Here is a 57,952-nt window from a genome sequence, read left to right as displayed (position 1 = left end):
TAACAACTATCACTTATACCCTCACCCTCGTAACAACTATCACCCATACCCTCACCCTCGTAACAACTATCACCCATACCCTCAACTAGGGATTCATATTTTCACGAAAACCTACCAAGTTTTAATACAGGGAATAATTGAGTCCCGGGAAATACCGCAAAAAAATTGAAGTGCCCATTCTCAGGCCTTTAAAACCAAGATATGTCACTATGCCTGGGTTCTCCCAAAATAAGATTGTCGCTGTGCCACAATGCCGGCATGGCTGCGCCACTGTAAAGATTTCACAGCAAGTGAAACTGATATTTAGTATTGATAGAGTAACTTTGATCACCAATGACATTGTTGTGAATTGCGAAACAAGCCGTTCATGAATTCCGAGCATTATCATGTTACTCAGTTAATTTAGCCCAGGACTACTGCTGAAATATGCTATCTCGAGACAGAGCATGGTCAGGACCCACAGAGCGCACCCAGAGTAGGCTATAGTGTTGTCGAATCATACAAACTTTGTAACGGCAGTCAAACAAAAGTCAAATGACTAAAGTTGCTACGCTTGTTAACCTCCATCGAATGACAAAATATCTCCTATTTGGCAAAATGGAGTTGATAATTATACAGATAGCAGATCAGCTCATGAATAACTAGTAGTTGAAGAGAGGAAATTGTTTAAAGATCAATGTATCTTAACGGGGACCATACTCTCTACTCTCGAACTGTTTGTTGATCTCACATTCTGTACCGATGCTCTCATATGGTCAGAAATACGAAACAGCGCAGAGAAGCGGGGGAAATGTTCCAGGTATTTTGACATGCATTGTTTTATTTTTGATTTACTTAACCTTTATTTAACTAGTCAAGTCAGTTAAGAACAAATTCTTATTTACAATGACAGCCTACCCCGGCCAGACCCTGACCCGGAAGACGGTGGGCCAATTGTGCGCCGCCCTATGGAACTCCCAATCACGGCCGGCTGTGATACAGCCTGGAATCGAATAAGGGTAGTGACGACTCTAGCACTGAGATGCAGTACCTTAGACCGCTGCGCCACTCAGGAGCATAAGCAGACATGCATTGATAGTGCAACCTATGGATTACAGAATGAAGATAGGAATTTTATTTTGAGACAAGAGTCAAGATTTCTGGTTTCAGTGGGATTATTGGGACTATAGGAAAATTGCCTAGGCTCTATATAAGGCTACCTGAGTCAATAGATAATACACTTGAATTTGGCTACATTATTCCATTCTAAATGTTTCTGATCAGTGATAAACAAATAAATTAACTATTACTTCTACTTGTCCAGCCAAGATAAATTAACCAAATATATAGGCAGAGATTCAGTCAAACAAAATCACATTGATTGATTGACACAGGCTTTTTGTTGCGAGTAGGACAGGCTACTATGCGAGTGAAGAGCAAGCAGACTTGTATAACATGCTAGCAACATTTTCTGATCAGCTAATATATGAGCAAACTAGAGTAAAGATGATCATTAGCACTCACCTCAACTTGACTAACATTTCCCCAGCCTACCAAATATCCAAACGGAGATTCAGTGAAAACAAAAACCGGACATTGATTGATTTATCTAGACGAGTACCCCACGTTTGTCTCGAAGCAGTGCGATGGTGCTGTCTAAATGAAAACTGCTGAAATGATCATCTAGGTAACCACACACGGACCAGGCCTGGGATCAGGCTTCAGCTCACTGGCTTGGGTCGGCCCGGGATCGAATTGTCATTTCTGATGAGAACTCTAAACTGCATTCGGGTCTTGTGTGCAATCCGGCATTTGCTTTGCATTTATGACGACTTTGTGTAAAGAAAATATGCTAGGTTAAATGCTTCCATGTGACAACCTGTTTGGATAATGTACCATTTTATTTTTTGCCAATCTGCTGCTGTAGATGTTGGGCATTTGGTGGAATTGCATTACTGCGACATCGGGGTAAATTTGGTAATTTCCCGGGTCTTGTCACAAATGTTTTTCGGGAAATGTGACAAGTGGTCCAGGGACAGTCCCAGGATCCCGGTTACCAGTGTTAATCTGTACCCTCAACCTCTTAACAACTATCACCCATACCCTCATCCGCTTAACAACTATCGCCCTCATCGTGGCAACCATGATTCCGTACCTCTATTTGAGAACTGTTCCTCATCTTACTAATACCAACCATTACTTCACCCTTAGAACCCATCATAAATCCACATTCAGCCAGCCAGCCAGCTGTTCTGGCTATCTCAGGGTCAACACACCACACCTCTCCATCTGACATAAAACCAAAGACGCCTTCCTCCCCATCCCAGGTGGCTCAAATATGTTTTGATGATAGCTTTTAGCATCCAGCCAAACTAGCCCTCCCAGGGTGTCAGTCCGTGCTGTCGTTCCTCCAGGCTGTTGTAGCTGTCTCTCGCTGGCCAATGGGGGACCTCATTGGCTCTCCTGCCTCATTATCAGACACATACTGGACCCCAGGCAAAGTTGGCTAGCAGTCACTAATATTATGTTCTCCAGCTAGATAGGACAGGTGAGTCAGCCTAGCCAGTGTGCATATAATAACTTATCACCTTTTACATACACTGACTGTTGGAAACGTGGCATTATTAGAAAATGATCAGGGGTGTTCTAACAGCAATGTTTGCTTTATTTGTAGTTCATAGGTCAGACTTTGTAGTTTAACTTGGGTGTAAAATGTTTGAGAACTTAGTTATGCGTTTGTGAATGTTTGGACTGGGTATTTCTACTTTAAGGGGTTTGGGTCAGGTGGGGGTGTTTCTTTTTAATTTGAGGCATCATATTCTGTTGGTACCGTTGTTTTGTCTGCATTTTAAAAAAGGCTGGTCTACTGCTACTAGCCCTGTCACACTGCTACCTCTTCACTCTTCACATTAACCATTGAATAATACTCTCCCAGTATCCCTGTATTAAGTTTGCTTTTGGTTTTCAACAAGTTCATCTCGTCTGTTAATGCTGTGAGGAGGGGAGAGTATTGCTTCCTGAATAAGTGTGTTACTGGTACTAGTGTAGGAGATCGTAAGGTGAAATCCAAAGAGAAAATTATTGCAAACTAACAACAACTAACGTTTTTCAATGTCAGTGTAGTTTTAACGATGCTATTGTGTCCGCTCCTAGTTCCACACTAACAGCCTTGTGGTAGAAATGACTCATGTTGATTGGACCAACCTCACCTCATTGCCTTACTTTGTCTTCACTATGTCCTCAGGAGGACTACATACGTGTCATTTCTGAACATCTAAGAATGTGTTGTAATTGCTTCGTTTTAGACTAGTAAGTACATAGTTTTAAAATTCTCTTTCCTACATGTTTATCACTTAAGTGTTGAAAAAAAGTCATTTTTACTTCAGAAAAGTGTAGATAACTCAGGAACATTGATGTCAGGGTCTGGCGTCCATAAAGTACATATCCACACTTATGAGTTCCGTTAAACTGCAAGACTCTGGTTGTTTTGGTTCAGGCATTTAGAATGTCGACAACTGAAAGAGCAGAGCGAAAAGGATCAACATGTTTCAGCTGTGAGGGTGATAACTCTAAACCATATCTTCAGGGATGGTTCCTCACATTTTAACTGAAGAACCCTCTGCTGTGTTGTCAAACTGTCTGTACTGTCAGAAAGCAAAAACACTAGTTTCCTAAGCAAGAGATTTTTTAAAGGAGGTGGGTGGTGATTATCTTTCAAATAACTTCTGGACAAAAGGTAGAGGTGTTTAAAATATATTATAAAATATTAGTTCTTGAATGTTATCAGCATGCATTGTATAAAAGATACACGCTTGTTCCAAATCAACAGACTATTTTCTAAACCAAAGCACATACTGAACGACTGACGGCTTGTGTGGCGTAAAGTGTGAGTGTGTGGGAGCGTGATCTCATTGTTTACATAAACCCAACAGTCAGACCTCAGGCAAGGAATCGTTTTTTCACGTCTAGAAACAAAGAAAATAACAGCATTGTTTATTTGCATGTATTGTTGAGCCTGTAAACTTAAGTATCCGCATGTTATGAAAATATGATGAAGCCATTTTTGATATCTTGTTTGTTGTTGATTGTTTGTTGTGACCAACCAAATGTTTTACGAAGGGGTAGAAACAACATGTGAAAAGGGAGTAGGCTGTAATATCAAGTTATTTAGTCTACAACTCATTATTTCTAAGAATAGGAAATATTACCTCCGAGTACACCAGTCAGGGATTTGGTCACAAACCCTTTATCCAGTTACATTATTCTATTTATCTCTTACTGTCTCTCTCTCTTATTAAGTAAGTTGTTGCAGTCACTTCCAGACAGAATGTATTTATTAGTTGGATCCTGTTTTAAACCGCTTTATGATATCTCAGTGGATGATAGTCAGGGGCTTTATTACTTTGTTACTGCTAATACAGTTTAGAGAGAAAATATGTTAAAGGGTTAGTTAACCCCAAATAGCTTGACAACCACTCTGTGTGAGAACGTCAAACCATGATTTATTGGGTGAAAGGACCCTTTAAACATGATATGGCTATAAGTAAGATCAAGCTCCCAGCCCAAGACACTGGAGACAGTGGGAATGTACTGCGCCTGTGGTATAGGTGTTTTGTACCACTTTTACCTCATCCAAAGCATGTAGAACACAAAGATGAAATGTTTTTTATTGTGCTACATTGTTTCCTGTTTTTCTGAGAATGTAATCTGTGTTGTTGTTGTCATCTGTTCTATAGTATGGGACCACTGACTCCTGGTACAGATGCAATATGTATTGTGTTCTACAGAAAGCATTGGTTTTGTCAAAGCAACTTCTGTTAAAGGCTGGTATTGTTACTATTACAGAGACACTTCTTGTTTAATCTCTATCTGAAAACCAAAGGTGTCTATGGCAGCATAAATATGTACATAGTCACATGTGCCACTACTAATCCAAACCAAGCCACTTATGAACTAAACCAAAGGCAGTCTAAGGCAGCAGGTCTATTCATATAATTCCTAAGACTTCTGGGCATGAAACCATGTCAAAGCTGGTTTTATGTATTAATTTACTCTGTCTTTGTACAACAAGTTTCTCTGTTCTACTAAATATTTGTTCAATTATATATATTTTTCTCAGTCTTCAACATGCTTTACTGAGAAACTCCAAAGTTCAATTCCTCAGAGCTTGTGTTCAGGAGTTTCTTGATCCGTGTGGTTCTCGCTGCACCACCACGTGATTCAACACAGTGTCATGATTCAGAGTCCACTGGTTAACCTGCAGTCTCTTAATGTACAGATATGAGTGTCATCTTTATAAAGATCTTTTCATTAAACTTGATTGGAAAGAACTAAATGTTTTTATTTGGTGTGTGTGTGTCGGGGGGATTTGTCACTGGTGGTTATTGATGGGGTGCTGGAGAGGGCAGAAAGGGGGAGGGGAAGGGTCCAGACTAGGGGGGGCCCTGTTCCAGTTGGGCATGGTTGAAGGGTGGGTTGGGGTTGGGGGAGGGGGCATGGGGCAATGTCTACCATCTGTCTATTGTGCCCAAGTCAAATAGGCTTTCCTTCAGCAGACTGATCTCTCCCCAGCCAGCCAGCCAGCCCGCCAGCCCTCTTAGGTCCATTATCACCAGGATGAGGTGAATGCTACCCGCGATATAATCAACCTAGCCCGCCTCTCATCTTCTTTGTGATTAGAGTTGGAGAATTGGTCTGAAAGTAGTAGTGCACTTCAATGTTTCATTAGATGTTTTCAGTGGAGAGAATGGCTGTCGTTTTGGTCATAGCCTTCCTGTTTGTCTTGGTGTAAACCCTGTGCACCCCACTTAGCTACTCCCCCAACACACACCCTTGCCCCTGTGTCATGTCTAGATGTGATACCACTTTTGTCAAATTGATGTCAAAAGTTGAATTGTTTCACTTTTTAGATAACCCTTTACCTAATTCTCCTAACCTGCTGTGTAAGTTCTTAACCTGCTGCGAAATGTTTTGTCAAAAGCTGTATCCCTTCGAAACAACTTTGCCCCTGGGGGAGCAGAGTGGTTGATAATGTGAGGCCCATTTTAAGCCCCTCCCCTCCTGGTGTCACATGCCAGTTGACCCTTGAAGGGGTCAAGGTTCAACACAATAGGTTACATTTTGTTTCTAACCCCTCCCTCCCTACGTCCTCCTTTCATAGCCGTCGTGACCAAATATGGCAGCAAGCAGGGATACGTAATTAGATGCATTTCAATCTGAGGGTCGGCGTGAAGGGATTTACATTTTGGAGGGACAGGCTGCTGGTTGGAGGGGGTTTGTGGTGCTGAATCCAGAAAAGAGCAGTTAAAGCTTGAATCCTTAATTGAAACATAACAAAGTGGCCACCTCGCCTCTGTTTTGGTAAAGAGCTGAGGGATGTGCCTGGAGAAATTTAACCACTCTCAAATATATAGACAGAGCTATGGATGCAAGGACTGACCATCCATGATATCACAATTTATAGTATTAACTATGTTTTGAGGCTATACAGTGTTTGTTTACATTTATATTGTTTATAGTGTAAAACTAGCTCATATTCTGGGTTCTGATGGGGTACAACAGTTGAACTAAGCTCAAGGCATTTCTAAGTTATATTCTTCAAGAATCCATGGGTATATATATATAATTAATTTATAAGTCCAAAAATGTATGAAGCAATAAAGGATTCTAGTTTAAAGGGCCTGTGTGAACTTGCCTTTGTTTTGGTCATCAAGAGCCCTGTTGGTTGAACTGTTGAGCTTGTTCCTCAGCTACTTGGAGATTAGGGTTTAAGGAGGTTATGTAGAAGTAACAACCTCTCACTCTAGTCGTAGTGGGCAGAAAGATGTGTGTGTACGGTGGGGTGGGGGGGGGCTCTGAACTTCACAGCTGCCCTGAGGACTGAAAGGGCCTCAACCCTCCACCACCACCACCTCAGTACCCAAGCCCACCACTGAAGGACAAAGAGGGTTGGTTGGGCATCTGGGGTTAGGGTGGGTGGAGGTCCTCAGTGGGCAACAAAAGGATGAAGGGAGAAACAGAAGGATGGAGAGAGCGGCGGACAAGAACTCATAACATCTGCTGCTTTCTTTATGTGCTAATGGTTTGTGGATAGTGTGTAGACAGTCATGCCCATTGTCAACTAGATGAGGTTGTTTGATTGCCTATGCACTCGACAAGGATCACATCCAATCTCGAAAACACACAACTCTGAATGAACAAAAAACTGTTCTTAAAGGCCCAGTGCAGTCAAAAACGTGTGTTATATATGTATATATACTGAACAAAAATATAAACACAACATGTAAAGTGTTGGTCCCATGTTTCATGGGCTGAAATAAAATATCCCCAACATTTTTCATACGCAATAAAAGCTTACTTCTCTCAAATGTTGTACAAATTTGTTTACATCCCCGTTAGTGAGCATTTCTCCTTTGCCAAGATAATCCATCCACCTGACAGGTGTGGCATATCAAGAAGCTGATTAAACAGCATGGTCATTACACAGGTGCACCTTGTGCTGGGGACAAAAGTCCACTCTAAAATGTGTAGTTTTGTCACACAACGCCTCAGATGTTTTAAGGGAGCATGCAATTGGCTTGTGACTGCCGCAATGTCCACCAGAGCTGTTGCCAGAGAATTGAATGAGAATTTGTCTACGATAAGCCTCATCCAATGTCATTGTAGAGAATTTTGCAGTACATTCAACCGGTCTCACAACCGCAGACCATGTGCAACCAAGCCAGCCCAGGACCTCCACATCTGACTTCTTCAGTTGCGGGATCATCTGAGACAAAGCCACCCGGACAGCTGATGAAACGGTTTGCACAACCGAAGAATTTCTGCACAAACTGTCAGAAACCATCTCAGGGAAGTTCTTCTGCATGCTTGTCACCCTCACTAGGGTCTGGTGATTAGGGCCTAATTGATTTATTTTAATTGACTGTAACTCAGTAAAATCTTTGAAATTGTTGCATGTTGTGTTTATATTTTGCTCAGTGTATATTTCCACTAATGAGAATGGAATAATACTGTGAAATTGTGAAAATTATGATAATGCTGAAATTTCAGCCTGCTTTGAAAACACTCACAGTAAGGTACTTAATTGTTACCTAGAAATTATTTGATTTTGAGATTTGTTTTAAATGGCTGCAATGGACCTTTAAAGTGAGCTGACTGGCAGAGCCAGGTCAAACATTTATTTTAAATAATTGGTACACACACTTCACCAGAGTGTTCCTCCTACTCTATATAATATATGTTTAAAGATGTGTTGTTTATTTGATGTATTGCTAAAATAAAGGTTCAATATAATAAGTAATAAACTTGAGTTCTTACGGATTTGTTTTAGTGGTGAAGACTGACTTCAAAGAGACCACATTCAAGTCCTCCATCCCCCACTTAGTCTGACTGCTGCTCTCTCTGGCTCCACAACAAACCCCCGCCTGGCCATCTAGAGGTGTGAATACCCAGCCAGCCTACAAGTAGAGAGGATGGTAAGTGGTTTACAGCAGAAAGAGACTTGGGACCAGCAGCACCATCTTGTGTAGAGGGTGTTCTAAATAGTTTAATAGTAAATAGTGTGTACATTTTGTATTTTATTTTGTATTTTTTTTACTCTGTGTGTGGTTTGTGGTGTGTTCAATTATGACATTCGATCAGTGATGGCTGCTAACTTGGCTCTTATCTTAAATATTTAACTTCTGTGTTTGGAGACATTGGATCAGCATTCTTGTCGCATCTCCTGTTAGTACATTTTATGTAGGGAAGCTAATGATCCATCATGTATGACATTCCTGGGAGTGGTTAAACTTGTATTTTTTATTAGCATAGCATTTTTGTATGTTTTCTATAGTTGTGCTGGAAAATGTATCAATTTCCAATTCGGCCACTTGGAGGCCACTTGGGTACATTTGGGAAAGTTGTGAAAGACACCTAGGTGACTTCATACTGAATGTCATGTAGGTTGCTCATTCTTGAAGTTATCCGTCTGACACTTTGCACATACACTGTTGCCCTCTTCTGGACAACATCTAAATGACCTCCAGCTTCCTAGCTGAATGTGTGGCATTTCTATTTCATGTCAAAGATAATGCAACAAAAATAGAAAACATTATTTTTCTTTGTATTATCTTTTACCAGATCTATTGTGTTATGTTCTCCTACATTCATTTCACATTTCCACAAACTTCAAAGGGTTTCCTTTCAAATTGTTGCAAGCCCTATTACTAGCCTGTTCAACCTCTCTTTCGTATAGTCTGAGATCCCCAAAGATTGGAAATCTGCCGCGGTCATCCCCCTCTTCAAAGAGGGTGACACTCTAGACACAAACTGCTACAGACCTATATCTATCCTACCCTGTCTTTCTAGGGTCTTCGAAAGCCAAGTTAACAAACAGATTACCGACCATTTCCTATGTCCTAAACGACATCATAACCGCCATCGAAAAGAGACATTACTGTGCAGCCGTATTCATCGACCTGGCCAAGGCTTTAGACTCTGTCAATCACCGCATTGTTATTGGCAGACTCGACAGCCTTGGTTTCTCAAATGATTGCCTCGCCTGGTTTACCAACTACTTCGCAGACAGAGTTCAGTGTGTCAAATCGGAGGGCCTGTTGTCCGGACCTCTGGTAGTCTATGGGGGTGCCACAGGGTTCAATTCTCAGGCCGACTCTCTTCTCTGTATACAACAATGATGTTGCTCTTGCTGCTGGTGATTCTCTGATCCACCTCTAGACGACACCCTTCTGTATACTTCTGGCCCCTCTTTGGACACTGTGTTAGCTAACCTCCAGACGAGCTTCAATGCCATACTACACTCCTTCCGTGGCCTCCAACTGCTCTTAAACGCAAGTAAAACTAAATGCATGCTATTCAATCGATCACTGCCTGCACCTGCTCGCCCGTCCAGCATTACTACTCTGGACGGCTCTGACTTAGGATTCGTGGATGACTACAAATACCTGGGTGTCTGTCTGGTTAGACTGAAAACTCTCTTTCCAGACTCACACTAAGCATCTACAATCCAAAATGAAATCTAGAATCGGCTTCCTATATTGCAACAAAGCATCCTTCACTCATGCTGCCAAACATACCCTCGTAAAACTGACCATCCTACTGATCCTCGACTTCGGCGATGTCATCTATAAAATAGCCTCCAACACTCTACTCAACAAACTGGATGCAGTCTATCACAGTGCCATCCATTTTGTCACCAAAGCCCCATCCACTACCCACCATTGCGACCCGTACGCTCTTGTTGGTTGGCCCTCGCTTCATACTCGTCGCCAAACCCACTGGCTCCAGGTTATCTACAAGTCTCTGCTAGGTCCCTGCCTTATCTCAGCTCACTGGTCACCATTGCAGCACCCACTCTTAGCGTGCGCTCCAGCAGGTATATCTCACTGGTCACCCCCAAAGCCAATTCCTCCTTTGGTTGTCTTTCCTTCCTGCTGCCAATGACTGGAACGAACTGCAAAAATCTCTGAAGCTGGAGACTCATATCTCCCTCACTAGCTTTAAGCACCAGCTGTCAGAGCAGCTCACAGATCACTGTACCTTGTACATAGCCCATCTGTAAACAGCCCATCTATCTACCTACCTCATCCCCATAATGTATTTATTTATTTAACTTGCTCCTTTGCAACCCAGTATCTCTACTTGCACATTCATCATCTGCACATCTACCATTCCAGTGTTTAATTGCTATATTGTAATTAATTCGACCACCATGGCCTATTTATTTCCTTAACTTACCTCATTTGCACTCACTGTATAAAGACTTTTTGTTTTCTTTTGTTCTACTGTATTATTGACTGTATGTTTTGTTTATTCCATGTGTAACTCTGTGTTGTTGTATGTGTCGAATTGCTACGCTTTATCTTGGCCAGGTCGCAGTTGCAAATGAGAACTTGTTCTCAACTAGCCTACCTGGTTAAATAGAGCTACAGATTTGAGCTACAGATTTGGGTATGTAATTTTAGGCAGAAATGAAAAAGAAGGGCCTGATCCTTAATAGGTTTAATGCATACTTTTAAATTATATTATGTGAGATAAAAATGTAATATGAAAAAATATGATACTTTTTCCTTAATTTATCATATTTTGCAATGTTACTGTCCCCAATACTACAAAAAAAATACTTAAATACATGTTGTCCTTGAAACATTTAATTGAAATACTGTAGAATTATATTCATTCCTGTGGAGGACCACGCTTCTTCCGGGGAGTACCAATATGGCCGACCGGTGTCCTCAAAGCCTCTCATAGAGCTTGCCAGTTGTAGTCCTAAAAAACGGAAATTAGTTAGCTCTGGTTCGTTCAGCCGTTGCTATAGGGAAACTGAATGGGGAAAGAATAGGGTTTTGGAATAAACGCCAAAAATAGGAGATCTTAAATGTTTTGTTCTATTAGATAATATAAGTCAGCTAATATGACCTTTATGAATTAGGGAGCCTGTATGTGCTTTATGTATGTAGCCTGTATGTATGTTAGCTGTTGAAGATTATCTCATAGAACCAAACCTATAAAATATCCTTATTTTCGGCTTTAATCTAATAAACCTTTATTATCTACAGCCTCTTTATTACTTGATATCCCGACCACTGGTCACATTTTCAATGCTTGTCCTGTACAATCAGCAATGGCGCTGGTCCAATGAATGTGTTTATTTTCGAACGCTCCCCCTGGAATAATGGTCAAAGAAAATACAGGTTAACAGTGCATGTCTACGTAACACAATGGGGGTGATGAGACAACAGAGCCCCATTCATTTTCAATGGAGATAAGCGAAGTGGGGAGGTACATGTAATGCTAAACAATCTGATGATCTAATACAGTATTTCAAATGTAACAATCTGTTTTAGTTGGTGACCAACCTTTGTTGTGTTTTTGCTGGTGACCAGCCTTCGCTGTGTTTTGGACACTGGTGAGCAGCATTAGATAGCGTTAGTGATGCGCAGGTTGACTCATATATCCATACATTTATTAACATATCTTATTGCTACTTCGAGGTGCTTCTACGCTTTAGAGAGATATTGTAGCGTGCAAAATACATGCCAATTCCCAAAAGCTTTTGGGAACTTGGGCAGAAAAACTTAGACCCACTGAGGAAAAAAGGACCATGAGTTTAATTCAATAAGGGGGGAATTCCGACCCGAGTTAAGTGCCTAAATGGAACGTAATTACCTTTTTATGCACTTTTGTCTCTACTCATATTTGACCTTGAATCTAAGCATGAGCATAGCATGCTATTCAAATGCTGGCCTTATAACCTTGCAGGGATGAAATCTGGAGACCCAAGCTATAGGCTTGCACATAAAAGTGAATTACTTAGGCTTTAGGAAAGGCAACCAACTACATAGATTGATGGGGAGGGGAGCAGGAGAGGAGGGGAACCCACGTACCCCACTTCAATAAACCAGGCTTCAGTCACTCACTTGGCTTCAGTCATCTCCAAGATTGAACGGGTGACAGATCCAGCTATGACCTCCTACTTGTCAGGCCTCACACTGGGCAGAAAGGGGTTCTGGAATGGACAGCGTGCGCAGCTTTCCCACATATGGCGCTGGATCAAGGTTGACCTGTTAAAGAGGAGATCCAGGAGCCTGTCTACATAGCCTGTAATGTTTTTGAAAAAGGACATGTTTGTTAAATGGATAATGAATTGAATTTCCTTTGATTTACTGTTATGATGCTATCAATTTGTTTATGTAGGGATCTACTCATTCTACAATGTGTGTTCAGGTATTTTTTATGTACTCCATTTGAAATATACACTATTTGATTGTGTACTTTTTGTTGAAACTTTGAAATGTTTGTATTTGGAATGTGTGTGCCTGAAAAGCTATATATATATAAAAATATATATATATAACTATTACTTAGAATATGATATAACTATTACTTAGAATATGTTGGGTTTGTCTTCACATGCATCACAGCACACAACCCCCCCCCCCCCCCCCTTCTTAGCCTTGCGGAAAGCTGATTTTGTATCACAGCATTCTTGCTGCGCTGGTTGCCTGGGAAGCTGTGCAGACATAGTAGATGTCTGTCATTACAGCTTGATGAAAGTAGAAAGACAAAAGGAGATGGAATGTGAAATGATAACAATCAATTGAAATGTGCATGAAATCATTTTCGGTGCACCCTGTCCACCTGAAATGAAAAGCAGCCACTGCTGTCTGATGTCTTCATTCTTCAGAAAATGTACCAGCAACAGTCATTTTTCATATTTGGGTCAACCTACTATGAACTGCATCCAAAGAGCATCCAATTTCATGAAAACATGATTTTCACTGTTCGGGACCTTTAATAGATTTTAATTTCCTTAAAACTGGTTAAACAGATGTCATCTGGAGATTTTGCAAGGAAAATCTTTCCCGTTTTTTTTGTTGCTAGGCTTATTGCATTTTCTACACGGTCCCTAAACGGCTGCTGCGCGAGAGAAGCAGAGATGAAAGAACGAGAAAACAAACTTTACCGATGTCAACTAGATTGAAACATTCATTCTATCGATATATGACATTATTCTGGTGAGCAAGGGTTTATTTAGTCTTCTATGGCAACAAATCATGACAGAAGCGAAGCTGTGTATCTATAGACACATTGACTAACAAATAGCCTACCAAAATGTCGGAAATTAAACAGAAACATAGACCTATCTAAAAGTCTTGTCAAAAAAAAATCTTTCTCTGATTTGCATTTTATATATGTGGGGGTTAGGGTCGGGTGCGGGAATCAGATTTTCATTTTATCACATATAATCGGGCGCAAATTATCTTTATATAGCCTATATAAATAATTACAATAATAAAAACAATACAAAACACATAACATAAAACCCAGACAACATACATATATACAGGTGTCATCAGATCCGGAGGATCTGCAGAGGTCCTTCAAAGCTTTTCTGAACAGCACGGTATTGAGCTGTGGTTTAACGAGAACATAGACTGCAGCCATAATATTGTCTGGAAGTGCGTTCCATAGCCGCGGAGCCGCGCAACTGAAAGCCCTGTCACCCATAGTTTTTAGTCTGCTGCTGGGCTGCTGAAGGGAGACGGACCTGGAGGAGCAAAGGGTGCGTGTGGGGCAGGAGTGAACCAGTAGGCCAATATTGGCCAGAATGCTCCGATTCAAACTCTGATTCACCTGCTCGACAAGCATTAGAATGTTAAAATATTTATTTGATCAGCAAATTAGTAATTCCTACTATGCCATACCGTTTCTGTCCCCAGGAAATATTACATCTTACTTAGTGTAAAATGTGGATTCTAAAATTATTTAAATATAAGGGCAGGTGTCATTTACCTTAAAAACACAAAAATGTGGCTCTAGAAAGGTAATTTTATGTGTTTTGAAAACTGAATGTAGGCGTTTTTGCCATGTCCCCGGGTGTTATAGAGAGCAATAGGAATGTGTCTTTTTGTAGGCACTAACTCTTATAGTTTGTTGAAAAAATGGGAAAATACATGGAGTTTTGTAGGGCTTTTGGATAAACGCTTTAAATACGGCCTGTGGTAAACCCAAGCATATGAGGTTTTATAGGCTTACGTTTTGTTCTATGAGATAATCTTGATCAGCTAATGTCACTGCTGAATTTTGAAGCATTTATGTTATCAAAGGCACATAAAGGCTTCATAATTCATATCAGCTGGGGGTGGGCAGGTAGCCTAGTGGCTAAGCGCCTTGGGCCAGCAACCGTAAGGTCGCTTGTTCAAATTGCCAGCAAGGTGGGAAATGATTGGTTCTACCCTTGATCAAGGTAGTTAACCCCCAACAACTGCTCCCAACAACTACTCCCTGGGTGCTGATGACATGGACCTTGATGAACTCAGCACCTCTCTAATTCAGAGGGGTTGGATTAAATGCAGAAGATGCATTCAGTTGTGCAACTGACTAGGTATTCCCTTTCCCTAAAGGCTTTATAATTGATAAAGGTCATGTTAACTGACTGACATTATCTCATAGAACAAAACATAAAATATCTTAAACATGTGTTAACCTCAGACCTAAACCCTATATTTATCCCATAGGAATGGCTGAACGAACCAGGGGATAACTCATTTCCGGGTTTTAGGACTACAAGCTGGCGAGCTCTATTCATCAACTTCTACAAGAAGTAACCAAAAAAGTCTTAAACAAATCTAAATATATTTTATATTTGAGACTCTTCAAAGTAGCCATCCTTTGCCTTGATGACAGCTTTGCACACTCTTGGCATTCTCTCATCCAGCTTCACCTGGAATGCTTTTCCAACAGTCTTGAAGGAGTTCCCACATATGCTGAGCACTTGTTGGCTGCTTTCCCTTGACACTGCGGTCAAACTCATCCCAAACCATCTCAATTTGGTTGAGGTCAGGTGATTGTGTAGGCCAGGTAATCTGATGCAGGAGTCCTGCACTCTCATTCTTGGTCAAATAGCACTTACACAGCCTGGAGGTGTGTTGGGTCATTGTCCCGTTGAAAAACAAATGATAGTCCCACTAAGTGGCAGGTAGCCTAGTGGTTAGAGCATTGGCCTAGTAACCGAAAGGTTGCAAGATTAAATCCCAGAGCTGAAAAGGTAAAAAAAAATCTGTTGTTCTGCCCCTGAACAAGGCAGTTAACCCACTGTTCCTAGGCCGTCATTGAAAATAATAATTTGTTCTTAACTGACTTGCCAACTTAAATAAAGGTAAAATAAAAGCATTTGAAAAAGTGCAAACCAGATGGGATGGTGTATTGCTGCAGAATGCTGTGGTAGCCATACTGGTTAATTGTGCCTTGAATTCTAAATAAATCACAGACAGTGTCACCAGCAAAGCACCCCCACACCATCACACCTCCTCCACCATATTTCACGGTGGGAACCACACATGCAGAGCTCATCCATTCACCTACTCTGTGTCTCACAAAGACATGGCTGTTGGAACCAAAAATCTCAAATTTGGACTCATCAGACCAAAGGACATATTTCCACTGGTCTAATGTCCATTGCTTGTGTTTCTTGGCCCAAGCAAGTCTCTTCTTATTGGTGTCCTTTATTAGTGGTTTCTTTGCAGCAATTCGACCATGAAGGCCTGATTCACTCAGTCTCTTCTGAACAGTTGATGTTGAGATGTGTCTGTCACTTGAACTCTGTGAAGGATTTATTTGGGCTGCAATTTCTGAGGCTGGTAACTCTAATGAACTTATTCTCTGCAGCAGAGGTAACTCTGGGTCTTCCATTCCTGTGGTGGTCCTCATGAGAGCCAGTTTCATCTTAGCGCTTGATGGTTTTTGCGACTGCACTTTCAAAGGATACTAGGAATGACCCAAATATGAAGTTTCATTGAGCAACTATCTTAATTTACTCCCATTACGGCTGGTATTAGCTTCCAAAAAAGGTCTAAATCAAAATTTACAAGCAACCGCACAGGTCAGAAGTCTACAACAGCTCAATACATTGGAGGTGCCGTACATAAAGGTTTGAGAGAGTTTGTTGATGCTGAGAATGAAATGTATATGTTTTTCAATAACATTTTTAGAATGTTCTTTGAACGTTTACTCATGTTTTCTTGTGGTTTTTATGGAAATATTGTGAGAACGTTACTTTAAATAGAACCATGAGGAAACCTGTAGGAAACGTTATGTTGAAGTACTGAAATTCCCACAGAAGATCATTGTTTCTTAATATTCTTGGAACAATGAGAAGTTGACTTTAAATAGAACCACGAGGAAACCTGCAGAAAACATTATGCTGAAGTACTGAAATTCCCACATAAGAACGCCGTTTCTTAACGTTCTGAGAACATGACTTTAAATAGAACTAGGAGGAAACCTGTAGGAAAAATTATGCTGAAGTACTGAAATTCCCACCTAAGAAACATAAGGTTTTCAGAATGTTATGTGCTAGCTGGGTATCAAGCACCATTCCCAGAACATTGTGCGAAGGTTGTATGCAACATAACCATAGGACAACCACTCTCTCACCCCAGCTGTAAAAAACATATGTTTCTCAGAATGTTATGTGCTAGCTATGTTGGGTGTGGTGAGTGATAGTTGCTGAAATTTCTGTAGTTTTTGGTCCAGCCTTTGGTCTAGTAGATGGATCATGGCTAGAAGAGATCCAGCCTTTATCAAATTAAGGTCTGAAGTAGATTTATTTGCATTTTTATTGACCCTAATCCTTCCTAATCTTAAAATAATTACAGTGCCTTGCGAAAGTATTCGGCCCCCTTGAACTTTGCAACCTTTTGCCACATTTCAGGCTTCAAACATAAAGATATAAAACTGTATTTTTTTGTGAAGAATCAACAACAAGTGGGACACAGTCATGAAGTGGAACGACATTTATTGGATATTTCAAACTTTTTTAACAAACAAAAACTGAAAAATTGGGCGTGCAAAATTATTCAGCCCCCTTAAGTTAATACTTTGTAGCGCCACCTTTTGCTGCGATTACAGCTGTAAGTCGCTTGGGGTATGTCTCTATCAGTTTTGCACATCGAGAGACTGACATTTTTTCCCATTCCTCCTTGCAAAACAGCTCGAGCTCAGTGAGGTTGGATGGAGAGCATTTGTGAACAGTAGTTTTCAGTTCTTTCCACAGATTCTCGATTGGATTCAGGTCTGGACTTTGACTTGGCCATTCTAACACCTGGATATGTTTATTTTTGAACCATTCCATTGTAGATTTTGCTTTATGTTTTGGATCATTGTCTTGTTGGAAGACAAATCTCCGTCCCAGTCTCAGGTCTTTTGCAGACTCCATCAGGTTTTCTTCCAGAATGGTCCTGTATTTGGCTCCATCCAACTTCCCATCAATTTTAACCATCTTCCCTGTCCCTGCTGAAGAAAAGCAGGCCCAAACCATGATGCTGCCACCACCATGTTTGACAGTGGGGATGGTGTGTTCAGCTGTGTTGCTTTTACGCCAAACATAACGTTTTGCATTGTTGCCAAAAAGTTCAATTTTGGTTTCATCTGACCAGAGCACCTTCTTCCACATGTTTGGTGTGTCTCCCAGGTGGCTTGTGGCAAACTTTAAACAACACTTTTTATGGATATCTTTAAGAAATGGCTTTCTTCTTGCCACTCTTCCATAAAGGCCAGATTTGTGCAATATACAACTGACTGATTGTTGTCCTATGGACAGAGTCTCCCACCTCAGCTGTAGATCTCTGCAGTTCATCCAGAGTGATCATGGGCCTCTTGGCTGCATCTCTGATCAGTCTTCTCCTTGTATGAGCTGAAAGTTTAGAGGGACGGCCAGGTCTTGGTAGATTTGCAGTGGTCTGATACTCCTTCCATTTCAATATTATCACTTGCACAGTGCTCCTTGGGATGTTTAAAGCTTGGGAAATCTTTTTGTATGCAAATCCGGCTTTAAACTTCTTCATAACAGTATCTCGGACCTGCCTGGTGTGTTCCTTGTTCTTCATGATGCTCTCTGCGCTTTTAACGGACCTCTGAGACTATGCAGGTGCGGAGACTTGATTACACACAGGTGGATTGTATTTATCATCATTAGTCATTTAGGTCAACATTGGATCATTCAGAGATCCTCACTGAACTTCTGGAGAGAGTTTGCTGCACTGAAAGTAAAGGGGCTGAATAATTTTGCACGCCCAATTTTTCAGTTTTTGATTTGTTAAAAAAGTTTGAAATATCCAATAAATGTCGTTCCAATTCATGATTGTGTCCCACTTGTTGTTGATTCTTCACAAAAAAATACAGTTTTATATCTTTATGTTTGAAGCCTGAAATGTGGCAAAAGGTCGCAAAGTTCAAGGGGGCCGAATACTTTCGCAAGGCACTGTATGATAACCTGCTGTGTAAGTTCTCCTAACCTGCTATGAATAGTCAAATCTGAGGTTAATTTGACAAAAGCTGGATTCCTTCTAGCCATTACCCAGTAGATGGGAGATGAGGATGTAGGAGGATCTTATCTGGTGTTTGAATCCAAACAATTAGCTTGTTGATTGGAAAGTTGTCAAATATGTTAACACATTTTACACTGAACTAAAATATAAGTGCAACCTGCAACAATTTCAAAGATTTTCTGAGGAAATCAACCAAATTAATTTGTCCCTAATCTATGGATTTCACATGACTGGGAATACAGATATGAATCTGTTGGTGACAGATACACTATACGACACAATCCTTGAGGGGCAATTTATACCACAGCGGGGGCAAAGTTGTCGAGCTAAGGAGAGGGTGACAGAGTCCAGGGTTGGAGCCTCCCAGTTGGCTCATTGATCCCCAAGGAGGCTTGTGACTTGGAATACTTGGTGTTGCCATGCCAAGCAGTCTGCTGCCATTTTTATCTATCCAGACAAAGGTGTTTTGAGTGTACAGTGCATTCGGAAGTATTTAGATCCCTTCACTTTTTCCACATTTTGTTACGTTACAGCCTTATTGTAAAATGGATTCATTTAATTTTTCCCTCATCAATCTACAAACAATACCCCATAATGACAAAGAAACAAACAGGTTTTTAATAATGTTTGCACATTTATTAGAAATAAAATACAGAAATACCTTATTTACATAAGTATTCAGACTGTTTGCTTTGAGACTCGAAATTGAGCTCAGGTGCATACTGTTTCCATTGATCATCCTTGAGATGTTTCTACAACTTGATTGGAGTCCACCTGTTGTAAATTCAATTGATTGGACATGATTTGGAAAGGCACAAACCTGTCTATAAAAGGTCCCACAGTTGACAGTGCATGTCAGAGCAAAAACCAAGCCATGAGGTTGAAGGAATTGTCCGTAGAGCTTTGAGACAGGATCGTGTAAAGGCACAGATCTAGGAAAGGGTACCAAAAAATGTCTGCAGCATTGAAGGCTCCCAAGAACACAGTGGCCGCCATCATTCTTAAATGGAAAAAGTTTGGAACCTCCAAGACTATGCCTAGAGCTGGCCGCCCGGCCAAACTGAGCAATCGGGGGAGAATGGTGGTCACGTTGACAGACCTCCAGTTCCTCTGTGGAGATGGGAAAAACTTCTAGAAGGACAACCATCTCTGCAACACTCCACCAATCAGGCGTTTATGGTAGAGTGACCAGATGGAAGCCAATCCTCAGTAAAAGGCACATGACAGCCCACTTTGAGTTTGCCAAAAGGCACCTAAAGACTCTCAGACCATGAGAAACAAGATTCTCTGGTCTGATGAAACCAAGATTGAACTCTTTGGCCTGAATGGATTCCTACCTTAAAAATTAAGTAGGGGAGTGGATCAGAAAACCAGTCAGTATCTGGTGTAACCACCATTTGCCTCATGCAGCACGACACATCTAATTTGCAGAGTTGATCAGGCTGTTGATTATGGCCCATGGAATGTTGTCCCACTCCTCTTCAATGGCTGGGCGAAGTTGCTGGATATTGGCAGGATCTGGAACACTCGTCGTACACGTCGATCCACAGCATCCCAAACATGTTCAATGGGTGATATGTCTGTCTGGTGACTATGCAGGCCATGGAAGAACTGGGACATTTTCAGCTTCCAGGAATTGTATACAGATCCTCGAGACATGGGTCCGTGCATTATCATGCTGAAACATGAATGGCGGCGGATGAATGGCACGACAATGGACCTCAAGATCATGTGACGGTATCTCTGTGCATTCATATTGCCATCGATAATATGTAATTCTTTTCGGCTTATGGTAGAGAAACAAACATTACATTCTCTGGCAACAGCTCTGGTGGACATTCCTGCAGTCAGCATGCCAATTGCACACTCCCTCAAGACTTGAGACATCTGTGGCATTGTGTTGTGTGAGAACTTCACATTTTAGAGTTGACTTTTGTTAATGTTAATTTCTCTACCATAAGTCACCTCATGTCGTTTTAGAGTATTTGGCAGTATGTCCAACCGACCTCACAACCGAAGACCACGTGTAACCATGCCAGCCCAGGATCTCCACATCTGGCTGCACCTGCGGGATAGTCTGACGGGGGAGGGTGGGTGTGCTGAGGAGTATTTTTGTCTTTAACAAAGCCCTTGTGGGAAAAACTCATTCTGATTGGCTGGTCCTGGCTCCCAAGTGGGTGGGCCTATGCCCTCCCAGGCCCACCCTTGGCTGCACCCCTGCCCAGTCATGTGAAATCCATAGATAAGGGCCTAAGGAATTTAATTCAATTGACTGAATTCCTTATATGAACTGTAACTCAGTAACACAGTTGAAATTGTTGCATTTCTATTTTTGTTCAGTATAGATAAAATGACACACAAACTGGGGTTTATGTTTCAGTACTTTATCACAATACAACAGTCCAATAAAAATACTAATAATGGAACAGCTCTTTATCATCCCATTGGTCTGAAATGCATGTCCTGTTAGCCATTACAACCTACAGTACATAGCAGGGCTCTACGCTGATCTTTTTTTACAATGAGCATGTGTGCACCTAAGTTGAAAAATGTAAGCACACAAAGAAATTAATACGCACAATGAAAAATATTTGAAGTATTAAAGCTAGAATCCTTAAAATGTTTCTAGGTGCACTGGTACGCCTACATTTAACCTCCAGGTCACACAGCAGAACATTTAGGCGCATATGTGAATAAAATGGTTACACCGTAGAGCCCTGAAATACAGTACACCGTAATATACTTCACATGCCAATTTCTACTCATTTAGCAGACACTCTTAACCCTAATTGCTCCTGTAAGTCACTATGAATAAGTGTCTTGCTCAAGGGCACATTGGTAGATACCTCACCTAGTCAGCTGGGGGCATTCAAACCAGCGACCTTTCGGTTCCTCGCCGCTAGCTGACCTGCCGCCCACGTTATATTACAAACATACTCTGTAATACATACATGGATGTTTAAGATGAAATACCCTAAGTAAAATAATAACATATGCATTCAGATCAAAAATAATACATACCATCTCATCTAAAATTATAGATGTAAGATGAATTATCTTTACAGACTACCAAGTAAAATATCTTCATAAACAGAAGGGTTTCTGAAGAGATTATGACAGCAATCTCCTATGTTGACACACATTAAGAAGGTAACGTCTAACACAACATCAGAGGAGTATAGTTGTCATGTAATACCACCCTTCTGTTTGTGCCAACGTTTAGAGAAATGGCTTTTTGGGTCTTCGTTGTCATTGTAAAATCACCACCACCATTGTAATACTAAACACAAATCCCGGAGATTCAACTACAGGATTGAAGGTGAATAAAATCTTTCTTTGTGCAGAAAGAGGAATGTCTCCAAACAGAATCTCACACACACCTGTTTAAGAATGCTACTAAATCCATGTAACTACTAGAAGGTCTGGTCATGAGACATGCAGAGTTAGTGGGTTATTTGGTAAACAACACTGGTTTATTCTGTACTGGACCCACCAACCTTGGGGCGGATACACACACAGTATGTGACTGACTCAAGACAGATATAGTCACTAGCTCCACCATTAGAAATGTCTCCAGAGAAAATATCTACTCATCACTTTTGACTACAGGACAGGGACACTCACATCCACTATGTGATTGCATCAAGACATTGATACGTGATATATGGATTATGATCGTGGGATTTGCTGATTGTATTGGAGTTCAGTTACAGGTTGTGTGATTGGTTGTTTGGTTGATTGGTTAGTGTGATTTCTCTAGTCTAGCATAACAGCTCTTGATCGGGGTCCAATCAGTTGGGTGAAATACAGCGATCTATAAAGTGCATAAGTTGCTGGACGCTAGCTGGCTAGCAAGCCAAGGATATTACTTAGTATATAGGACAACCTCTGACCTTACCTAGTCTAAAGAAGAGGTTACTGCCTATATAAGGAATAAGAACTCATATCAGACAGGTATGTGATAATACTGCAGCAGGTCTTCAGTATGGGATCTGGTTCTGGTAATACTGAAGCATATCATAGGTCTTGCTCCTGAGGAAAGACAGAAAACAGACAGTCAGCATGTGTATATAGACAGTTAGCATTATGGATATTTCCTGTGGCCGAGTTGGGGCCAGGGGTCAGTAAAGGAGCGAGAGACTGGAATGGGAGCAGGGCCATTGAGTGAGGAAAGGAGCTGGAATGGTACAGGGCCATTGAGTGAGGAAAGGATCTGGAATGGTACAGGGCCATTGAGTGAGGAAAGGAGCTGGAATGGTACAGGGCCATTGGTGAGGAAAGGAGCTGGAATGGTATACAGGGCCATTTTGGCCATTGAGTGAGGAAAGGAGCTGGAATGGTACAGGGCCATTGAGTGAGGAAAGGAGCTGGAATGGTACAGGGCCATTGAGTGAGGAAAGGAGCTGGAATGGTACAGGGTCATTGGTGAGGAAAGGAGCTGGAATGGTACAGGGCCATTGGTGTTACCTGCTGCTGAGGAAGCAGCTCTGGATGACCTTGATGATGAAAGCAGCCGCCTCCTTCTCACTCATACTGGGGTTGAACCGCTGCCTGTGAACACAGACATGGTCAGAAATGGTCACGAGACTTGGCACAACCTAATTTATGCTCCCATGTGGTTTATTGATGTACTGACTTGAGCAGTTTGATGGTCTGTCCTCTGAAGCACGGTAGTCCAGTGTCCAGCATCAGAGTGACTAGAGACACCACTGCATCCATGTAGGGCCTGAGAGAGGTGTAACAAAAATAGAATTAACCCATAGAAAGACCGTTTAGATGCAAATAAGATTAAGACCCCACCCACACACTCTTACCTGACGGCCAGGTACCCCCTGACACACAGCTCCATGAACCATTTGAAGGGAGTGGCTTCCATCTTGCCTCCCATGATCATCACCATCTCATCGGTCAGCTTGATGTCCGGCTCCCAGCCCAGGTTACCACCAGGAGAACTCTCAAACATGAAGCCAAAGTCTGAAAGAAGATGCTGTTTTAGACAACGATTATAAATTCAATTCATATATTTATTGTCACAAAGAGATAAAAGATATCCACATTGCTGTATTAAATTAATGATTGATTGTGTGGATGATGTTTTGGATGAAGTTAAGGATGATTGTGTTTCCATGTGGATGATGTTTTGGATGAGGTTAAGGATGGTCGTGTTCCTATGTGGATGATCGTGTTCCTATGTGGATGATGTTTTGGATGAGGTTAAGGATGGTTGATTGTGTACCAATGTGGATGATTTTTTACCTATGTGGATAAGGTGTCCCTTGCTGTCCAGCATGATGTTCCCGTTGTGTCTATCTTTGATTTGTAGCAGGAAGAGCAGCAGACTGTAAGCAGCCATACTACGGATGAAGTTATACCTCGCCTGGAGAGGAGGGGAATGAGAGAGGGAGAGATTAGGAAGTACCATGTATTAACCATGTTGGTGAAGTAAAATAGTTGACATATGTTTATTAAGGCAACAGATCCATTGTAATGACGTACTGTATGTACTCAAGAGTATTTCTCTTTTTTTAATAATCCTTCATTTCTGATTCATTAAGAATAATGGCACAGACGAGGATCAGGTCAGGGGTCAGAGTTTAGGGGTCGTAGGACAGCACAGTCATCTCACCTTCTGGAAGGCCAGAGTGGACTCATCTCCATACTGGTTTCTGAAGTAGTCATACATCCCAAAGTCTGTCTGTCTGCCCAGTTGGTCACGGGATTTACAGTCTGGGATACACTCAATCACACCACACTGGACACAGAGACAGGAAAACCATTACTGTGATGCTACACTGCACAGAACAAGACAAAGATTAAGGTTAATAAAGATTAGGGTGCAGGGGTTAGGGTATAGGAGGTAGGGTGTAGGGCAGAGGACAGAAACAGGCTGCCCGTGGGCCAAAACCGGCCCACTAGTAATTATGCCCCCCCCCAAAAAAGTGGGGATTTTAGTTTTTGCTCAAGAAAGACTAAAATCACCAGGAATTAAGCTAAAAATGAGTTGAATTTAGAAAATCCGTCCAAGTATTCCTACAAATACAAAAAGAGACATGTGATCGTGTCTCAATGTAATCAAGGTATGAAATTATTGTATTTGGAAGTACGAATATCTTTTTGGGCATAGTTAGTCAATTTTCAGTGTAGAAATTATTATAACATTTTTCCCGGAACCATTCACTCCCAACAAAAATGTCCCTGCGACTGAATCTATCGGCCTAGCCCTGGTGTAGGGGAGAAGTGTACATACCCCAGGGGCAGTAGCCACAACTCTGTAGGGAAACACAAACAGGTCCAGACCCACAAGTTGGAAGATGTTCTTAAACAGACCAATGATCTGGAGAGCCAGCATGTCCTGGGCAGGGAGGGAGAGAGAGGAAAAGAAAATTCAAAAATATGCTGATTGAAAAATAAATAGTTTATAAGCGCTGAGTATGTAAAATATGCTTGTGGTGTGTGTATGCGCATGTGTTGGTCTATCTATCCTACCTGTCTGCAGTCGTCTCCCACTTTAAAGATGGCGGCCTGCCAGACGATCCTGCGAGCTACATCTTCACCCGACTCCACGTCCTGGGAGTCAGTCTGACAACGCAGACCCTCTTTCTCCAGCTCACTGACCCCACAACGCTTCACCTTGAACTTAGCCAGGTACGGGGCCTTGGCAGCACTGGGAGAGAACGGAGACAGCAGTCAGATATAGATCCTGTGAGAAGGGTTTCTATTCCTTTTTCAAAATAGCATAAAGGAATAGATATCCACACACCATTGAATGCTCCTGTGTACTTTATTGCAACGTTCCAACTGGAAGGTCTTTGTCAGGCATGAAATCAATCAATCAAATGAATAGAATCAGTGAGTGAGTACCTCTGCATTGGTGTTCCAGACTTGTAGTCAATGTCCAATACGATGGCCTCTGGATTACTGGGCAGGTAGCAGCCTGGAGGATGGCCACCGGGAGGGGCGAGATGGACAGACACAAACAGTGACTACTGCTTCCGCATAGCACAAATCACAGATACAGGAATCAACTGCTTAGAGGTAAAAACACCTAAGTCAAAACTATTCACATACACCTCACTGTAATCAAACATGCACCTGCACCCACAGACCTAGCAACATAGATGTCTCCTAGCTGTTGTTACCTTGCTGGACTTTGATGTCAGACAGAGCTTTGAGACAGGCCCTCTTCCTCTCATCTCCCTTTGGGGTGGGCCTAATAAAAACACCAACACTTTCATATCCAGAAACCAGTTGGTTGACAGTAGTGGACTATAGGGACTGGAGTTGTGATTAGATTTGTTAGTCTTACTTGATGATGGCAGATACGTTGGTGATTTTGTCGAAGAAGTCAAACTCTCTCTGGAAGAAGTCTTTAGCTGCACCAGACTGAGCACCTATTATCTCCTCAACCATCTCCTCCAGCAGATCCCCGATGTCAGCTACACGGAGAGAGGAGGGAAGAAAGAGGAGGGAAGAGAGAGGAGGGAAGAGAGAGTGTGAGGAGTGGTAAGTGTGTGAGTGTGCAAGTAAGTGTGAGTGAGTATGAGAGTGTGTGTACATATGTGTCTCACGGTCTTTATGGTGTGCCTCCTCGTCCAGGTAGATGTTAGTCTTCATGTTCCAGATGAACTGGTGGGCCAACAGCTGAGACTTCTGGGCCGCCCACAGGATGTACTCCCTCACATACCCCATCTGCCAATCAAATACAGACATACACACACTTGTTTTACTAAAAACAATTTATACCCTATTTTTCCTTACCCCTACACCTAAACCTTAAGCTAACCCTGACCTCTAAAATAGCATGTTTCCTAGTGGTAAAATGTCTCCACCTGTCTAAATGGTACTTGCTTTACTATCCTTGTTAGGACTTCTGTTCCCCACAAGGAAAGTAAAAACCAAACACACACGGTAATGTAGAAACACAGCAGCTAGTTAAATGTCGTGTCACTCACCTTGTCATAGCGCAGGGCCTGAACAATCTGAGGAATGTAGAACAGGATGGCATCCTAGAGATTGAGATAGATTAGTGACGGTATAGTGTGTGTTTCATACCAGAGGAAACGGCCATAGTGTGTGCGTTTCGTACCAGAGGAAACGGCCATAGTGTGTGCGTTTCATACCAGAGGAAACGGCCATAGTGTGTGTGTGTGTGTGTCGTACCAGAGGAAACGGCCATAGTGTGTGTGTTTCGTACCAGAGGAAACGGCCATAGTGTGTTTGTTTCATACCAGAGGAAACGGCCATAGTGTGTGTGTGTGTCGCACCAGAGGAAACGGCCATAGTGTGTGTGTGTGTTTCGTACCAGAGGAAACGGCCATAGTGTGTGTGTGTGTTTCGTACCAGAGGAAACGGCCATAGTGTGTGTGTGTGTGTGTCGTACCAGAGGAAACGGCCATAGTGTGTGTGTGTGTGTGTGTCGTACCAGAGGAAACGGCCATAGTGTGTGTGTGTTTCGTACCAGAGGAAACGGCCATAGTGTGTGTGTGTGTCGTACCAGAGGAAACGGCCATAGTGTGTGTGTGTGTGTGTGTCGTACCAGAGGAAACGGCCATAGTGTGTGTGTGTGTGTGTGTCGTACCAGAGGAAACGGCCATAGTGTGTGTGTGTCGTACCAGAGGAAACGGCCATAGTGTGTGTGTGTCGTACCAGAGGAAACGGCCATAGTGTGTGTGTGTGTCGTACCAGAGGAAACGGCCATAGTGTGTGTGTGTGTCGTACCAGAGGAAACGGCCATAGTGTGTGTGTGTTGTACCAGAGGAAACAGCCATAGTGTGTGTGTGTGTCGTACCAGAGGAAACGGCCATAGTGTGTGTGTGTGTTTTGCACCAGAGGAAACGACCAGTGTGTGTGTGTGTTTTGTACCAGAGGAAACGACCAGTGTGTGTGTGTGTTTTGTACCAGAGGAAACGGCCATAGTGTGTGTTTCGTACCAGAGGAAACGGCCATAGTGTGTGTGTGTGTGTCGTACCAGAGGAAACGGCCATAGTGTGTGTGTTTCATACCAGAGGAAACGGCCAGTGTGTGTGTTTCGTACCAGAGGAAACGGCCATAGTGTGTGTGTGTTTCGTACCAGAGGAAACGGCCATAGTGTGTGTGTCGTACCAGAGGAAACGGCCATAGTGTGTGTGTCGTACCAGAGGAAACGGCCATAGTGTGTGTGTGTGTGTCGTACCAGAGGAAACGGCCATAGTGTGTGTGTGTGTGTCGTACCAGAGGAAACGGCCATAGTGTGTGTGTGTTTCGTACCAGAGGAAACGGCCATAGTGTGTGTGTGTTTCGTACCAGAGGAAACGGCCATAGTGTGTGTGTGTGTCTATGAAGTGTGTGTCGTACCGGAGGAAAGGACCGTAGTACTTTGACCCCATACTGAGCAGTAAGGGGGTGCGGGGGGTACATGGAAGAGAAGTAGGACAGGCCGGTGGGAGGGTCAGCAGGAGCCCAACACAGGATATGACTCAGCTCTGGAGAATCTGCATCAATGGTGTGCCATGTCACCAGGAACTGGAAAACAAATACATTTTGGTAAATTGAAACACCATCACTTCTAATCCTGAACTGTTTAGCTCTGACATAAAAAAACATGTCTTTCATAAAAACCTATTTGAGGTATCATAAGCATTGGCCACTCCTGTGTTGCAGATGACCTGTAGATCAACAGTGACTCACCTTGACAGCCTCAGGTACGTCGCTGACCGCTCCAGGGTCCAGCCTTACCAGCCGGGTCACCTCAGCCACGATCACATCGTTCTTAAACCTGAACATACAGACACGAGAGGGTTAACCCAAACGCTGTTCTTAAACCTGAACATACAGACACGAGAGGGTTAACCCAAACGCTGTTCTTAAACCTGAACATACAGACACGAGAGGGTTAACCCAAACGCTGTTCTTAAACATGACAACAAAAGTTAGAGGTGGAATGAATCCAAAGCTTTTCCCAAACAAATCCTAACCAGGGTGTATGTGTGTGTACCTGGCTGGTAGCTGCATAGCCAGGTAAGGAGATATACCCCAGGCCAGGTTGACGTTGTCTTTCCACTGTTTCTCACTGAGGCTGATGTACTTGGACCTCCAGTTGGCGATGCTAGTCTCCACGGACTGTTCTGTAGCGATGGCCAACTCCTGGGTGCACAGAGGGTTGTACCAGGTAGTCAACCGCTCAATCTCACTGGCCTAGAGAAGGGGGGGGGGGGGGGGGGGGGGGGGGGGGCGAGAGAGAAAGCACATCAGTCCTAGCAACAAAATGTAATTGAATAGCCTGGAGGGAGAGTCAATGTTAATGTCTTTGTCAAGGTCTCCAGAATGTCACCAGTAAGGCCAGCAGCAGGGTCCGACGCTTCATGTAGTACTTATGAAGCTGAGTCCCTCTGTTACTCTTCTTAGACATGCCTGGGGACAGCAAGGACATGGTCAGATCTCAGGGTGTGTGTGTGTGAGCGCATTGCGTCTGTCTGTGGGCGTGTGTGTTGTGTTACCTGACTTCTTGGAGGCGGTGGACATGCCAGAGGACAGAGGGTAGGTGTTGATCCAGCCACTCTGGCCACTCTGCTGGGAGCGGGAGTCATGAGACATGGTGCTCCTGGGCTCCTGGGCCGTCATCACTGACAGACTGTTCAACGACGGGTCCTGGTTGTCTACACACCCACGGACAGACAGACAGGAACACACACACAGGGACACTCAGCAGGCTGACACACACACACACACACTCCCTGCCTCTTTCTATCCCTCATTATTTGGGCCCTGAGATTTTCCTGACTATGATCTAATCAGGAAAAATTCTGGTCCTTCATTTAACTCTATCCATTATCTCTTTCCATCTCTTTCTGCAATTATGTCTGTCAGTCTAACTCTGAATTGCTTCACATTCTCTCTCTGCATTCATCAAAATAAACACTGGCATGCATCTCTCTCCATATCGCTTAATGCATTCATTTATTCTAAATTGAGACCGACATGCATCAGCATCCATATGAAAAGATGTTGTGAACCAGAGGAAAATATAAATGAGGTAGTGAGCATCGTCTCAGCAGTCGATGGAGGGGGAGTTGACCTGCGGTATAGTGAGCTTTATAGTGTTAGCCCGGTCTTATATGAGATGGCCATGCGTTGTTCCCACAGGTGGTGGTAGAATTTACCCATAACCGCTGATACAGGATCAGGGGTTATTTCACCCACCTAATGGTAAATAGTTACCATTAACGGTAGAGTAATCTGATCCTAGATCTGTGGTTAGTGCTAGTTTCTACCTGGTGTGATCCGATGAGTTATGAGTGAGATCATGTTGTTCTTGGGGACGCCAAGGACAGAGGAGTAAGAAAGGTGTGGGTTGTCACAAAAAAAAACCTTGAACAAGAAAAACCTTGAATTTCTCAATTTGTGTTTTGTTTTTGCTGACAAATCAAGCTGAGGGGGCGGATCGGCATGATGTGTAGAATAATAACACATCTTGTGTTTTGTTTTTGCTGACAAATCAAGCTGAGGGGGCGGATCGGCATGATGTGTAGAATAATAACACATCTTGTGTTTTGTTTTTGCTGACAAATCAAGCTGAGGGGGCGGATCGGCATGATGTGTAGAATAATAATACATCTTGCGTTTTATCACAAGTGGCAGATCTGCACCAAGCTCCACAGCAGCTATAGATGGATATATTGAAATGGACACACAGACAGAGCGAGCGAGCCCCACAGACACACAGACACACACACACACACACACAGAGCGAGCGAGCCCCACACACACACACACACACACAGAGCGAGCGAGCCCCGCACACACACACAAACACACACAGAGCGAGCCCCGCACACACACACACACACACAGAGCGAGCTCCGCACGCGCACACACAGAGCGAGCTCCGCACACACACACACAGAGCGAGCTCCGCACACACACACACACACACAGAGCACAGAGCGAGCCCCGCACACACACACACAGAGCGAGCTCCGCACACACACACAAACGAGAGCGAGCGAGCCCCGCACACACACACAAACACACACAGAGCGAGCCCTGCACACACACAGAGCGAGCTCCGCACGCGCACACACAGAGCGAGCTCCGCACACGCACACACAGAGCGAGCTCCGCACACACACACACACAGAGCTCAGAGCGAGCCCCGCACACACACACACACAGAGCGAGCTCCGCACACACACACACACACAGAGCGAGCTCCGCAAACACACACACACACACACACACACACACACCACACACAGAACGAGCGAGCCCCGCACACACACACACAGCGAGCGAGCGAGCGAGCCCCGCACACACACACACACACACACACAGCGAGCGAGCCCCGCACACACACACACACACACAGAGCGAGCGAGAGAGCCCCGCACACACACAGAGCGAGCGAGAGAGCCCCGCACACACACAGAGCGAGCGAGAGAGCCCCGCACACACACAGAGCGAGCGAGAGAGCCCCGCACACACACAGAGCGAGCGAGCCCCGCACACACACAGAGCGAGCGAGCCCCGCACACACACAGAGCGAGCGAGCCCCGCACACACACAGAGCGAGCGAGCGAGCCCCACACACACACACACAGAGCGAGCGAGCGAGCCCCACACACACACACACAGAGCGAGCGAGCGAGCCCCACACACACACACACACACAGAGGGAGCGAGCGAGCGAGCCCCACACACACACACAGAGCGAGCGAGCGAGCCCCACACACACACACAGAGCGAGCGAGCGAGCCCCACACACACACACAGAGCGAGCGAGCGAGCCCCACACACACACACAGAGCGAGCGAGCGAGCCCCACACACACACACAGAGCGAGCGAGCGAGCCCCACACACACACACAGAGCGAGCGAGCGAGCCCCACACACACACACAGAGCGAGCGAGCGAGCCCCACACACACACACAGAGCGAGAGAGAGAGAGCCCCACACACACACACACAGAGCGAGCGAGAGAGCCCCACACACACAGAGCGAGCGAGAGAGCCCCACACACACAGAGCAAGCGAGAGAGCCCCACACACACAGAGCGAGCGAGAGAGCCCCACACACACACAGAGCGAGCGAGAGAGCCCCACACACACACAGAGCGAGCGAGAGAGCCCCACACACACACAGAGCGAGCGAGAGAGGCGGGGGAAAAAAGGAGAAAGAGAGAGATTCTACAGACTACGCAGATGTATCGATCCATCAGCAGCGTAAAGAGAGCCTGTTCAGGCGTCAGATTTGACCTGTGTAAAAACGTACTCCTGTAGTCTTGTAGTGCGGTTGTTAAATCAGCCAGCCCCACCGCTGTAGGCTTACTTAGCATCGATATCGGAGAAGTGCTGGACACAATTAACGATCCGAATATCCCGGCAGAGAAGGTGCTGAGGGTGGGCACGGCGCCTAGCTCACCGGGAGGGACCAGCTGGCACGCCGCCAGGTACTTCTTGTCTGACAGGATGCTGGCGTAGAAACGGATCATGAAGCTGATGTCCTCACGCAGACGCTTGTCCCCCTGGGTAGGGAACTTAGGGGGGGCACTAGAGGGGGGAGGATAAAATGATTTAAAAGATGCCGATTTAGAGAGGGAAAGTTATGTCCCACGTTAGTAGTGAGTTGGACTGTGGAGTAGAACTGTGTGTGTGTGTGCGTACCTGAAGTAGTCGAAGGCGGTGGAGTAGATCTTCTCTCGGAGGACATTCCTGATGGTGGCGTTGGTGACTACGTCAGAATGGAGCAGTGCTAGACCCAGAGTAAGGAGCCTACACACACACACACAATGATTGTATCAATGAGTGGCTAATTTGTTCTGAATCAGAAACTGGATCTAGTGTGTGTGAGAGAGGACCTGAAGCGGGGTCCGATGGCGGCTACGTGGCGGTTGAGGTTGCTCTTAGCTCCGCCCACGTTGAGGGAGAGCGAGCGTTGTAACAGGCTGCCGAATATCTCCACCTGGTCTTCACTGGAATACTTAGCTATCTCAAACCTCTGGACCAAGAACTGGAGGGGGGGGGGGAGACAGAGGACAGAGAAGAGAGGGGGGAGAGAGGACACAGAGAGAGAGGACACAGAGAGAGGGGGGGAGAGAGGAGAGAGAGAGGAGGGGGGAGAGAGAGGAGAGAGAGGGGTGGAGAGAGGAGGGGGGAGAGAGGAGAGAGAGGGGGAGAGAGAGTGAGGAGAGAGAGAAAGGGTCGAGAGAAAGGGGCGGAGAGAAAGGGGCGGAGAGAAAGGGGCGGAGAGAAAGGGGCGGAGAGAGAGGGGGGGAGAGAGAGGGGGGGAGAGAGAGAGAGAGAGAGGAGAGAGAGAGGAGAGAGGAGAGAGAGGAGAGAGAGAGGAGAGAGAGGAGAGGAGAGAGAGAGGAGAGAGAGAGGAGAGAGAGAGAGGGGAGGAGAGAGAGAGGGGAGAGAGAGAGAGGGGAGAGAGAGAGGGAGAGAGAGAGAGAGGAGAGAGAGAGAGAGAGGGGAGAGAGAGAGAGAGAGGGGAGAGAGAGAGAGGGGGGAGGAGAGAGAGGGGGGAGGAGAGAGAGGGGGAGGAGAGAGAGGGGGGAGGAGAGAGAGGGGGGGAGGAGAGAGAGGGGGGGAGAGATGTCCTTGAATTGCAAGGGAGAGAAAGCACAAAGCCGTTTATGCGGTAAAGTCCTCTTACTCTAGTGTTTTAACCAAAATGTAAAAAATGAACTAAAGCTGCCAGACAGGACACACACACACCTCTATCCAAATGCAGTGAGGTGTGACGGCGGGGGGGCAAGGGACAGGCTGACTCTCCTCCGAGGCTGCTAGGGGATCAGCCTCCACCTGAGCATCAGAGAACAAGCCCATCTTCAGCTCCACTGTCATCTGCCACGCCCCCGCCATCTCACGCATGAACTGCAGAGAGGGGGGTGGGGGAGAGCGAGAAAGATGCCCATGTTAGTGTGGGTTTGAATGCCGGTACTTGAACTGAAGCAATAGGATGTCTCCAGATACTTACTGGGACCTCTACTCCTGTGCGAGCAGCCAGCAGCCACTCCCAGCAGGCGATAGCCGTCTCCATGCCGTGTTCTGTAAACATCTTCAGAGGAGACCAACACAGGTGGTGCAGCAGCTGAGGATCACATTCTACACCCCCCCCCCCCCCCCGCCCAGAGAGAACACAGAATACTTCAGTAGGACAGGTACAGAGCTACAACACAGAGAAGATTTCAGTAGGACAGGTACAGAGCTACAACACAGGGAAGACTTCAGTAGGACAGGTACAGAGCTACAACACAGAGAAGACTTCAGTAGGACAGGTACAGAGCTACAACACAGAGAAGAGTTCAGTAGGACAGGTACAGAGCTACAACACAGAGAAGAACTAATTTAGGCTTGCCTAAACAAAGGGGTTAATACTTATGCAACAACTACAGATTTCAGTTATTTAATTTGTATAAAAAAAATAGTGTAGAATTGTATTTTCCCTTTGACATTATGGAGTATTGTGTGTAGATCAATAACAAAAAACATATATTAAATGTATTTCAATCCCACTTTATAACGGAACAAAATCTAAACGGGGCGTGAATACTTATGATGCATCCCAACAACGGGCTATTTGGTACATTCATTCCATATCAAAGTCTTCACTTTTCAACATGCACACACCTTTAGTGCTGATGAGCAGTGCTGCCAGTTTGAACATGTTCTCAGTGAAGGCCTCAGGGTTCTGGGCATCTAGAGCCTCTGTCGTCTGTCTGACCATCAGCCTGGACAGGTCTGACTGGCTACGCACTGCCTTACTGAAATGGATCATACCTGCCACCTGGAGGGAGCGAGCACACACACACACACACACACACACACAATATTGTCCTGTTGAATAAGGAGGAGAACTATGATAAAGGAGAAGTGAGTAGAGTCCTGTCTAGACCTGTAGCAGTGTCTCTCTGTACCTCTCCGGCATAGCGGGAGTCCTGTCTAAACCTGTAGCAGTGTCTCTCCGGCATAGCGGGAGTCCTGTCTAGACCTGTAGCAGTGTCTCTCTGTACCTCTCCGGCATAGCGGGAGTCCTGTCTAGACCTGTAGCAGTGTCTCTCTGTACCTCTCCGGCATAGCGGGAGTCCTGTCTAGACCTGTAGCAGTGTCTCTCCGGCATAGCGGGAGTCCTGTCTAGACCTGTAGCAGTGTCTCTCCGGCATAGCGGGAGTCCTGTCTAGACCTGTAGCAGTGTCTCTCCGGCATAGCGGGAGTCCTGTCTAGACCTGTAGCAGTGTCTCTCTGTACCTCTCCGGCATAGCGGGAGTCCTGTCTAGACCTGTAGCAGTGTCTCTCCGGCATAGCGGGAGTCCTGTCTAGACCTGTAGCAGTCTCTCTCTGTACCTCTCCGGCATAGCGGGAGTCCTGTCTAGACCTGTAGCAGTGTCTCTCCGGCATAGCGGGAGTCCTGTCTAGACCTGTGGCAGTGTCTCTCCGGCATAGCGGGTGTCCTGTCTAGACCTGTAACAGTGTCTCTCTGTACCTCTCCGGCATAGCGGGAGTCCTGTCTAGACCTGTAGCAGTGTCTCTCCGGCATAGCGGGAGTCCTGTCTAGACCTGTAGCAGTGTCTCTCTGTACCTCTCCGGCATAGCGGGAGTCCTGTCTAGACCTGTAGCAGTGTCTCTCCGGCATAGCGGGAGTCCTGTCTAGACCTGTAGCAGTGTCTCTCTGTACCTCTCCGGCATAGCGGGAGTCCTCTCTAGACCTGTAGCAGTGTCTCTCCGGCATAGCGGGAGTCCTGTCTAGACCTGTAGCAGTGTCTCTCCGGCATAGCGGAGGTCCTGTCTAGACCTGTAGCAGTGTCTCTCCGGCATAGCGGGAGTCCTGTCTAGACCTGTAGCAGTGTCTCTCCGGCATAGCGGGAGTCCTGTCTAGACCTGTAGCAGTGTCTCTCCGGCATAGCGGGAGTCCTGTCTAGACCTGTAGCAGTGTCTCTCCGGCATAGCGGGAGTCCTGTCTAGACCTGTAGCAGTGTCTCTCCGGCATAGCGGGAGTCCTGTCTAGACCTGTAGCAGTGTCTCTCCGGCATAGCGGGAGTCCTGTCTAGACCTGTAGCAGTGTCTCTCTGTACCTCTCCGGCATAGCGGGAGTCCTGTCTAGACCTGTAGCAGTGTCTCTCCGGCATAGCGGGAATCCTGTCTAGACCTGTAACAGTGTCTCTCCGGCATAGCGGGAGTCCTGTCTAGACCTGTAGCAGTGTCTCTCTGTACCTCTCCGGCATAGCGGGAGTCCTGTCTAGACCTGTAGCAGTGTCTCTCCGGCATAGCGGGAGTCCTGTCTAGACCTGTAGCAGTCTCTCTCTGTACCTCTCCGGCATAGCGGGAGTCCTGTCTAGACCTGTAGCAGTGTCTCTCCGGCATAGCGGCAGTCCTGTCTAGACCTGTAGCAGTGTCTCTCCGGCATAGCGGGAGTCCTGTCTAGACCTGTAGCAGTCTCTCTCTGTACCTCTCCGGCATAGCGGGAGTCCTGTCTAGACCTGTAGCAGTGTCTCTACGGCATAGCGGGAGTCCTGTCTAGACCTGTAGCAGTGTCTCTCTGTACCTCTCCGGCATAGCGGGAGTCCTGTCTAGACCTGTAGCAGTGTCTCTCCTGCATAGCGGGAGTCCTGTCTAGACCTGTAGCAGTGTCTCTCCGGCATAGCGGGAGTCCTGTCTAGACCTGCAGCAGTGTCTCTCTGTACCTCTCCGGCATAGCGGGAGTCCTGTCTAGACCTGTAGCAGTGTCTCTCCGGCATAGCGGGAGTCCTGTCTAGACCTGTAGCAGTGTCTCTCTGTACCTCTCCGGCATAGCGGGAGTCCCGTCTAGACCTGTAGCAGTGTCTCTCCGGCATAGCGGGAATCTTGTCTAGACCTGTAGCAGTGTCTCTCCGGCATAGCGGGAGTCCTTGGTAGACCTGTAGCAGTGTCTCTCCGGCATAGCGGGAGTCCTGTCTAGACCTGTAGCAGTGTCCTTCTGTACCTCTCCGGCATAGCGGGAGTCCTGTCTAGACCTGTAGAAGTGTCTCTCCGGCATAGCGGGAGTCCTGTCTAGACCTGTAGCAGTGTCTCTCCGGAATAGCGGGAGTCCTGTCTAGACCTGTAGCAGTGTCTCTCTGTACCTCTCCGGCATAGCGGGAGTCCTGTCTAGACCTGTAGCAGTGTCTCTCTGTACCTCTCCGGCATAGCGGGAGTCCTGTCTAGACCTGTAGCAGTGTCTCTCTGTACCTCTCCGGCATAGCGGGAGTCCTGTCTTGACCTGTAGCAGTGTCCTTCTGTACCTCTCCGGCATAGCGGGAGTCCTGTCTAGACCTGTAGAAGTGTCTCTCCGGCATAGCGGGAGTCCTGTCTAGACCTGTAGCAGTGTCTCTCCGGCATAGCGGGAGTCCTGTCTAGACCTGTAGCAGTGTCTCTCTGTACCTCTCCGGCATAGCGGGAGTCCTGTCTAGACCTGTAGCAGTGTCTCTCTGTACCTCTCCGGCATAGCGGGAGTCCTGTCTAGACCTGTAGCAGTGTCTCTCTGTACCTCTCCGGCATAGCGGGAGTCCTGTCTTGACCTGTAGCAGTGTCTCTCTGTACCTCTCCGGCATAGCGGGAGTCCTGTCTAGACCTGTAGCAGTGTCTCTCCGGCATAGCGGGATTCCTGTCTAGACCTGTAGCAGTGTCTCTCCGGCATAGCGGGAGTCCTGTCTAGACCTGTAGCAGTGTCTCTCTGTACCTCTCCGGCATAGCGGGAGTCCTGTATAGACCTGTAGCAGTGCCTCTCCGGCATAGCGGGAGTCCTGTCTAGACCTGTAGCAGTGTCTCTCCGTACCTCTCCGGCATAGCGGGAGTCCTGTCTAGACCTGTAGCAGTGTCTCTCCGGCATAGCGGGAATCCTGTCTAGACCTGTAGCAGTGTCTCTCCGGCATAGCGGGAGTCCTGTCTAGACCTGTAGCAGTGTCTCTACGTACCTCTCCGGCATAGCGGGAGTCCTGTCTAGACCTGTAGCAGTGTCTCTCCGGCATAGCGGGAGTCCTGTCTAGACCTGTAGCAGTGTCTCTCTGTACCTCTCCGGCATAGCGGGAGTCCTGTCTAGACCTGTAGCAATGTCTCTCTGTACCTCTCCGGCATAGCGGGAGTCCTGTCTAGACCTGTAGCAGTGTCTCTCTGTACCTCTCCGGCATAGCGGGAGTCCTGTCTTGACCTGTAGCAGTGTCTCTCTGTACCTCTCCGGCATAGCGGGAGTCCTGTCTAGACCTGTAGCAGTGTCTCTCCGGCATAGCGGGATTCCTGTCTAGACCTGTAGCAGTGTCTCTCCGGCATAGCGGGAGTCCTGTCTAGACCTGTAGCAGTGTCTCTCTGTACCTATCCGGCATAGCGGGAGTCCTGTCTAGACCTGTAGCAGTGCCTCTCCGGCATAGCGGGAGTCTTGTCTAGACCTGTAGCAGTGTCTCTCCGTACCTCTCCGGCATAGCGGGAGTCCTGTCTAGACCTGTAGCAGTGTTTCTCCGGCATAGCGGGAGTCCTGTCTAGACTTGTAGCAGTGTCTCTCCGGCATAGCGGGAATCCTGTCTAGACCTGTAGCAGTGTCTCTCCGGCATAGCGGGAGTCCTGTCTAGACCTGTAGCAGTGTCTCTCTGTACCTCTCCGGCATAGCGGGAGTCCTGTCTAGATCTGTAGCAGTGTCTCTCCGTACCTCTCCGGCATAGCGGGAGTCCTGTCTAGACCTGTAGCAGTGTCTCTCTGTACCTCTCCGGCATAGCGTGAGTCCTGTCTAGACCTGTAGCAGTGTCCTTCTGTACCTCTCCGGCATAGCGGGAGTCCTGTCTAGACCTGTAGAAGTGTCTCTCCGGCATAGCGGGAGTCCTGTCTAGACCTGTAGCAGTGTCTCTCCGGCATAGCGGGAGTCCTGTCTAGACCTGTAGCAGTGTCTCTCTGTACCTCTCAGGCATAGCGGGAGTCCTGTCTAGACCTGTAGCAGTGTCTCTCCGTACCTCTCCGGCATAGCGGGAGTCCTGTCTAGAGCTGTAGCAGTCTCTCCGTACCTCTCCGGCATAGCGGGAGTCCTGTCTAGACCTGTAGCAGTGTCTCTCCGGCATAGCGGGAGTCCTGTCTAGACCTGTAGCAGTGTCTCTCTGTACCTCTCCGGCATAGCGGGAGTCCTGTCTAGACCTGTAGCAGTGTCTCTCCGTACCTCTCCGGCATAGCGGGAGTCCTGTCTAGACCTGTAGCAGTGTCTCTCTGTACCTCTCCGGCATAGCGGGAGTCCTGTCTAGACCTGTAGCAGTGTCTCTCTGTACCTCTCCGGCATAGCGGTTTCTCAGGTTGAGTGAAGCCATGAAGTTGGAGTAGTCCTTCTTCACACAGGCTGGCCTTTCTGTCAGCTGGGTGATCTAGAGCGGATGACGGAACTTGGTTAGTATGTGTGTGTAATTGCGTGTGTGTGTGTGTGTGTGTGTCTCCTCACCCCTAGTGTAGTGCTCTGTCTGTTGTAGCCAGCGAAGTGCAGGATGCTCTCTGTAGCCATGGCCAGGCCAGTGTGCTGGGACAGACCGGACACCCAGTTCTGATGCTTGTTTAGGTACTCCTGGAGAACAGGGAGAAAATATACAAAACAGGGGATAGGAGAACAATTGAGCACAATTGGCCTAGCGTCGCCCGGGTTAGGGAGGGCTTGGTCGGTAGGGGTGTCCTTGTCTCATCGCACACCAGCGACTCCTGTGGCGGGCCGGGCGCAGTGCGCGCTAGCCAAGGTTGCCAGGTGCACGGTGTAGCCTCCGACACATTGGTGCGGCTGGCTTCCGGGTTGGCTGCGCGCTGTGTTAAGAAGCAGTACGGCTGGTTGGGTTGTGAATCGGAGGACGCATGACATTCAGCCTTCGTCAATGAGACAAGATAGTAGCTACTACAACAATTGGATACCACGAATTTTTTTTTTGAATTTTTACCCCTTTTTCTCCCCAATTTCGTAGTATCCAATTGTTGTAGTAGCTACTATCTTGTCTCATCGCTACAACTCCCGTACGGGCTCGGGAGAGACGAAGGTTGAAAGTCATGCGTCCTCCGATACACAGCCAACCAAGCCGCTGCTTCTTTAACACAGCGCACATCCAACCCGGAAGCCAGCCGCACCAATGCGCCGGAGGAAACACCGTGCACCTGGCCACCTTGGCTAGCGTACACTGCGCCCAGCCCGCCACAGGAGTCGCTGGTGTGCGATGAGACAAGGACACCCCTACCGACCAAGCCCTCCCTAACCCGGGCGACGCTAGGCCAATTGTGCGTCGCCCCACGGACCTCCCGGTCGCGGCCGGTTACGACAGAGCCTGGGCGCGAACCCAGGACTCTGATGGCACAGCTGGCGCTGCAGTACAGCGCCCTTAACCACTGCACCACCCGGGAGGCCCATATTTATGTTTTTAATAAACATGGAGGAAATAAAGTTGACATGTTGTCAACAATCCAAGCCAACCCTGTCTGTTTTGCCCAATAGTTGCACACGCATCGGTTGTGGTGCTAAACAACCAATCCGTCTATGCTTTTCCTTTACGAAATGCGGCGTGTGTGTGTGTGTGTCTCTCACCTGTAGGTGTGACTTGGTGACAGAGGGGGCCCACTTCATGGCCTCCTTCAGGATCTCCCCGCAGCGAGCAGCAAAGTCCTTCACTATGCTCTACAACCACAGAGAAACATAAGACCATTATTTAGAAAACACACACACACGTATCACACACACATTCCTACCTCTCTGGCCTCGTATGTGTCTGGCACAGTGATCCTGTAGGGGGTGTCTGGGATGTCATAGTAAGGCTGGTCCTTATGGATGTCCTGCAAACAAGGTAGGAGCACGACACATCAGAACACAATACGTTGTCTAATAACCCCTTTCAGGGACCACAGAGAATAACAATAACAAGGTAGGAACACGACACATCAGAACACAACCCCTTTCAGGGACCACAGAGAATAACAATAGCAGGTGGTTATGACAAAGAAAGTGTGTGAGTGTGTGTGTGTCCGTACTGCACTGAGGGAAAGGGAGAGAGTCTGCAGGATGTCCAGCATCGTCTTCAGTACACGGCCACTCCACAGTAGGTGAGGGAACGTTTCGGCCAGACCTGACAGGTATTTGTCGGCCACCCTACGGATCCTCTTGTGGACGTGGTTGAAGTTGACCAATAGGAACTGAGCGTGGCGCTCCAACTCCTCCTCATGGGCTTTAGTCTTCGGCTGGGGAGAGAAACAGAGACAGCACTCAGGCAGCCAATCATTGTAGAGGACACGCTCCACAGAAGGTAGTTTGCTCTCGACTTCTCCTAGAGACCCAGTTTCTCTGTTTTGACCGATGACCTTTACCTTCTCAGCCATCATGTGTAGGAAGACCTCAAACACCTTGTCCCCCACCGCTATCACACACTGCATCATACCTGGACACAGACAAAAAGAGACATTCTCTCACTGTCTACCGCATGAAATATGAGCACAGCACCTGTCTACCACGTGTGTAATGCAGCTCACCAGACTTGTCCTTCTGGATGGCTCTGTCCTCAAAGTAGCGGAACATCACCTGGAAACGGTCAGAGTCCAGAGCGCGCAGCATCCTGGTGAGAGAAGAGAAACCGTCAGAGTCCAGAACGCGCAGCATCCTGGTGAGAGAAGAAAAACGGTCAGAGTCCAGAACGCGCAGCATCCTGGTGAGAGAAGAGAAACGGTCAGAGTCCAGAACGCGCAGCATCCTGGTGAGAGAAGAGAAACGGTCAGAGTCTAGAACGCGCAGCATCCTGGTGAGAGAAGAGAGGAGAAATGAATTGGCAAGGAGGCACGATATGAATGACTAGGAGATTTAACTAACTAACTAACCTCAACTGCTACACTCCAGACCAGGCCTCTCCAACTGCTACACTCCAGACCAGGCCTCTCCAACTGCTACACTCCAGACCAGGCCTCTCCAACTGCTACACTCCAGACCAGGCCTCTCCAACTGCTACACTCCAGACCAGGCCTCTCCAACTGCTACACTCCAGACCAGGCCTCTCCAACTGCTACACTCCAGACCAGGCCTCTCCAACTGCTACACTCCAGACCAGGCCTCTCCAACTGCTACACTCCAGACCAGGCCTCTCCAACTGCTACACTCCAGACCAGGCCTCTCCAACTGCTACACTCCAGACCAGACCGCTCCAACTGCTACACTCCAGACCAGACCTCTCCAACTGCTACACTCCAGACCAGGCCTCTCCAACTGCTACACTCCAGGCCAGGCCTCTCCAACTGCTACACTCCAGACCAGGCCTCTCCAACTGCTACACTCCAGACCAGACCGTTCCCGGAGAGCTAATGTCCTGTAGGGTTTAGCTCAAACCCTACGCTAGTGCACCTAAATAAGTTGAATTAGGTTAGTTACAACTGGGCTTGGAGCAAAAACCTGCAGCACAGTAGCTCTCCAGGAACAGGGTTGGAGTGAAAACCTGCAGCACAGTAGCTCTCCAGGAACAGGGTTGGAGCAAAAACCTGCAGCACAGTAGCTGTCCAGGAACAGGGTTGGAGAGCCCTAGTCTAGCAGGGGTGCATCTCAATAGTCCTACGTGGTTTCCTTTTCCTTACCTCATGTACTCCAGCCTGTAGACAGACAGTAGGTAGGTAGACATGGCAAAGTCTAGTTTGTTGATGAGAGCAGACACCTCAGGAGGAGGATCTAGCAGGTTTATAATGGTGCTCCTCAGGTCATTCAGCTCCGCCTGAAAACACAACCACCCACCCAGAGAACATCAGTTGTGTGTGTGTGTGTGTGTATGTCTGTACACACGTGTGTTGTGTGGGCATGCATGTGTACTGTACCGCTGTGACGGTGTCATTCTTCAGGGCAGAGTTGTACTGTAGTTCAGAGCGTAGAGGTTCTCCACTGGGGAAGGTGAGGAGGGGAGACTTGGTGGCGATCTCACACACTCCCTCATACCACTCCTCTGGCCACAGACCTGCACAACACACAAAGCCCTTAATAAACCTACAGACTTGTACATAGCAGGATGACTGTTAGCCTGATAACTCACTTCCCTTTTATCTTTCCATCAGATGGGTATTAGTCCACCATTTCAACCATGTTTAGTCACTTCCCTTTTATCTTTCCATCAGATGGGTATTAGTCCACCATTTCAACCATGTTTAGTCACTTCCCTTTTATCTTTCCATCAGATGGGTATTAGTCCACCATTTCAACCATGTTTAGTCACTTCCCTTTTATCTTTCCATCAGATGGGTATTAGTCCACCATTTCAACCATGTTTAGTCAATTCTTTATATTGTATTCCAATCCTGGTGGAATATTGTAGTACAAGTTAACATTGTTAAACAGCCACCTGATCCCTCAACAGCGAAACCCATCACCACAGAGTAGAGCCAGAAGTCTCTGAACAGCTTCTGTAGACGAGGCTTCGCTTCCTTGATGGGCGGTAGACGCTTCGTCAGCTACACAGAGAGAGAGGGGGATCTCGATCAATACTAAGTGTATAGATTATATACGGAGTACTGTATAGACACTCGGGCACAGAGGCACTACTGGACAAACTGTTGAAAGTGAAAAATGTATAGAGGCAACCCACATACCACAGCAATAACAGGAACGAGTACTCCAAGGTTTCCAGCACTGCTCGACGCCTGTAAATACAAATAACAAACCAATGTCAACAAGAAAAAAAGAGTTAACCTCTAAAGGCCGCTACACACTTCACCCAAACAGAGCGACGTATATGGCCCGTTTCCAAAATTGAAACCCACAAAAGTACGTAGAACTAGGTGTGAAAACGACGTTGCGTTTGCGTAGTTTGAATGAAGTGTGTAGAGCCCTTAACACAAGCCTGTTGTCGCTGAACTCTATAGGTCTATCAGAAGTCATGGCTACTGTAAACGGAGTTTACCTTCAGTGCAGGGCCCTTGTCCGAGGCCCTCTCGCTGGCCCTCTTTCCCTCCAGTCCCAGCTGGACAAACAGCTCCAGTAGGTTGACCAGCAACTCATCAACCATCTGCTCTGTTGCCAGGTTGGCAGCTATGTTAGCTAATGCATTGATCACAGCCAGGGAACAGTGTCTGGAACACACAAGATTAACACAGTAGTCTTTAGCAGAGTGGGTCGTGGAGCTGGCTATGGGTAGGGAATTGGGGATAGGGGTAAAGGTGTAGCGGCTAAGGATACCTGTATCCATGGTCCTTGTAGTCCTTGGTGGAGTAGACCATGGAGGAGGCCTTCACACTGATCTGCTGGAACAGGTTCCACACCTCCTGGTAGATATATTGCTGTGAGGAGAGAGAGAAACAGACTACTTTACTGAGAGACGAGAGGTTGATGAGTTTACTGACAGAAGAGACAGAGTGAGAGAGGAGAGTTTACTGAAGGACATATTGCTGAGGGGAGAGGTAAAATAATGAAGTGTATACAGGATCAAGTGTGTGTGTGTGTGTGTCTCACATTCCCAGTGATGACCATGCATCCCAGCTGATCTATAATGAGTACGTCTAGCTGTGACGGTGGCTGGCAGAACTTCTGCTGTAGGATCTGCAGGATGGGCTCCATGACGCGTGGCGTGTCCCTCAGAGCCACCGCGATGTGACCCAGCGCTCTGATGGTGTGGTCTGGGATCAGATGGGCCTCCCTGGGGGAGAGAGAAACAGTGCGTTGGTCAGAGGGGCTGTCAGTCATTGCCACGGACCTGGGGACTGGTCAGAGCAGCTGTCAATCATTGCAGGAGAGTCTAACTAGCGAGATCACCTGAGGTTTCACTCGCTAACATTGACAGTTATTTCTCAGACGTAATCCAGCCTGTGAATAAGTAAAGTACACTAACTGGTAATATTGGAGGGCTCAGGTATGAAATAATACTTACTTGTCATTCTCCTGAGAGATGTAGAGACGGTTGGACAGGCTGGCCAGGAAAGCCTCCACTATAACACTGTCCATAGTCAGACCTGCCTTCAGACACCTGAGAAGCAGAGAGAGTGCGCAGGGGGCAGAGAGAGCAGGAGAAGACAGAGAAAGAGAGAAGGGAGATGGAGAAGAAAAGAGATTGCTCCATGGTAACCAATTATGCAAACACAGCTCATATTTCTCTCCTTTCACATACAATATTTTATCTTTCCTCACCTGCAGATGTTGTCAATGGAGATGTCTCGGAGCTGTTCGTACATGGAGGGCTGGCTCTTCTTATTAGCGTGAGCACTGAACGTAGACTGGGAGTGCTCATTGGTCACATGGATCTTGATCTCGCCAGTCCCTGTGGTGTTCTGGCTGTGGTACTTGTACAGCTTTACAAGGACAGGAGAGGGGACCACCAGGAAGTCTCTGAGAGACGTGGTGACAGAGTGGGCCACCACCGGGAACCGCTCACACAGACGACCCAAACCCTACACACACACACACACACACACACACATAGGAAAAATGTGATTAGGTAGGATAATACTGGTATTATGGCGTCTTATCAACACAGTATTGTGAAGACATTACAGGCCCAACCTGTAGACAGCAGACGAGCAGGGGAATGTGAGCGATGATAACTTTACTGGACGTCTTGGACTGCAGTTTCTCTGACAGCTTGGTACACAGGTTCTCAGCTCCTGATCAAAATAAAACGCATGAACAACAGTTAGTTTGGTGTTCAATTCAATTTAACAACCCAATGTTTTTCAACACATGGCAAATGCATTCCAAATTCACGACCTGATATTTTTCAATACATGCGCACGGATGGATAGTACACACACAGGTTTGAACACAAACACACTCGTACCCTGCTCCTCAGTGACAGCCCAGACCATGAGGTCGACACAGGCAGCGTTAGCCTGGCAGCGTAGCTTCAGAGGACTCAGTTCACTGTGGAGGTGATCTACATCATGTAGGATCCTCTGCAGCTCTGACTGGCTACTACTGAACTGCTTCAGCACAAAGTCATGAACCTCCTTCACATAGCCTGTCTGCAGGTCTGTGAACACCATCACACCAACATCAATAACATGTTAGTAGCACAGTAATAAAGACATGTAATAAACTCTACTGAACTGCTTCAGAATAATCAGGTCATATCAGAGGGTTTCTGTATATTAGAGATAGTAAAGGTTAAAGTGAGAGAGCAGTGTATTTGTTACCTTTCAGGTTGTACAGTGTGTCTCTGAGCATCTTGAAGATGGTCACATACAGAGGGTCACTGAAGGTCCTATAGTGCAGGTGCATCCCTGGGTTCAACTAGAGGGAGAGAACACAACAAACATGATGTAACATTGAGGAGTACACAGGACAGCGCTTTAATTCAAATATAGGGAAAATTAACCTACCTCCAGAAGTTCCTGCAGGGTGTTATCCAGTGTTTTCAGAAAGGATTCAGAGACAAACTGCTCAACCTGCAAAAGACAAACAGAACACTCAGAAAGGAATTCTGATAAACGATGTTCTACCCATTCTAATTCTATAGTTCTATGCATTCTGATTCTACGTACTGACCATGTTGAGGAGCTGGCGCAGAACGTCCAGAGGGACGTCAAACTCTCCCTGGGCACTGCCCGTAAACAGAGGAGACACAGAGAAACTAGAACTGATGGTGGAGAAGTAATAGTCTGGGTCCACAGCACTACCATCAGGGAGATAGGAGCCTGGAGAGAGGGAGGCAGGGGGAGAAAAGGACAGTCAAAAAGGAGACACAGGCTACTTAGTAATAAACTGAAATACTTCAGAAATATATTACCTGTCTAATATATTCTTACCTTCAAAGTACTGTGCTGAGGGGTCAGCTGGGGAGCTGGGGGTGAGTCCTGCTCTCTCTGGACTGGCCTACAGACAGAGGAACAGATCATTTTCAGACATTTCAAATAAGAGCTTCCTTTGTCCTCTAGTGGCCGGCTATGGTAGTACAGTTATATTCTCTGTAGTGATATATATATATATGGTAAAGGAGGAGCCCTTGCATCTTATGGTGTCTCCCTGATATCTGATGAGAATTAGTGGTAGTACTATGGTGTAGTGGTAGTAGTAGAGTACAGTGCTTCCCAGCAGTACACCATTTTTGTTGTAGGCCTAGACAAGCACACCTAAATCAACTTGTCAACTAATCATCAGGTGCTCAATTAGTTGAATCAGGAACGTCTGTCCAGGGCTACAACAAAATGTGTGGTGTACTGGAGGACCGGAGATGGGAACCACTGGTCTAGTATAGTAATAGTGCCTGTTGTGATATGCTGGACACGGAGCTTCCTTTGCGTCTGATGGTGTCTCCCTGACAGACTGTGAGCAGCGAGGCAGGCATGATGGAGCGGAAGTCGTTGAAGGAGCGCCGTCGTGATGGGTCGACATCATTGCCAGTGGACACTGGCGGGGCTTCCGCCCGCGGAAACAGCTTGGACAGCAGGGGCTCCTCCGTGTTGCTATAGCGACCAAAGGCCCGGGCCACACCCAACAAGCAGGGCACAGTGTACCTGCACAGGTATTCTTGGGAGGGAGGGAGACGGGGGAACAAAGAAAGAAAGACAAGTGAAAGGCTGCCTTTTTCATTGTCATTCTGTCTCCACATACTTTAATCAAAGTTTGTGAGGACAAGAGACAACAACTAGATAACTAATCAGTAACTAGCATATTCATTAAACACTGGTGAAGATGAAATGGTGGAACAGAGAGCATGCTGGTACCTTTATCATGTCCCTCTGAGTTCAAGCAGATGTCCAGCAGGACCTGCATTAAGTCCATGACGGCCTCCACGATCTGTCCTCGCAGGGTGTCATCTCGCTGGGCCACGTCTGAGAGAAGAGTGACCAGACAGAAGCAGAAGTTCTCTGCCACCGGAAGGATATCTACAGGACAAGAAGAAAGATCATCAACCAGTCAGAAAGGTGGAATTAGACATCATCTTGACTGGTGCGAGAGACAAAATGCTGGCATCTCTCTCCTTACCCCGCCCTTTACTTCCAGAGCTTTCTTCGATCCACTGGACTCTGGGAAGTCCCTTCAGCAGCCCCAGCAGGTAGGGGACAATAGAGTCTTTGTGCTACAATAAAAACATAATTCACAAACCACCCGAGCAAAGGCCATTAAACAGCTAAGGGGAGCACAGAAGGTGCCATGGACAGGAGCCAATTATTAGTCCTGAGGAGGTCAGGGAACATCCATCCCATAAAAGCAGGATATAAATACAACCCTTAACAGTGTCAGAGAGAAGGCATCGCTGCTCCAGTTCAACGTACCTGTAGGTCAGACTTGACCAGGAAGATACCCAGAGCTAGGACCGCATCCCTCCTCCTCTCGTCCAGCTGGAACACCCCTCGGAAGTCCACTGGACACATGCATTGGAGCTTTTGGACCTGAAACAGAGAATAAACAGCAAACAAGTGGCTTGCGGCTGACTAATCAAACCATCAGTCCTAACCTTCACAAATACCTTGCCCTGTATTAGCAGTTAGGGTGACTTCTACCAAGGCCAACTGACATTCACGAGAGGCTAAACGCTTGCCTCTGCTCCAGCTTTACAGATAAAGATAGTAAAGTACCCCTGGATTCCATGGCCTTCAGGAAAAACAACACAGACAGTCCTATACCGCATAGTAAACATGGCATTGACAGCGTGACTGCACTCCAGGCGAGGAGCCAAACAACTAGCCCTTAGCATTAATTAGCTTAGCTAACGAGGATCAGCCTTTAAGCTCAGTGAGGAGGATTACAGCCTAATGTCAACTCGCCACCACAGCAGAGAGAGATACAAATCCAGTGATAAAAATCACACTCAGTCACACGCACAGTTGAAGTCGGAAGTTTACATACACCTTAGCCAAATACATTTCAACTCAGTTTTTCACAATTCCTGACATTTAATCCAAGTAAAAATTCCCTGGTTTAGGATCGCCGCTTTATTTTAAGAATGTGAAATGTCAGAATAATAGTAGAGAGAATAGCTTTCATTTCTTTCATCACATTACCAGTGGGTCAGAAGTTTACATACACTCAATTAGTATTTGGTAGCATTGCCTTTAAATTGTTTAACTTGAGTCAAACGTTTTGGGTAGCCTTCCACAAGCTTCCCACAATAAGTTAGGTGAATTTTAGCCCATTCCTCATGACAGAGCTGGGGTAACTGAGTCAGGTTTGTGGGCCTCCTTGCTCGTACAAACGTTTTCAGTTCTGCCCACATATTTTCTATAGGATTGAGGGCAGGGCTTTCTCCAATACCTTGACTTTGTTGTTCTTAAGCCATTTTGCCACAACTTTGGAAGTATGCTTGGGGTCATTGTCCATTTGGAAGACCCATTTTCGACCAAGCTTGAACTTGAGATGTTACTTCAATATATCCAAAATCAAATCAAATCAAATTTTTGACTTCCGGCGCCGACAGAGATGGCCGCCTCGCTTCGCGTTCCTAGGAAACTATGCAGTTTTTTGTTTTTTTACGTGTTATTTCTTACATTAGTACCCCAGGTCATCTTAGGTTTCATTACATACAGTCGAGAAGAACTACTGAATATAAGATCAGCATCAACTCACCATCAGTACGACCAAGAATATGTTTTTCGCGACGCGGATCCTGTGTTCTGCCTTACAAACAGGACAACGGAGTGGATCCTATGCAGCGACCCAAAAAAACGACTCCGAAAGAGAGGGAAACGAGGCGGTCTACTGGTCAGACTCCGGAGACGGGCACAGCGCACACCACTCCCTAGCATTCTTCTTGCCAATGTCCAGTCTCTTGACAACAAGGTTGATGAAATCCGAGCAAGGGTAGCATTCCAGAGGGACATCAGAGACTGTAACGTTCTTTGCTTCACGGAAACGTGGCTTACTGGAGAGACGCAATCCGAAGCGGTGCAGCCAACAGGTTTCTCCACGCATCGCGCAGACAGGAAAAAACATCTTTCTGGTAAAAAGAGGGGCGGGGGCGTATGCCATATGACTAACGTGACATGGTGCGATGAAAGAAACATACAGGAACTCAAATCCTTCTGTTCACCTGATTTAGAATTCCTCACAATCAAATGTAGACCGCATTATCTACCAAGAGAATTCTCTTCGATTATAATCACAGCCGTATATATCCCCCCCCAAGCAGACACATCGATGGCTCTGAACGAACTTTATTTAACTCTCTGCAAACTGGAAACAATTTATCCGGAGGCTGCATTCATTGTAGCTGGGGATTTTAACAAGGCTAATCTGAAAACAAGACTCCCCAAATTTTATCAGCATATCGATTGCGCAACCAGGGGAGGAAAGACCTTGGACCATTGTTACTCTAACTTCCGCGACGCATATAAGGCCCTGCCCCGCCCCCCTTTCGGAAAAGCTGACCACGACTCCATTTTGTTGATCCCTGCCTACAGACAGAAACTAAAACAAGAGGCTCCCACGCTGAGGTCTGTCCAACGCTGGTCCGACCAAGCTGACTCCACACTCCAAGACTGCTTCCATCACGTGGACTGGGAGATGTTTCGTATTGCGTCAGATAACAACATTGACGAATACGCTGATTCGGTGTGCGAGTTCATTAGAACGTGCGTTGAAGATGTCGTTCCCATAGCAACGATTAAAACATTCCCTAACCAGAAACCGTGGATTGATGGCAGCATTCGTGTGAAACTGAAAGCGCGAACCACTGCTTTTAATCAGGGCAAGGTGTCTGGTAACATGACCGAATACAAACAGTGCAGCTATTCCCTCCGCAAGGCTATCAAACAAGCTAAGCGCCAGTACAGAGACAAAGTAGAATCTCAATTCAACGGCTCAGACACAAGAGGCATGTGGCAGGGTCTACAGTCAATCACGGACTACAGGAAGAAACCCAGCCCAGTCACGGACCAGGATGTCTTGCTCCCAGGCAGACTAAATAACTTTTTTGCCCGCTTTGAGGACAATACAGTGCCACTGACACGGCCTGCAACGAAAACATGCGGTCTCTCCTTCACTGCAGCCGAGGTGAGTAAGACATTTAAACGTGTTAACCCTCGCAAGGCTGCAGGCCCAGATGGCATCCCCAGCCGCGCCCTCAGAGCATGCGCAGACCAGCTGGCCGGTGTGTTTACGGACATATTCAATCAATCCCTATACCAGTCTGCTGTTCCCACATGCTTCAAGAGGGCCACCATTGTTCCTGTTCCCAAGAAAGCTAAGGTAACTGAGCTAAATGACTACCGCCCCGTAGCACTCACATCCGTCATCATGAAGTGCTTTGAGAGACTAGTCAAGGACCATATCACCTCCACCCTACCTGACACCCTAGACCCACTCCAATTTGCTTACCGCCCAAATAGGTCCACAGACGATGCAATCTCAACCACACTGCACACTGCCCTAACCCATCTGGACAAGAGGAATACCTATGTGAGAATGCTGTTCATCGACTACAGCTCGGCATTCAACACCATAGTACCCTCCAAGCTCGTCATCAAGCTCGAGACCCTGGGTCTCGACCCCGCCCTGTGCAACTGGGTACTGGACTTCCTGACGGGCCGCCCCCAGGTGGTGAGGGTAGGCAACAACATCTCCTCCCCGCTGATCCTCAACACTGGGGCCCCACAAGGTTGCGTTCTGAGCCCTCTCCTGTACTCCCTGTTCACCCACGACTGCGTGGCCACGCACGCCTCCAACTCAATCATCAAGTTTGCGGACGACACAACAGTGGTAGGCTTGATTACCAACAACGATGAGACGGCCTACAGGGAGGAGGTGAGGGCCCTCGGAGTGTGGTGTCAGGAAAACAACCTCACACTCAACGTCAACAAAACTAAGGAGATGATTGTGGACTTCAGGAAACAGCAGAGGGAACACCCCCCTATCCACATCGATGGAACAGTAGTGGAGAGGGTAGCAAGTTTTAAGTTCCTCGGCATACACATCACAGACAAACTGAATTGGTCCACTCACACAGACAGCATCGTGAAGAAGGCGCAGCAGCGCCTCTTCAACCTCAGGAGGCTGAAGAAATTCGGCTTGTCACCAAAAGCACTCACAAACTTCTACAGATGCACAATCGAGAGCATCCTGGCGGGCTGTATCACCGCCTGGTATGGCAACTGCACCGCCCTCAACCGTAAGGCTCTCCAGAGGGTAGTGAGGTCTGCACAACGCATCACCGGGGGCAAACTACCTGCCCTCCAGGACACCTACACCACCCGATGTCACAGGAAGGCCATAAAGATCATCAAGGACATCAACCACCCGAGCCACTGCCTGTTCACCCCGCTATCATCCAGAAGGCGAGGTCAGTACAGGTGCATCAAAGCTGGGACCGAGAGACTGAAAAACAGCTTCTATCTCAAGGCCATCAGACTGTTAAACAGCCACCACTAACACTGAGTGGCTGCTGCCAACACACTGACACTGACTCAACTCCAGCCACTTTAATAATGGGAATTGATGGGAAATGATGTAAATATATCACTAGCCACTTTAAACAATGCTACCTTATATAAATGTTACTTACCCTACATTATTCATCTCATACGCATACGTATATACTGTACTCTATATCATCGACGGTATCCTTATGTAATACATGTATCACTAGCCACTTTATACTATACTATGCCACTTTGTTTACATACTCATCTCATTTGTACATACTGTACCCGATACCATCTACTGTATCTTGCCTATGCTGCTCTGTACCATCACTCATTCATATATCCTTATGTACATATTCTTTATCCCCTTACACTGTGTACAAGACAGTAGTTTGGAATTGTTAGTTAGATTACTTGTTATTACTGCATTGTCGGAACTAGAAGCACAAGCATTTCGCTACACTCGCATTAACATCTGCTAACCATGTGTATGTGACAAATAAAATTTGATTTGATTTGATTTACTATGGATATAGATACTTCTGTACCTGTTTACTCCAGCATCTTCACAAGGTCCTTTGCTGTTGTTCTGGGATTGACTTGCACTTTTCGCACCAAAGTACGTTCATCTCTGAGACAGAACGCATCTCCTTCCTGAGCGGTATGACGGCTGCGTGGTCCCATGGTGTTTATACTTGCATACCATTGTTTGTACAGATGAACGAGGTACCTTCAGGCATTTGGAAATTGCTCCCAAGGATGAACCAGACTTGGAGATCTACACTATTTTTTTCTGAGGTCTTGGCTGATTTCTTTTGATTTTCCCATGATGACAAGCAAAGAGGCACTGAGTTTGAAGGTAGGCCTTGAAATACATCCAAAGGTAAACCTCCAATTGACTCAAATGATGTCAATTAGCCTATCAGAAGCTTCTAAAGCCATGAATTTTCCAAGCTGTTTAAAGAAACAATCAACTTAGTGTATGTAAACTTCTGACCCACTGGAATTGTGACAGTGAATAATAAGTTAAATAATCTGTCTGTAAACATTTGTTGGAAAAATTACTTGTGTCATGCAAAGTAGATGTCCTAACCGACTTGCCAAAAGTATAGTTTGTTAACAAGAAATTTGTGGAGTGTTTGAAAAACGAGTTAATGACTCCAACCTAAGTGTATGTAAACTGCCGATTTCAACTGTATAATATATAATTCTAACCTCTGTACACTTATATATACAAAGTTTTCTACCCAGAATTCTGGACCTTTATGGCACAGTAGTAAGACTAGTGCACTTGCCATGGTTGCAATAGCAAGGTAATTTAATAGGATCTCTATGGTTTTATCATACCATTCTGAATGTTCGTGTAAAACGGTGCAAACATACATGCATACACAGTAGCAGTCAAAGGTTTGGACACACCTACTCATTCAAGAGTTTCTTTATTTGTACTATTTTCTACATTGTAGAATAATAGTGAAGACATAAAAACTATGACAACACATATGGAATCATGTTGAAACAAAAAAAGTGTTAAATCAAAATATATGTTATATGAGAGATTCTTCAAAGTAGCCACACTTTTCCTTGATGACAGCTTTGCACACTCTTGGCCTACTCTCAACCAGGTTCATGAGGTAGTCACCTGGAATGCATTGCAATTAACAGGTGTGCCTTCTTAAAAGTTAATTTCTGGAATATCTTTCCTTAATGTGTTTGAGCCAATCAGTTGTCTTGTGACATGGTATGATGGTATGCAGAAGATGGCCTTTTACCAAATAGGACTAAGTCCATGTCATGGTAAGAACAGCTCAAATAAGCAAAGAGAAACAACCGTCCATCTTTACTTTAAGACATGGTCAGTCAATACGGAACATTTCAGGAAATTTGTTTCTTTAAGTGCAGCCGCAAAAACCACCAAGCGCTATGATGAAACTGGCTCTCATGAGGATCGCCACAGGAAAAGAAGACCCAGTTACCTCTGCTGCAGAAGATAAGTTCATTAGAATTACCAGCCTCAGAAATTGCAGCCCAAATAAATCCTTCAGAGTTCAAGTAACAGACTCATCTCAACATCAAATGTTCAGAGGAGACTGGGTGAATCTGGCCTTCATTTTTATTTATTTTACCTTTATTTAACTAGGCAAGTCAGTTAAGAACAAATTCTTATTTTCAATGACGGCTTAGGAACAGTGGGTTAACTGCCTGTTCAGGGGCAAAACGACAGATTTGTACCTTGTCAGCTCGGGGGTTTGAACTTGCAACCTTCCGGTTACTAGTCTAACACTCTAACCACTAGGCTACCCTGCCGCTCATGGTCAAAATGCTGCAAAGAAACCACTACTAAAAAGACACCAATAAGAATAAGAGATTTGCTTGGGCCAAGAAACATGAGCAATGGACATTAGACCGGTGGAAATATGTCCTTTCGTCTGATGAGTCCAAATTTGACATTTTCGGTTCCAACAGCTGTCTCTTTGTGAGACGCAGAGTAGGTGAACGGCTGATCTCCACGTGTGGTTCCCACCTTGAAGCATGGAGGAGGTGTGATGGGGACACTGTCAGTGATTTATTTAGATTTCATGGCACACAACCAGCATGGCTACCACAACATTCTGCAGCAATACACCATCCCATCTAGGGCTGGGCAGTATACTGCTTTATTGCAATATACCAGTATTGATGTATGGACCATGAGTTTTTACTTTACCTTCTATACCAGTATTTGAATGTTTGGTTTGTTAAATGTGATATGCAGTGTATAACGCCCATTTGTATAGTTTACTTCACAACTTGAGTTATATCTCTCCACTTTCTCTATGCCGCTTCCCAAACAGACAGCCACGCCCCCTGTCACTCAAGGATCGCATTTGGTGTTCCTCAACTACCGGACACTTGTGTTCAGTCTGTATGGTCAATGCAGCATATGCAACACTGTTGATGACAACAATGCAGTTGGCACTTGCTTCTTAATATAAATCTACTAGGATTCTATAATTACATTATTAGCTTTTGTTTCTTACATCTGCAAACAGCTAGTTTGTCTTTTCTTAGCAAGTTGTTCCTAAATCGTGTTAGCCGCTGATGCTAATCGCTAGCTAGCTAATAAAATGTACTAAGAGCAAGCATAATTATCTATACAGCCTGAAAATACCAGTGATTGTGTATACCTAAATCAGCATGTTTGTGCAACAGTGTCTTCTAAATTAAAGAGGTAAACGCAAAGCAAGAATATGTTAGCTACATGAAGTAGCTTAGAGAAAACATTCAATGTAGCCAAAGATTATAGGGTCCTTTAGGAAACAACTATCAACACATAACACAATAACAATAACTCCTCCCTGGCATTTTCATTCGTTGTCATGTCAAACACTGTATTAAAAGTGCCCACTATTATATTCCAACTACATAATTAGAATAGACATTCTTCCCATGATTCCAACAGTTATCCCAAGTGTTTTGCTCTAAATCGCAAGTCAAATTGCAACATTAGGTTAAAAATAAGGCCCAGATTACTTGCCCACATTGTGCATCCCTATGTGGCAGTGTGGAAATGACCTCAAATGCATAAATTTATGAAAATTAGGACTTTTTTGCATTGAAGTTGAACAGTATAAAGCAATAGGAATGAAGAGAGATCCATTGAAATCACTTAGAATAATGTGTTGCCACCCTAGGGTCATGCACTACTCAAAGAAAATGTAGAACTTTTATTATTAAAAAACATAAAATACCATCACATTTTATCACCAAGCCCTAATCCCATCTGGTTTGCGCTTAGTGGGACTATGATTATTATTTTTTTTTTTCAACAGGACAATGACCCAAAACACCTCCAGGCAGTAAGGGCTATTTGACCAAGAAGCAGAGTTATGGAATGGTGCATCAGATTACCTGGCCTCCACAACCACACGACCTCAACACAATTGAGATGGTTTGGACCGCAGAGTGAAGGAAAAGCAGCCAACAAGTGCTCAGCATATGTGGGCACTCCTTCAAGACTGTTGGAAAAGCATTCCATGTGAAGCTGGTTGAGAGAATGCCAAGAGGGTGCCAAGCTGTCATCAAGGCAAAGGGTGGCGACTTTGAAGAATCTCAAATTTATTTTGATTTGTTGAATAAATTGGTTACTACATGATTCCATGTGTTATTTAATAGTTCTGATGTATTCACTGTTGTTCTACAACATAGAAAATAGTAAAAATAAAGAAAAACCCTTGATGAGTAGGTGTCCAAACTCTTGACTGGTACTGTATATACAGTATATGCGTTTGTACACAATTTAAAACGGAGACCATTCAGAGCAACATTATTGATGACTTCCAGTTTTTGCCTAAAAGTTCCTCCCATACAGCTTTCCTACCAACACCTGAATCAACATGATGTAATGTGATATAAGGCAAATGAGCAAACTGTCTGTTGAAATCATAGACCTTATGGTTGAAATAAAGAATACAAAACTTTCAAGTAAATAGTGACCAATCAATGACCAGAAATAAACGGGGGCGTTACCTTGGTTGAGGTTTGAGAGCTAGCTAACTAATGGGTATGCCAACTTCCTCATTCTGATGGAATGACAATCCACCATATATCATAATCGACAGGACAGATAGCTAAACGCGTAGTTAGCAAGTGATTTGTTAGTTATTAAACTTGGTTGTCAGTATGTAAAACTGCCTAGTTTTTGTGTCGTGTTCCGGTGTGAAATTACAAGCCAATTAACTAAGGGCCTCTACTTGTAAATGAATGTCTACAGTGGCTAGCATTGCTGTCCAACAGCCGTGTGCAGCTCTTGGAAAACGAATAATTAGCTAATAGCTAATTTCGATAGCATCGCATATCACTGCCATATAACGTTAGCCATAGCGAAACGTTTTTTTGTAAATAATGTACATTATTCTGTGGCGATACTGTAAAAAATGTATGTTTACGGAACTGTATAGACAACTTAGCTAGCTAGCATACGCTCACTTTACGTTAACGCTAATAACATAACTCACCTTATCTATCGGCGCTGGGCGGTGTGCGGCCAAAGAGCGCGCCAGGGACAATACAGTGTTGAAATAAAAACCCCTCGTTCCTACTCCTTTTGCAGACATGTTTACGAATCAATACAAACGGGTAGTAAGAACATTATACAGCTTTTACCGCTGCGAAGAGGACAAGTTAGCACCCAACGTTGGTGCCTAGTAGACGGCCGTCACTAGTTACCACAGCCACAAGGTCATAATTATGGCTAAGCCCCGCCTATTTCCAATAGGGTCCCGGAGGGTCTCTATGCTGCCACCTACTGATATGTAAATCTCTCAGTGCACTCTTAGGAAAAGTGGGGGCTTTCGAAACTAACCACATAAGAAGTGGGGGTTTCGAAAGGAGCCATGTAAGGAGAAGTTAGGATTTCGAAAGGAGTATTTTAACACTAGAAGCGCTGGGAATTCCATAACTACTAGAACCGTAATGACTTGATATTTCAATTATATATTATTATTTCAAATATTTAAGTGATAATGTCCGAGAAGCCGGTGTTTGGAGGATATATTATCACGGGTGTTGTTATGGGCCAATATATTCTCCAAACACCGGCTTCTCGGGCATAATCACATTCATACAACGGGTTACCAACATATTCAAACAATGATTTACATATTTTCATTAAACACGTAATTTTTATGAATTTATTCATACTATATCTTCCTTCCACAAGATATAGTCCTGACACAAATCTAGGGTTGCTAACCTAGCCGGCTGGTCCTTCGTTCTATAGGTTCAGTTGCCAGAGTTGCGACCCAGTCGTTGTCTTTTTGTTCTGTATGGACGCGACCCAGTCGTTCATTCCGTACTGGCTGGCAACGTTCTTATCCCTTGCTCGCTAGCCAACTACAACTAACTTACATTCACGTCAAACAGTGCAG

At 45.7% G+C, this 57,952-nt stretch overlaps 1 protein-coding gene across 2 annotated transcripts; it reads right to left on the bottom strand.

Annotated features, from left to right (window-relative positions):
- Nucleotides 1-21,177: 21,177 nt before the first annotated feature.
- Nucleotides 21,178-57,268, bottom strand: LOC139422834 (phosphatidylinositol 4-kinase alpha-like). Of its 2 annotated transcripts, none has more exons than XM_071174230.1 (51): nt 57,041-57,268; nt 47,961-48,077; nt 47,671-47,764; nt 47,409-47,570; nt 46,949-47,211; nt 46,491-46,557; nt 46,231-46,379; nt 46,065-46,130; nt 45,879-45,975; nt 45,524-45,715; nt 45,250-45,350; nt 44,878-45,137; nt 44,621-44,716; nt 44,206-44,389; nt 43,933-44,033; nt 43,658-43,826; nt 43,347-43,397; nt 43,100-43,208; nt 42,582-42,718; nt 42,348-42,481; nt 41,262-41,344; nt 41,100-41,170; nt 40,767-40,973; nt 40,488-40,571; nt 40,327-40,416; nt 39,211-39,330; nt 39,044-39,136; nt 34,416-34,572; nt 33,763-33,890; nt 33,501-33,659; nt 32,642-32,793; nt 32,448-32,555; nt 32,113-32,333; nt 29,285-29,443; nt 29,119-29,198; nt 28,783-28,982; nt 28,476-28,563; nt 28,143-28,310; nt 26,762-26,815; nt 26,378-26,498; nt 26,116-26,245; nt 25,949-26,019; nt 25,671-25,743; nt 25,296-25,473; nt 25,057-25,161; nt 24,436-24,561; nt 24,066-24,186; nt 23,624-23,783; nt 23,446-23,535; nt 23,277-23,360; nt 21,178-22,841 (listed from the first exon to the last, which is right to left on the bottom strand). In XM_071174230.1, exons 1-51 carry the CDS (start codon nt 57,137-57,139, stop codon nt 22,790-22,792), a joined length of 6,381 nt encoding a protein of 2,126 aa, XP_071030331.1. In that variant the 5' UTR covers nt 57,140-57,268; the 3' UTR covers nt 21,178-22,789. The 2 variants fall into 2 exon arrangements, with proteins under 2 accessions (XP_071030331.1, XP_071030332.1); XM_071174231.1 differs by having other exon boundaries at nt 32,206-32,333.
- Nucleotides 57,269-57,952: the final 684 nt, after the last annotated feature.

The sequence above is a fragment of the Oncorhynchus clarkii genome, chromosome 12 (assembly GCF_045791955.1).
Source record: "Oncorhynchus clarkii lewisi isolate Uvic-CL-2024 chromosome 12, UVic_Ocla_1.0, whole genome shotgun sequence".
Taxonomy (NCBI): domain Eukaryota; kingdom Metazoa; phylum Chordata; class Actinopteri; order Salmoniformes; family Salmonidae; genus Oncorhynchus; species Oncorhynchus clarkii.
This window is presented reverse-complemented; position numbering and strand designations above follow the sequence as displayed.

Coding starts and splice junctions, on each gene's coding strand:
- LOC139422834 (XM_071174230.1), bottom strand. CDS start 57,139: ATGTCTGCAAAAGGAGTAGGAACGAGGGGTTTTTATTTCAACACTGTA. Junction 45,976..46,064: donor CCCTGCAGGAACTTCTGGAG/GTAGGTTAATTT, acceptor CTCTCCCTCTAG/TTGAACCCAGGGATGCACCT. Junction 28,311..28,475: donor ACGTACCTGAGGCTGTCAAG/GTGAGTCACTGT, acceptor TTTGTTTTCCAG/TTCCTGGTGACATGGCACAC.